This window comes from Aedes albopictus, chromosome 2 (assembly GCF_035046485.1).
Source record: "Aedes albopictus strain Foshan chromosome 2, AalbF5, whole genome shotgun sequence".
NCBI lineage: Eukaryota > Metazoa > Arthropoda > Insecta > Diptera > Culicidae > Aedes > Aedes albopictus.
Window position 1 is genome coordinate 220,525,548 of NC_085137.1, and position 72,089 is coordinate 220,597,636.

General features: G+C 39.4%; 2 protein-coding genes across 3 annotated transcripts; one reads left to right on the plus strand and one right to left on the minus strand.

Annotated features, from left to right (window-relative positions):
• Window positions 1–7,157: 7,157 nt before the first annotated feature.
• On the plus strand, window positions 7,158–8,476 carry LOC109433050 (chorion protein S38-like). Its single transcript, XM_019709429.3, has 2 exons — window positions 7,158–7,172; window positions 7,237–8,476. Exons 1-2 carry the CDS (start codon window positions 7,158–7,160, stop codon window positions 8,335–8,337), a joined length of 1,116 nt encoding a protein of 371 aa, XP_019564974.3. The 3' UTR covers window positions 8,338–8,476.
• An 11,335-nt stretch (window positions 8,477–19,811) lies between these two features.
• LOC109411273 (LIM domain-containing protein A) lies at window positions 19,812–26,009 on the minus strand. Of its 2 annotated transcripts, none has more exons than XM_029855672.2 (2): window positions 25,614–26,009; window positions 19,812–22,349 (listed from the first exon to the last, which is right to left on the minus strand). In XM_029855672.2, exons 1-2 carry the CDS (start codon window positions 25,623–25,625, stop codon window positions 20,229–20,231), a joined length of 2,133 nt encoding a protein of 710 aa, XP_029711532.2. In that variant the 5' UTR covers window positions 25,626–26,009; the 3' UTR covers window positions 19,812–20,228. The 2 variants fall into 2 exon arrangements, with proteins under 2 accessions (XP_029711532.2, XP_062704720.1); XM_062848736.1 differs by lacking the exon at window positions 25,614–26,009 and adding an exon at window positions 25,484–25,613.
• Between the last annotated feature and the right edge of the window lie 46,080 nt (window positions 26,010–72,089).

The window sequence follows — 72,089 nt, forward strand, 5'->3', positions numbered from 1 at the left end:
GAGAAAAACTACACACAAATTGAAAGACATCTACTATACAGATTAAAATTACTTCCACCGAACCGGTTCTCTCCTATACACGCTAAGAAAAAGTTATTCTAAATATAAATCGTTTTGGAGCAAGAGGTTTCCGACTGAATTGATTACCTGTCACTACTGAAAAAGAAATTCTGATTACTCATTGATTACTAGCGTGGGACTCAAAAAGACATTTTACTCCTGTACACTTTTTGAGTTCCATTTTGGCCCCATATCAACTGTGCAAAATTTCAGCTCGATCGGAGAAACTATAGATAGTAGAGTAAACTACTCTACTATCTATAGGAGAAACTATATATTAGCGCCAGCCGCTTTAAATTTTCATACAATAGGCTCCTAAAGTCGTATCGGGATTCTTGTTTTAAACCACAATATACACTGAACGGCGGCTTGCGGTGAAAATTACTATTCTGAGGGTCAATTTAAATTTGTGCAGACTGTGTTTCGTTTTAATTCAACAGAATTATGTTTTCAATTTTACCATGGACTCGATTTTCAATTAAAAAAAGTTTCTGTTGGCAGCCGGATTCGAACCAAGAACCTTGACATCACCAGGCTCACACGCTACCACTCAGCTATCGAACCGGTTGATGTGAGAAGAAACAAAACGCACACAAAAAGCGTTGGTGGGTCGATGATCATGTTTTGCCATGGTAAATTTAAAAACATTTTTATGCTTGTCAATACTGCAAGGCTCCTTTCAGTGTATGGTTCAAGAGTACATATTTACTCATTTTTTGACGTTTTTATTAACCGTAGTCGGAACTCGCTCGTTGAGCCACAACCTCCACCCAACCAACGAATACGATTCGCTAGTTGGGTGAAGTAACATCAGCACAAGGGGCGTGCGCATTGTTTTTTTTTTAAAATCATGTTTAGTTTGGAAGTGTAAAGTAAAATGTTTCAGTTTGTTTTACATTTAGAGCAAAACTGATACGTTTTGCAAGATACATATATGGCCAATGCGAGAAATAATTATTTTCACCCATTTTTAGCCGGTGAAGTGAAAATATAGATGTTTATGAAACCACCCGGACCAAAATGCAAGCACAAAACTCTTTCATTGATCGACAAAATAAAGATTGCCGATGTTTTGCATTTGTTTCGGAGTAATTGTACATACCGTCTACCCCCGTTGGTTTGAACGACACCTCATGCAAACCAACGGGGTTCATTTTCTAATTTGAACTTCTAGTAACCCTGTGGGCATCGAAAAACACACTGATGGTAACCCTTTTTGCTGTTTTGTTTTGATTTTGCGTTCCATTTCACCCCGTTCCATAAGCAGAATGACGTTTGAACCATTTTTAGTTTGAACCATGTGCAGATTAGAGGGGGTCAAATTAAAAAGTGTTCAGATTAGATGAGGTCAAACCAACGGGGGTAGACGGTATTGTTTTTTTTAAGAAATATGAAATAGAGATTCTTCTCGATTATCAGTAAAGTTTAAGAAACCAAAACTCATTAGCTCGCCCCTCGGAATTACAGATTGGTTGTCATTTTCAGTTTGACATTGAATTATGACATCCAGGTGCTTTTTAGTTGGCTGACACCTCAACTAACGGAGCCCCAACTAAAAAGTCACCCAACTATTAAGCCCCCAACCAGCGGGTCATGACTGTACTTTGAGTGATTTTTTTTTCACCGTGTATGTCAGATAGGAACATTTTTGAAATCCCAGTGCGAAGAATGTCGAGCTCAGTCACACAAGGTTGACCTCAAATGTCAAAGTAGAACTATTTACGATTTTTTTTTCATTTTGAATTTTCTCATTATTCCTTTGTTTTTCAAGTTCGAGTAAAGTACACTTCCGATTAGAATACCATGCTTGATCGTATTATTCAATATAAGCGAGATTTCGTCTTTAATTTTAGGACCCTATTTACTATGGGGAAAATCACTTTTTCAAAGAAAAATCGCCACAGGTTGCCCCTAACCCCGAAAAATATATCGATGAATGATTTCTGTTGGAAATTTTACGAGAAACAAACCCTCTGGAGACCGCAAAGCGATCTATATATATATTATATATAAGGCATGTGGAAAAAGTTATTGACTGAAAACCGAATGGCATGCCAACGCTCTAATCGAGCAGGAGACCTGTCAAAACGACATGGATTCGCCACTTTGGTATACTCGAGACACTTTAGGTTGGATTATATTGTTCGTGCAGTTGAAAATCGGAATTTTTGACACGCGAAAATCGATTTTTCTCCTAAACCGTGTGTCGGACGTATGTCGGGCACAGTGCGCTGGCTAGAGAGCCAGGTCCGCTGTCCAGCGCACTACGTCCGACGTTAGGTTTCACGTATGGATTTCGAGAAAATTGCCGGGAAATGTGCCGGGAAAATATAATTCCAAGTTTATAGTGAGAATATTACAAACTGCGGGAGGGTAATGAGGCCCAGTCAGACCCCTGAATGGGCAATGTGGGTTAGTGTATGGGAATGCCATTGAAGGTTTTTAATATTTTCCAAGGCTTTCGAAATCCAACAGGGCGCGTCCCCGGGTTGCGGATAGGGGGAAAAGGTAGATTTTTCGCATTTGTACTGCAATCAGCCAATGTGATATTATCTCCTATGGTGTTGTAGTGCGAATGAATGATCTTATTCTATGGGAATTCGAACCTTGTAATGTATTGTTTATTAACTTTAATAGGCTCCTAAAGTCCTATCGGGATTCTTGTTTCAAACCACAATATATGGTTCAAGAGTACATATTTACTCATTTTTTGACGTTTCTATTAACCGTAGTTGAAAATATATAATTTTTATTTTTTTAGCCTTTTGTCTCGTCCCTAGTTTATAACACCCCGAATAAAACGGTATCATAAAGTTGTGATTAAGCGTATCGTTTTTTGATTATACGGGGTAACATAAAATGAATCATACAATATTATAAACGTGAATCATATCAATGATTAGAGTTATCATATTCGGAATTTGAATGATAGACCGAATGGGTTGTTAAGTATAGTTACCATTCAAAAATGGCTTTTTCACGAACAAAAATTTTGCTAAATTATTCGTGTTACAATCACTTTATCATTTATTTGACGATTCACCGAATAATAAAAACAAATATGAAATATTTCAAAACTCTACTTAATCGACTTTGAAAAAATACACCCCTGCAGTTTCCACTGCTGTCAAAGCGAGGTCGAGGTTCGTAACGTCAGGTTGTGTTTGTTTTTGTGCTGATAGACTTTTTTTTTTAACTTTGAGGGCCGCGATCGCGATTCGAACTGATGGTGACTGGTGCTGGAATTTCCATTTTCCTTCGCGCGTTGCTTGTGGACTATATCCACATGGTGCTCGCGGGTTATTCAAAGGCAATCATGTGAAAGTAGCTGCAATATCCGATATCAAGATATGCAGGTAAGATAGTTCAGTTGTTAACCAATGAGTACGCCGACTGCGAACATTGCAACTACGTATAGTGATCACCTATTGTGCCGCCGATGTGTAGTGTCCTAGAAAATGCATTGAAATAAGATTCCTCCTACGGCATGGTGCATGGAGATCCTGATGGAGTTTCCCATTCTGCACCAATCGGCGGCAAGGATAATACGTGACTTCTCGTCCCGTCCTGCGTCCCCGGTAACAAATGCTGATGCCTCATAGAAAATTTCTCAATTTCGACCTCTAAAAGGAATTATATTGAGCTTTCTTATATGTGGGAAACCAAAGCAAATGCTTCCCGACTCTCGCTTAGGGCAGTCTTGAGGAATTTTCACTCTATCAGTGTAAAAAAGTGATATATTTTCTCGTTTATGAAGAAAAAAAGATTATTAACAATCATATATTTATCATTAGACGTATCATAATCTTTTGTACTATGATCCCGGAAAAGTATTGAATAGTTGCAATTTTACAACCAGCATTATTCAATCGTAGAGCTATGATTATCTTTATCATTATTATTCAGTGAATTGAATGCGTATGATATGTACGATAACATGAATTCAGTAACAAATTTTGAAAACGACGTATAATCAATGCTACACCATTGATTATACGTCGTTTTCAAAATTTGTTACTGAATTGTAAAAATCTATGCGGGACATACTTTGAGCGATTTTTTTTCACCGTGTATGTCAGATAGGAACAATTTTGAAATCCCAGTGCGAAAAATGTTGAGCTCAGTCACACAAGGTTGACCTCAAATGTCAAAGTAGAACTATTTACCATTTTACTCATTTCAAATTTTCTTATTATTCCTTTGTTTTTCAAGTTCGAGTAAAGTACAATTCCGATTAGAATACCATGCTTGATCGTATTATTCAATATAAGCGAGATTTCGTCTTTAATTTTAGGACCCTATTGGGAATAATATATTTTTCAGAACTGAAGGGACATTTTTTCCGGGGTTACTGGGGAGTCGGAGAGGGTAGAAGTTTCCGTTTGTTATAATTGACAAAATAAACAATCGGGCGCTTTTCATTTCTATGACTTTTTTTTTTTTTTTTTTTTTAAAAAAAGACACGGACACGTTCAATGCTTCCAGTGAGCTTTTCGCTCTTTGAAGGAAGCACGACACTAGACAACGGACTACCATGCAACGCCCAGTGGCACAGCCGAAAACTTTTCCTGACAGCTGCGGCGGGAATCGAACCCGCGCTCCTCAGCACGATGCGACTAAGAGCTTGGTGACCCTAGCCACACGACCACGGAGCCGCACATTTTGTGGATTTTTGTTTTTTTTTTGGTTTTAGAAGGTATGCGAAAATTATTTTGTATCTGAATAGCATTGATATTGGCAAGTCTGTACCAACACCCTAATCCCACACCAAAATACCCTTTTCCTACCCCATGGCGTTTATGTGGTCAGCAAAGACTATTCAGCCATTACCCCTCCTTATCATCGGCTTTGGACTGACTTGCGCTCTCATTGCCCCACCAAATGCTGCAAAATGAAAATGAAAATGAAAATAAATAACACGAGTATTCGAGGGAACAAATTTGACAAAAACTTTAGTGTTGACAAAAACGGAATGAAATGTTGAAGAAATCGGATAGTGACAAAAACGGTTAGTTACAAAAACGAAACATACCTCTATTTATATAGACTAGCTGTTCCGGCAAACATCGTTCTGCTTGCCTACTGTAGAAAAATGCCCTGAAAAATGGAATTTCAAACTTTCTTGTTTTCGATGCGTTCACGGTCGATTTTCCAAATTATTTTTTTCGTACGAACATGTCGGAACCCTGAACGAATGGAACACTGAAGGAATGGTGTAAATCTGTTGGCCTGTTCCCGAGCCTATTCGTGACATACAAACACCATTCCATTTTGATTTTTATAGATAGATAGAAGATAGGTACAAAGTAATGCTTGCTTTATTTGCTCCGTATTTATGTGTGAATTACAGCTTAAGCAGCGTAATTACTTGGGTAGTGTGCACAAATAGGGGTCGTTCATGAACCACGTAGATTTTTTTGGGGGGAGGGGGGGGGGGGGCTGGCTAAAGTCTACGCTCCACACAAATTTCAAAATTTGTGTATGGACAAAAGTCTACGAGGGGAGAGGGGGGGTTTGAAATGGCCAAATTTTGGTCTACGTGGTTTATGAACAGCCCCATATTTATCATGGAATTTTCCCACGTTGCCCGTTCCTTGTGACAATATGAATCATTACTGAGATTGAAAATCCCGATGGTGAAACCTACTTATTAATTAAAGATTAATGCTACGCAACTCACCAATAGAAAAAAAACATATACTGGTTATTACGATACAATTGGCGAACCAGTAATGAGAATTTGCATCGCTGTTGATGAAAAATTGCTCGAAGAAAGGCAATAAACTTATAAGTAACATGTCCCTGCTGAATAAATAGTCTGACAACATAATTGAATAATGAGTGTTATTTAGATCAATTTCAATAGCCACAGCCGCAACTATCGCGATGTATAATTAAACTATCACTTTTGGTGAGTCAAAATGAAAGCGAAGCTTAGAACTTACACCTCATATCAAGCATTTCACCGAGCTTCATTTGCATCAAAAACCTACTAGACTAGACAAACAAGATATCGCCAGGCTAATGTTCCGCGAGTGAAACAAATTATGCTCAATTATCGCTCTTACATAATCGATACGTAGCGTACCGTATTCGATGATGTCTTAGTCTGCTACATGTCTGGGTTTGTAAGCCTATATCAAAGGGTACGAACAGTCTTGTGATATCCACATTATCATGTCATGTAAAGTGAGCTGCCCTTCCTCCGCCGCAAGTCATGCGTGAGCCTGATCGCGATCGGTGGTCGTTCACATCATAACCGTCGTATCGTACCAACAGCGTGGTGCACATATCGATCAGTAGGTAAATAGTCCACGCTGCATAGCGGAAAACTGTTCACATCCTTCTGAACGCGAGCATGCAAAGTTGCATTCCTCGCATATCTGGCGAGAGGTGCGTTAAAAGTGCAAGTGACGACCGATTATTTCTCGATCATGCCTGGCCTCCCCTGAAGAAATTATCCACGGCAGGGTGACCAAGATCGACTGTGGTGCATCTCGGTCGAGCCAGGTCATTTGAACATATACTAGGGGTGTTCAAAAGCTGCAAAATCGTTACTGAATACAAGACACTGAAATTAAGACCCGCTGAAAATCTATAAAAAAATAATATCAGGTAATTGTCATGATATTTCTTCTAGCAGACATCCCTAATGCAAAGAACTGCACGCATTGGCGCAGACATGATTATGATAAACTTTTATTTAGTCGCGTTTGTGTCCCCCGCTCCTCAGTCCGCAGAAGATCTTTCGCCAACGTGTCCATCATGATGGATTGATTGATGTAATTATATGCAAATTCTATCTCGATCTGCTCTGCCCAACCTGCCGAGTGCCGGTGCAGTGTGATAACCGGCTGCTTGACATGTGTTATGATCTAATGCGTGGAAGTTACCTGACAAGACTCGGAAACTTATGCTCCCTAGCCGGGCGCGCGCGTTAGGAGATTAGGAGACACGCGTATCAGGTACGCGATTTACTTACGAGAAGGTATAAAGGTGAGGACAGATCGGGAGTTCACCGGCAGTATCAAACCTATCAGCAGATTGTGTGATACTGATTCAGCGGGATTAGGCGTTTGTGGAATCTATCGTGTAACATGAAGGGCTTAACGGTGAGAATACAGTGTAAAGTATAGAATTTGATCAACTAAGTGATACATCGTTCGTGTGTTCTAGATATTGTTCCTGTTAGTAACGCTAAGCGTGGTAGCCGTTCTTGGGGAAAACCGTATTGAACAACAGAATTCGGATACAACCGTCCAGGCTCAGAACAACGAAGGATCGATTTTGGAAGGCGAAAAGAAGACTTCAAAAAGGCATCTCTCGTTAGGTTACGGAGGCGGACTCGGGTTTTCGGGAGGTATCTATGGAAGTCACTCGGCTGGATTAGTTGGGAAAAGTGTTGGTCTTAGCTACGGTGGAGGCTACGGAGGATTGTATGGACATGGCCACGGATATGATGGTGGATACCATGGTGCTGGTTTTGGTTACGGATATGGTGGCGGTTACGGCGGAGGATACGGTGGTGGATATGGCGGAGGGTACGGTGGAGGATATGGCGGAGGGTACGGTGGAGCGTATGGTGGAGGATACGCCGGCCATGGTGGATTCCACAATGGATACCACGGAAGTTATGGTTTTGCGAAGCCATTTTACACCGCCACTATTAAAGAACACATTCCAGTGCCTGTGCCGAAACCGTACCCCGTGTTCATCAAGAAGACCATCCCTGTCCCCATTACTATACCCAAACCAGTTCCCTACCCTGTGTACGTGAAGAAGCCGGTACCGTTTCCTATTGATCGTCCCGTACCAGTGGCCGTTCCATATCCGGTAACAAAACATGTACAGGTTCCAGTGCCACATCCGTATCCTGTGCCAGTGAAAGTGCCAACTCCTGTTGTAGTAACAAAACCTGTGGTCGTGACCAAGCCCGTGGTCATCACACACAAACAATACACTCCTGTTGTAAGCACTCCGATCGTTAGTACCCCAATAGTGTCCACTCCAGTGATCGCAGCACATACCCCAATCCTGGCTACCACTGGACATATAACCGTTTCTAATCATGGTGTGCATCAGTCCCATGGGTCACATCTACATGCCAGTAGTGCCTATGGGTATTCCAGTGGAGGTCACTACGGAGGAAGTTCCCTAGGGCATTATGGAGCTTCTGGTTATTATGGTTCAGAAGGACATTTTGCAGCAGGTGGACATTACGGTGCTGGTGCCCACTTTGCAGCGGGTTCTGTGGGTGGAACAATTTGCGATCACTGAATAGCAGTTGATCTTATTCTTGTCTGATGCTCAACACTAGTACAACTTAAGTGTATAAATGGAAATAGATAATAAGTTGACTAGGAAGATAGTAACTGTGAAATTTTCTAGTGTAATAAATGTTAATGTAAACTAATTATGGTTGTTTTTTTTACTGAGCATTGGGATGGCAAACACATAAAATTCGAAAAAAATGCAAGGTCTTACCCCCTAAAATTCGAATTTGAGCGAAGTCGATTGTGTTTAAGTCTCCGGCAAGACAGGAATGTTGGCGTTGGCCCAATAAACCTATGGGTGGCTACCCCATTACGAATAACATAGGAGAAAATACGACTCGATACAATCGGCAAAGACTCACGCGACGAAAAACGGACTATGGTTGGAAACTAGGAACATGGAATTGCAAGTCACTTGGTTTCGCAGGATGTGACAGGATAATCTACGGCGAATTACATCCCCGCAACTTTGACATCATGGCGTTGTTGCAGGAACTTTGTTGGACTTGACAGAAAGTGTGGTAAAGCGCGCTACCTGTTACCAAAGCTGTGGCACCACCAATTAACTGGGAACAGGATTTATAGTGTTGGGCAAGATGCGACAACGTGTGATCGGGTGGCAGCCGCGTAGCGGCATCGAGCAGCTGCGTAGCGTAGAAGTGGCTCAAGACTAGGCGCAGTAGCTAGCAGTGGCCTTACCAACGGAAGAGCAGCTTGGCGCAGCTACACTTGAAGATGGCTGGAGGGACATCCGATCCGCCATAGGTAGTACTGGCTGCAGCACTAGGCTTTGCACCTCCGAATCATAGAAACGACTGGTACGACGGCGAATGTGAACAGCTGAAAAACGAGAAGAATGCAGCATGGGCGAGAATGTTGCAACACTGCACTACAGCAAATAAGGCGCGTTATAGACAGGCATGGTACTGGCAGAACTCGAGTCTTCCGGAGGAAGAAGTGCCAGCAGGAAGATCGAGTTCGCGAAGCCATGGAAGAGCTGTACCGCGCTAAGGACACACGGAAGTTTTACAAGAAGCTGAACCACTCGCGCAAAGGCTTTCTGCCCCAAGGCGGCATGTGCCCTATCACGAGAATCTTCTTACGAGCGAGCGTGAGGTGATCGAGAGGTGGCTGCAGCGACGTTGCAAGTACTGAACGTGGCGTATTGACACATGTGGGAGTGCGTGCGCCGGACGAAAGACTTCCGGCTTCTAACCTCCCAGAGATTGAGGAGGAGGTTGGCCGATTGAAAAACAACAAAGCCGCTGGAGCAGATCAACTACCAAGCCAGCTACTGAAATACGGTGGAAAACACTGGTGAGAGCACTACACACTGGGTCATAACCAAGATTTGGGAGGAGGAAGTATTAGGGTAGGTAATCAAAATTTGAACCAAATTGCGGCTTTTCGAAGTAGCGCCAACTTTGAGTGATTTTTTCTCCCACATGGAAATAATTTACTACGGCAAAATCGTATGTACATGAAAGCCACGGGTATAAGCTTGCTGTTAAGTGGTAGGTTAAGTAGTGCCCGTGTAGCTGCCGGCTTAGAATAGCACTACGGACCACCTGTTCCGGGGGTAAAAGTCCACCAAACAGGTAACCCCAATCCAAGGTGTCAGGCGACCCGTGCTGAGGGATGAATGGTTGAGGGGGTTTAAAAGATGCTCAATCTTTAACGGAGCCCGTAGCGTTGGTAGATCGCCTTTTTTGGGTTGCGTTGCGGTGTTAGATCTACCAAACCGGAATCTAGTGTCGTCCTATTTTTCAATTTAGGAATATGTGTTCTGATAATTATAGGCATTATAGTATTTAGTCCTTGCTACTGGTGTTGTGATGACTTCCAGTCTTTGAATAAAACTAAGTTTATCAACTTTACTTTGCATATAGTTAAAAACCTCACCATCTGAGGGTAAACTCAATGCAAAGGAAATTAAATTGGGTTAGGGATCCATGTATGTACTAACTCTTCGAAGACTGGAAAGTGCTAGTACGCAAGGAACATACTAGAATCCTTATTACTGAACACATGTCCATTATTGGAATGGTATTGCTGCTAATGTTAAAACCCGGCTCTTTTACTGGGGAGAATTTAGCGGTAAACAAGGGTGATGCTAGGTTTCCGATACATGGCCAATTATCAGTGATCTTGTTTCGTTTTCTATAAGAAAGAAATTTCTAATGTCGAATTCGTTTATTTGCACCGCCTGCACCGCTTTGCCACCGGGTGTAGCAAACTTGCACCGAAACCGTTCGTTTATTCGCAGGTACTGTTCTGTTTTGACACCCGATTGGCACCGGTGCAAGAAAATGCTACACCCAGTTTGAGCGCGGTGTAGCAGGTACAAAGCTAGTTTTACCAATATACATGCATATCGCTGAACTTGTATCGTGACTTTGTTTTGGTAGTAATGATGATTTTCTCTTCGGCATTAGGTAAACAGTTTTCCTGGATATTCGTTTATTTTGAGATGTTTTAATTTCCAAACAGCAAATCTGTGCGTTTAAAAATTATTTAAGCTTGATCGATGATTATCACGTCTTTCAACTTCTGAGGAATCTCAAAAATTTATCGGTAACATGAAATTTCAAAGAGTATATTTTTTCCATCACTTTTTTTTTTTTTTTGATTATCGCAAATATGTGGATTAATTTAATGATTTTAATCATTAGAATTTTCTGTCGCATGGTGAAAAATGTATGTAATGTATGAAAAAAAAATTACGTAATAAAGATTTGATAAGCCCAGAATAAAATAAAAATCTGTTTATTCAAATTGGACTGAAATATTACTGAGGTAAAATTTTGTAGATACAAACAGTTTCAAAAACCGTAAATTCTATTTTTTTTTTCTTACAACAAATATTGAATTTTTGAATTACATTAAAAGTCAAAAAAATATCACTAAAGGATGGTCCTTTTTACGTTGTAGTTAAACGTTTTCTATTGAACAGCCTTTAACATTTTTTGTGTTAACCTTCCAGGACGCGCCATCAAGCAACCGAAACTGCACAGCGCTCGCGCTGTATACCAAAAGCGAGGTTTTTTGGTAGTGTTGTACTTTTTACAACAGCGCGCGCACTGAAGGGTTAAATTTGTGCACGTAGATCGTTTACAATTGTATGTTAGCATATTTTTTTATTGGGCAACGGAAATTGTTAAATTCTAAAAAGTTGCTTTTAATCGAAAAATCATGATATTACAAGAATTTGAAGAAGATAAATAATGTAGGAGTGTTAAAACATTGGATAACAATTTTCAAGTAATATTTATCAATACAAGCTTATCATGTACAAGAGGATTACTGAAAACTTTTAAAATTGTTCAATTGTATATAGAAAGTAAAAAATAAAAATAATTTTGTTCATCACGGAAATCATGAAAACATTGATTATGTTTATTTTTGATATCCTTTATTTATTATTTTCATTGACGCGCTCACGCGCTCTTACTAATACCATCATAAGCTGTCAACAAATTGCACCGAAACCGTTCGTTTTTTCGGTGTCAATTGCTACACCGGTGCAGTGCACCGTCAGGAATAAACGAATTCGACATAAGAAAGCAAAACAAAAACTGTATCAAAATCGATACTTTATTGCCCTTCAATGGCAATTGAGTAAGGCGACATGCACTACACTAAGGATACGGGTAATGTCACAATACCGTCTACCCCCGTTGGTTTGAACGACACCTCATGCAAACCAACGGGGTTCATTTTCTAATTTGAACTTCTAGTAACCCTGTGGGCATCGAAAAACACACTGATGGTAACCCTTTTTGCTGTTTTGTTTTGATTTTGCGTTCCATTTCACCCCGTTCCATAAGCAGAATGACGTTTGAACCATTTTTAGTTTGAACCATGTGCAGATTAGAGGGGGTCAAATTAAAAAGTGTTCAGATTAGATGAGGTCAAACCAACGGGGGTAGACGGTAGATCTAAAAACTGGTCGCAGTGACAGACCCGAACAGGAATAAAAAAAAGTGGTAAAAAGTTTGTATTTGCACTGAATTTCATTGAAAAATTCGATTAGGGTAAAAGCTCCCTTAGTGGAGGTAGTACCAATAGTGGCGGAAGTGGCAATTTAGCACTATATCGACCAAAAAGCCTGCAAATGGCATTTTTAACAGATGCATCATACCTAATTAATAACATAAATTCAGTTTTGTAGTCAGGATTTGCCGAAAAACCTATTTTAAACAATTATTTTCCTTAATTTTTTTGCTCCTTTGCACCTATAGTGGTGGTAGTGTTCCTATAGTGGTGGGTCCCATAAGAATTCAATGGGATGCGCCACTATAGGAACCAATGTTAAATTTTACCTCCATAATAGGAACCGTGTACCTATAGTTGGTGCAAGTGATATATTATCAAAAACAGAAATAAACAATGGTTTTTACATTTTTCCTAGCAAATTTAAGTGAAAATCTACCGATTAACGTTTTGATACTTTTTATTTTATGGTATTATCAATTTTATTCAATTATTTTAATACAAGAAGCTACTAATAGCACCACTATTGGTACATTTACCCTATTCGTCAACAATGATTTTAATCTTAATTTGAACCATCGTAATCATAATTTGAACCAATTTCAATCTTAATTTGAACTACTGGCGGCAGCAGCTCGAGCATCTCCCACAACAGCCAATTTTGTGTTGAACAATGGAAAATCACATGGATCTGCTAATTCCCATAACTATTTTTCATTAGGCAGCGGAATTTCAACTAAGAATGTTCTAAAACCTTCAGGAACTTGGAAACTAAATTTGGATTTTTTCATCCCCCAGAGTAAACAAAACAACCACTAGCGCAGTCTGCAGGCCAACACTGGAAGCTCGCCCCCCGCTTACTAGTTCAAATTTAGATTACAAATGGTTCAACTTAAGATAACATTCTCCAAGTAAGAATTACTTAAATTTGATCATTTTATGACAAATAATGTGGAATATTATTCGGTTGGTCGATTCTACGATAAATAAGCATTCATTTGACGTATTCACATATTGCGTATGATACAATGCATGAGCTGTACGAGTGCACCGAAAATGTGCTTTCTCTGGGAGGAAATGGATGAAATCACATTGATTTTTCAATTGCCTGTTTTACATGACAAAAACGCTTTTTTCAATGCTTTTAAAGTCCATGTTATCAGTTTATATTACGGAAAGCTGTTTAACGTCTTTTTCGGGACAATATTTGCCTAAAAAGTACGTCGTTTTAATGAATTTCGAAATGGTTCAAATTAAGATTACAATTTGACTAGTTCAAAGTTTGATTTCTTACCCTACCGAAGGAATGGATGGAAGGTATCGTGTGTCCCATCTACAAAAAGGGCGACAAGTTGGATTGCGGTAACTATCGCGTGATCGATGCAGGGTCATTAGCAGGCTTGGCATTGGTCACCGTTGGTAATCACTTTCACGCAACAGAAAACATTCTTCCGCATTCACATTCTCGTAATCGCAATAGGCTCATCAAATCGCCTACGCCGTTGCTCAGGAGCTTTTCGGGATGCGAACGTCCATCGAACGAAAGGTTCGAGTAACCATAGAAAACTTCAATGAAGTTTTTTTTAACAACGACCGTCATCGATTACCAAATCGACGGTCATGAAGGTCAATGCAGCAGTTGCAAAACTACTGTGTTTATCCAAATGATTTGGCCGCTTCGAATTCTCACCACTGAGGATTAGTTTTCACGAGTAGTGAAGACTATTGAGTTATTGGTCCAGTTTAGTTATGAAATATCGTTTAATACAGGTTAACTGCGGGCCACAGTGGGAACAAACTGTTCTTTCCATTTTTATGTAAAATCAATCTATTCTACTGTTTAGCTCTTTGAATCTTCCCAATAGAAAAGGTATTGATGATACTTTCCCTGGTCCTAACACTCACATATATAAAACCACACGAGAGACCGCAGCGGCTTATAAATTTTCTCATAAATGCAAAAAAAATTATCAAACAAAAAACTTTGCACCAAATATTTATTTACATAGACACATTTTGGTTCACTATTGTTCACTTCATTCCTCTGGGATACTGTCGAATTTTCTCGGCAGTACCTGGACGGTTTGAGCCGAGGGTTGGGGATGAACATGCAGTCAAAATCCAAAATAAAATGTATTCAAATCTGTGATTCGTCCGACACCTGTTACTACAGTAGTCCTAGAAAGAACTCATCAGATGGAATCCTGTCGTTTGGAGGAAACCTGTCAAACTAAACTCGCCAGCTTATGATCCGCCGATATCCAGGAACGTTTGGCTGGTCGATATCAACAGGGTAATGTCATCGGTCCTTATATATCCAGAGGTTCTTTCACTAGAATAAAACGGAAACGGAATTTACAAAAAAATCTCTGCAAGTAATTCAACCAACCTGTACCAATTGCAGCTCTACACCAAGCAATGTGCGGATGATGGAGGAGACGATAACACAATTCGGATTGCATAAACGACAAGAGTATGGTAAGGTCTAGGTCTATTTCTCAGCCAACAAAAGTGGTATTGTACTAAATTTTCTTCTGGTAGCTGGTTCTGGTACCTAATTGCAGATTGTTCGAGGACCTGAATGAGCCGTGAGAGACGGTTAATTAACTGAAGGTCGGAGTCTATGACGGTCAAGCTAACAAACTAATCGTAACGGTCAACAATGGTTTTTTGGTTACGAGTTTTCCATTAGCGTATGCGATCTATGGTTGCTAACATCGTGGTTGCCTGCGAAGGTCGATACAAGCAAAACCGTGGCATACTTGTGAATCTCGCGACCAATGCCAAGCCTGGTCATTAGGCCGAAGACCATTAGGCTGAATCAGTGGCGTAGCTAGAAATTGTCGCTGGGAGGGGTTTTTAGCGGTCAATGATACCTTTTTTTGATTTTACACTAACATTTCGTAAACAGCAATGAGCAATTGTATTCATAGTTCGGGGTTGGGGGTGTTGTTTGTTTGTCTAAATATTTAAAACTTTTTCAACAACGAAACTGGAAAAAAACAGCTTTTATTTCAAAGAAGGAAAAAATCGAACATCAGCACCCAGGTAACCAATAAGCAGTTAAAATAGCATTTATTTAGCACTATATGCGCCTTTACTGCAGGTCATTAAATGCTAATATGCGGTATATGCGCCATAAGTGCTAATTAAAAGCAGGTTTTGGTCCAATATACGGCTGATTAAATGCTTATCTTTCCTAACCCCAAAAAATCGAACATAAACAAAAATATTTTCCCCTGCGCATTTCAGTCGCTTCATATTCTTCCCTTTCTATTTCTACTCACATTCTCCTGTGCAACTTTGAGGCTGTTGTTTATTTTTGCAGTTGCTTTTTGCTGAGCCCACTGAAATTGGGATTCGATCCCACAATCCTCTGGTTGATGATGGTGCTGAACCGCGCTACAGGATGCACTATAAATGAGCACATAATGTGCGATGATTTTTTGATCTATTAAAGGCTTGAGTACCACACCGGCAGTTATTTTGCTGTGCCCAGAAAACGGCTCGGACAAGCGCTGATAATTAAACCATCCACATAATACACGATGGCATAATTGGTTTCTTATTCCATGGGATTTATTTGGAAAACATTTGTGCTCTCATTGATTTGCTTCATTGCTACCAATCAATGATAGGACATCTGAATGACAATGGTTCCTATAGTCGTGGCACATGAATAGAAAAGTTGAAATGTGTAGCAGTTTTAGCATTGATCATCTCTCTTAGCAGTTTTATGGCAATAAAGTAGCAGTTAGGATGCTTATTATCCAAAAAATATCGTGCATTCGAAATGCTCCATAACAGCTGTCAGGTTTTAAGCAGCATTTAAATTGCTAATATAGGGCAATTCAGCAGTCAAACTGCTATGATACAGCAGCAAGCAGATATAATGCAGTTTTATAGTTGAAATACTGCTTATTTAAATGCTTATTGGTTACCTGGGCAGTTTCAGCGCCAAAAACTTTCTTAGCAATGATATTAGAAAGGACAGCCTATGTTTAAGAGAAGGAAAAATTCATGGGTAAAATATCAGTAGATTGAACATTAATGATCGGATACTGTGATAATGGATAGAACGAAAAATAAGCTGAATTACTTGTAGATGCCATACATTACAGAAGCAATGCCACTATAAAAAAGCAGTCAAGCAACGGGAAACCATTGTTTTTAAATATATATAAGTTTTACATATTCAGCATAACCATGTTTGACGGGTTCAATTCCCGGTCGATCCAGGAATTTTTTCTTGGACATAAAGTAACTTCGATACACATATACGCAATGGCCATTGGCAGAGGAAGCTCTCAGTGAATAATTGTGTGAATACTCATAGAACACTGAAACTGAGAAGCAGGCTTTGTCTTAGTGAGGACGTGATGACAAGAAGAAGACCCAATGCCCATTCGGCTTAGTGACCATTCGGCCTAATGACCTTCGGTCGAATAGCCTAACACCCGCGCGATCACACTACTGAGCGCTGCCTATAAGATACTCTCTCAAAAATTTAATGCCGCCGTCTTTCACCGATTACAACGTGCCCACGCATCACTTGTTGATCGATTTTAAATCGGCGTATGATACAATCGATCAGGAGCAGCTATGGTAGATTATGCACGTATACGGTTTCCCGCATAAACTAATACGATTGTAAGTAAAAAGAAAATCGCGTTAAGTATTGTTCCTTTGAATCCACTAAGAATTTGCATCCTTTGACAGATACGTATTTCGACCTCAACTGTAAGGTCGTCTTCAGTGTCTTGTACTTGACTCGACTCAAATACAAAACACTGAAGACGACCTTATAGTTGAGGTCGAAATACGTATCTGTCAAAGGATGCAAATTCTTAGTGGAATTCAAAGGAACAGTACTTAACGCGATTTTCTTTTTACTTACAGATATTCCCCTAACAAGCCCAGGTTAATCATCATTAATTCGCCCCCAAAACGACGATTCGACCGCTTGGGAGTGTTGTCGTCGTCGTGATGATGCTTCCCGAAAGCAATGTCAAATTCGTTCGGGGTTTCAAAACATTGGAAAGAAATTCATTATTTTTACAGTCAGATTGAGATTTACGAGTAAATGAGTGTGATCCGAAGGTATAACTGTTTATTCTGAGCATAACAGTATTTTTTACGGCAGTGAAAACTAATTAGAAGTACGATATTTATGGGTCTGAAAATCGTTCAGGCGAAGTGGATAGCAAATCTAACCTCGAATATCCTACAATTCTAACCTCAACTCCTCACTTGCACAAGCCGGATCTCATTTTTCACGGAAATGGTGGAACAAAATGCAAAACTAATGTACGTGCGGCCGAGGGAATTGAAAGTTCTACCATTTCCACTTAAAAAAACTGTCGGATGTGGGTTGTAAGTAGGAAAAATAAAATAATTCCCCCAACAGATTATGTTGATAGGTATGTAAAAAAAGGTAAACATCATCAGTTCGGTAGTTGCGCTACCGAAACAAAGATGGGTAACAGTATGTTTTGTTTTGCCCTTGAAAGCCAATACGATTGATCAAGGCGACGATGGATCGAGTGATGTGCGTAGTTCGAGTATCAGGGACACTCTCGAGTCCCTTCGAATCTCACAATGGATTACGGCAGGGTGATGGTCTTTCGTGCTTGCTGTTTAACATTGCTTTAGGTAGAGGGTGTAATAAGAAGAGCGGGGATAAACACGAGTGGAACTATTTTCACGAAGTCCGTTCAGCTGCTTAGTTTCGCTTCGAGTAAAGTACAATTCCGATTAGAATACCGTGCTTGATCGTACTATTCAAAGAAAGCGAGATTTCGTTATTAATTTTAGGACCCTATTGATTATTCACGAGTTGAAGAGTACGCAAGTGTCTCGTTCATCCGACAATTCTCTGCTACAGGGGATACAGTGACCCCACACCGATGAATCACCTTAATTTTTGTACACTATTTATGAATCACCATGTTGATCAAATGGAGTGATCCATAAACTGTGGTCATATTTTCCGATTCATAAGTTGTGGGGTCACTGTACTCAAAATAACTGGGACAGGTAAAATTTTCACTTTTTAAAAAATGTTCAACTAACTGTAACTTTTCGAATAGGGCATCAAATATTCTCAAATTTTTACTGTAAGTTTCATCAACTAGTTAGTTGTGTATCACTGGTCAAAATTTGGAAAAGATCGGACTATTCTTCTCGAAGTTATAAAGGTTCTAGAAAAGGCATAATTATTCGATAGCCAACTTTGAGCTGTTATATCTCCGGATTCAATGAACCGAATGCAATGAAATTTTAATCATTTATGACTTATATAATGAGTTATTAAAAACTTTTGACTAAACTTTAAATTCTTTACACGAAAGAAAATCATAACGATTAGATTATTTTTCTAATATAACACCAATTTATCCAAAATTGTATCATCCTTTCAAAATTGAAGATAGTATTTATAGTTCATTTTAATTCCCTCTAATTGACTTGAATATATTTTTATGTTTTAAAGGAAAGCAACCAAATAGCCGGCATTAAATTGAAAAAGTAATGGGATGCATATGAAAAATAGATAAATTTACTAAAAAACATAGAATAAATGAAATCGCTATAACTTTTTTTCTTATTAAAAATTTCAAATTAAGTCAACAGTTTTTCAAAGTTCATTATATTAGTCATGAATGATCAAAATTTCATTGCATTCGGTTCATTGAATCCGGAGATATAACAGCTCAAAGTTGACTACCGGATAATTATACCTTTTTCCAGAATCTTTCTAGCTTTGTATAGAATAGCCCGATCTTTTCCAAATTAAAACACTCTGATACACAACTAGTTAATGAACTTACAGTCAAAATTTGAGAATATTTGATGCCCTTTTGAAAAAGTTACAGCGAGTTGAACATTTTTTGAAAAGTGAAAATTTTACCTGCCCCAGTTATTTTGAGTATCCTCTGTATGTCAGTAGGGTGCCTGTACCAGTTATCGCACCACCTAAGAAAAACTATTTCTACAAAAATAAGAAGAAGACCGACGAATGTAAACAATAAGTCAAATGATTGATTAGTTTTCATACTTTACAGGAAAAATATAAAACCGGAGCCAATACTACTTTTAGTATTTATTACGGCGTGTGCCAATGATAGGAACCCTGTACCAGTTATGGACAAATTTGTTAATTTTGGTTCCACTTCGCACTATTTACATGCATTCCTTATGGGATTTGCCATAACTGGTACACTATGGCGAAATAGGGCGCAAGGAGGCCGAAAAGTTAAGGAAAATGATTTATTCCTACCATAATTTAAGCAAATTGTGAAGTTTGAATGATTGCAATCATCTTTTGTGATCGTGATCTATTGTTCACGATTTTTTTCTTGTTGATTTGTATCTTTAAAGGTTGAAAATCAACTATGGCGAATTTGAGGTACTATAGCCATAACTGATACACTGAGCCTACTGGAAGTATGTTTTGGTTTTCTTTCAAATATTCCTGAATAACAAATGTCATCAAAAACTATATAAATTATTATTTTATTGTTCACTTTCGTTTACAGAATCTATACTTTGTAATTTGCATATCACTGCGCTGTCTACCTGCCTGCAACTTACCAACTAGTCAACACTTAGGGTATGTGCGCACAGCTTGTAATTAGATCAGCCCGGCCAAGCATCGTGCTCTGTTGCGAAGCCGAGGAAACACGGAAAGCTACATTCAAAGTTTCTATTATACATTCTGGCTATTTTCTTCACTATCACACGGTGAAGAAGCGCGAGACAATGCTTTAACAGCGCGGTCAGTGCGCAACGGGTGTAAGTAGGTAGTTTAAAATAAATAGTTAATTACAAGTGGTTCTACATTATCAGTCGATCGCCACGTCTCCGTCGTTGGCGCGCGGAAACTGACGGTTGTACAACGCAGATTCAATAATCCCTTCCGCCGTCCTCCCGACCGTCGTCGGCCGGATGATGATGGTGCATGTGCTCGTGGCTATATTCTGCGTACTCGTTGGGGTGTGCCGCTCGGTGGTCTTGCTCTACTGCTCGCTCGTAGGCTTCGTGATCTCTGGAGGAGGACGACGACTCGAGCATATCAGCGTCATGGGTCGCCTCGCGATGATGGTACGGTGGTCGGTTGTATTGCTGACGGTTATGGTGTTGCTGCTGCTGCTGCTGATGGTGAAGGTGGTGATACTCGTTTCCGCTGGCCTCCGCATGGTCATAGGATGTTATGTGGGTCGACGGGGAAGGACTTGGGTTTTGGTGATAGTGTGGGTGGTGATAGTACTTGTGCTCAGGTTTCGATTCTTCATCGAACGAGGAGTGATCTTGATTAGATGGGTAATAGTGCTGAGGTTTGTGCTTGCCTGGTGCTGATTCAGAATAGGATGGATGCAGATGGGAGTCACTTGGGAAATTGTAGGGGATGGCGTTTGATTTTGAAGGGTATTGAGATTTGTGTTCATTTTGGGTTTCGTAGTGGTAGTTCAGAGGCTTCACGTGCACAACGTGTTCTGTATGGTGCGAAGGTTCCTTATCTTCTAGGTAAGTGAGAGCTTCGGAAACAGGAGTTGGTTTCGCATAGTATGTCTTATACTCTTGAGGAGTGTATTGAGGGTCATTGGATTCGTATTGAGAATAGGCCTCGGGAGTGGCACTGGGCTTAGCATAGAGGTCTGGAGAATCGTAATGATCGGAAGGAGATCTGTGTTCTGGATAGGTCTCGTCATGTGTCTGATAGGATTCGCTATGTTGCTCATAGTGTTTATAATGTGCCGAAGGCTCAGCCACTTCTTTATGTTCTTCATCATGGTATTTTGAAGCGTAGCTTATGGCAGTTGGTTTTTGATAATGTTCTAAATACTTTTGGGATTTCTGAGGGCGGCTTTCGCTTGCTGATTCTCTTTCGAAGCCATTTCGATAACTTTCAGCTGTAGGTTTTTCGTATTGATAATGCTGTAAATTGGGTTTTTCATAGCGGGGATAGGAGTCTCGTACAGTTTGGAAAGCTACTGCCGTAGGAGATGCCTGTTGATGATGTGATTTGTAGTCGTGTTCACCGTAACGATGCTCATCGTCTTCATAGTTAACCTCTTTTGTACTGTATGTGGGATTAGTGGGGAATGCTGAACTAGTCGGTCGTGGAAATTTGGGAGTAGGATACTTTTCATAATCCTTCGAGAAATAAGTTGATTTCGTAGGAGATTTATAGGAATTTGGAATGACTTCCGGATGGAAATTGTGACCTGAGGAAGGCGTTGCCTCAGATTGTCCATTAGAATAAGCGTATTCATGATATGCCTGAGAGGGACTTGCGGTTGCATACTCCTTGGTTGTCGATCGATAACCCGCGTAGTGATGCTTCTCGGATTCATATTTCTGTCTTGAATCTCGATATTCCTGCCATTGTTGCAATTCTGACTCACGATATTTCGCGGGTTTTACTTCGGACGCCGAACCGACTTGTTTAGATACTGCCAATCGATTTCCCATGTAAGGATTGTAATCTGATCCAACGTCATATACGGAATGCACCGGCAAAGACCGTACAAACTCTTCAACCTGTTCGTTGTTATTTGAATGTGCCGTGTCTTGTTCTCCTTCTAGCAAGTGGGATACCCCAGTTGGTCCCAAAGATCTACTCGTAAGGGCCACAGCCGTAGGAATTGCCTCCGGTGTGGTAGCATAGCTTGAAGCGGTTGGTGTCGGAGATGGTTCGGGAACCTTGATGAGTTTTGTTACCGGAACGGGGATCGCCTTTGTGACCGGGACCGGTACTGGGACAGGATGAGGAATTTTCACGGGGTATGGCACGGGTACCTTGACCGCAACAGTATTCGTAATTTTTACAGTTTTGGGTGGTACTTTATGACTTCCGATAAACGTTCCTAAGTTTATAAGTTTTTCACTGGCCTTTTCCAAATCTGTGAAGTTTTGATTCATCTCATTGATGAGTTTGTGCTGCTCTTCGATGACATTGTCAATGTACGATTCTGCCGTCCCCGTTCTCAGATGACACGATGATAGGAGCGTGAATAGATAAAGCTACAAGAAATAGAAATTTGATTCAACTTATTGGTTGCAATATATAGTTTTGAAGTAGGTATACATTTTTTAAATTTAGTTCATAGCAGTTATACATATTTTTCCAACAACAAACATAATTGTATACATTATACGGTGTTTTTTCTGGTTTATCACGGTAAAAAAAAAGTTACCGTGAAATTAACAAAACCGTGAATTTAGCTTGTGCTAGAGCTTGATTGACCGCCCGTAGATGCTACTCCAGTATCTCCAGACCAGCTACACTCACACAAGGAACCAATGGGATTATCTGCCGGGGACTATGCCTGCTAGTGTGTGAGCGTTGGTGATCTACTATGTTTAGACATAGGAGCTACTTTAGGTTGATTTACATTTGAATGCTAAAATTTTATATTCGATAAAACTTGAGTAGAAAAAAATCGATGATTTTGAACATTCATATCACATGCTAAACCTTCAAACTAGCAACACGGCCAAACCAATAACAAAGCGATCTGATCGCAGCAAACGAATATCAATTTCAACCAATCAGCGGCTGGTCTCCGTTTGACAGCAAAATGGTCTCAAATCGGTTGACTACGTGACGCATCCTATCCTAGTCTCAGGTAGCTCTGGATCGCCAATCCGGAGTCAGCAGGTTCGAGTCCGTTCCGGTCGGGAAAATTTTCTCGACTTCTTGGGCATAGTGTATTATTGTCCTTGCCTCACAATATACAAATTCATGCAATGGCAGGCAAAGAAAGCCCTTCAATTAATAACTGTGGAAGTGCTCAAAAGAACACTACGTTGAAGCGAGGCAGGCCAAGTCCCAGTGGGGACGTCGAGCCACAGAGAAGAAGAAAAAGAAGAGATTTGGCTAGACTCGTCAAAATATCAGTTCAGTTGCAATGAGATCTTCAGTTGCAAAGTGATCTGGAGTGTGGGTCAGTATCAAGTCGTTGCCTGTCTTTGTCGTCCTTATATTGATCGGTCTGTAGCGATAGTGACGGTAGTGCAACATCAGTAGTCAACTGACATGACTGATATTGTGCAGCTCTGAGCGTGAAGCCCAAGATTAGTGTGCTTATTACTCTGAAGATAATGCAGCACAGTTCGCTTGACTGCTTAACTCGTAGACGTTATATGATAGATTGACACTGTGCTGTGAATGTTGGAAGGAAGGGAAATGGCTTTTTCAACCCGTTTCTGTTCTAGCGATGGCAATGAACATATGAATATACATGAGTTGTATAATGTGGAGAGGAGGAGAAAGTATATAGAAAGATACAAAGTAGGAGGAAAGGGACGGGCCAGGGATTGAACGCATGACCTTCTACATACGAATCAGAAGCGGTATACCCGTCTCTTATATTTACTTCAAATGGCTCTACTACTGAGACAAACGCGGCTTTCATGCAAAACAACATGGGACAGATAAGCTTAGAAGGGCAGAGAACCTCTTGCGGAAATATTCAGAGGAAGTCCTGAAAGAATCCCGGAGAAACTTCTGAAGGAACTTGCGAACGAAATCTCTAAGGAATTCTCGGAGATATTCTTGAACATTCTGAAACCTTTTTCAAGTGCACGGTCACGCTACCAATAGTTTGGCATGATTCGACAAGGTTTCGACAAGGTTCTGGCGCATTACCCGTGTAAACACCGAAGCCATCCGTAGTATGAAATCTAACACAGCCCTAAAGTCGATCGCATATCAGCCAAAATGCTCAAAGCTGGCCCCTTAGGAGCTGCACAACTGCTGCATCAATCATTCTGCTACATATGAAAAAACGCGACATTTCTGGCCAATTGGATTGGATTGTCTTAATAAAAATACCCAAAAGGGTGACCTGATTGTATGCGATAATTGACGGGACATCATGTTACTGTGCAAAGTGATCCTTAGCCGGACACAGAAGAAAATTGACGCAACTCTCTGACAGCAGCAAGCAGGATTCCGTGCTGGACGATCCGGTGTGGACCATTTTGTTACATACCTTATCATCTTGGAGCGAATGTATAAATTCCACAGGACTGATAGTAAGTAATGTGCTCTTGAAAGAGTTTCAGAGAAATACTCTTGACGAAATTTTCATGAGTTTTTTCTTGAAGAAATCCCCAAGGAATTTCTGGGAGGATCTTTAAAACAACTGCAGAGAAAATATTTAAGGAATCCTTGGCAAACCCTTGAAAAAAATTGGCAGAATTCCGAGAAAAACAGTCGAAGCAAGCCTTGATAAAATTATTGGAAAAAACGCCATCTTTCTAATGAAATTATCAATACAATTTCCAAAGCGAAGAAGAAATTTACAAAATAATCACCGAGTCAATTCTCCAAAGGGGTTGCTGAAGAAACCGCACGAGCAATTTCCAAAGGTAATAACAGAAACATTTTCATTAGCAATTTCCAATGGATAAACGAAAATTATGAAACAAGAAATCAATTTCTTATGCCTGTGATTTAAAATGCTTAGCGATTTGTGTACAAAACTGATGAGCCACCCTATCATTTGGTCGACGACATCAATAGTTGTTGGTTCTTATTGGAGATTTTCCCGCAATGCTCTGTGAATGGCAATTGGTGGAAAATATAAAACATGTTTCACTTTCATTCTAATATTTGTTTGATCTGTTTTCTTTATTCATTTGCCCGACAGATATTTTTTTATCTTAACTGTATTCAAAAACTCGACGACGAGATAGTCGCTGTCTAAAGCGTTCACTGCTTGTTCGCTGTATTCGAAGATTACGGGAACAACAATATCTTATGACGAGTTGTCGCAGCTCCCAACTACTGGTTTCAAAGCGGTACATTCACATCACAGTTCTGAATTTATAGATTCACTACCACGTGAGAGCAGAACATTGAATATTCGCTCCCTCTAAACGGGTCTAAACTGATCATTGTTTGCATAATTTTAATTCATGCTCAAAAGTCTTGTCTTTGTGGTATTTATGTTTTTCACTGCACCACATGCATTTGCTACGAAATAAATGTGGCATTTTATCACTTCATTACACACCACAAAGCTCGTTGTTTCGTAATAATTTTGTTTATTAGTATCCTGGCACATGAATTGGTTAGCATTTTGCCTTCATACTCATATGCTTCATTGACTTCAACATTTCGAACAATTGCATTCCTAATCACCATTCACCTTCAAGCACCTGTGGATCGTTTGTTCTTCTCAATTTTGACCTTCTCTGCCATGCACCAGTTCAACCGTCTGTGTCACACGAGTTCATTAGCATAGAATGGATTACCATGAAGCCTGCCTCAGAACTTACGATTTTCCACATCTTCGCCAACCGCACACTTTCAAGGTTCCTCTGCGAGAACACTCTATTCACAGTCCATTTGATTGGTCAACACAATTCACTGTTTCTGTCGAGAAGGAAAAGTTCTTCGCTTACTGCTGCTACTCCTTCAGTTTAAAACTATTTCCAACGGCTCCCAGAATGCAGCTGGAACGAGGCGATGGTGGATCGCCTTTCGCCTTTCTACGCCGACGCCGCTCGCCTACGAGGAAATGTGTTTGGAAGGAAATTGCACTGACTACTGTTTGCAATTTCACCAGGGCGTAGTACTTTTATACACTTTTCACCTAACACTTCGGACGAGCCTCGGTCTTTGGGCTGCCGGCCCTTCACCATTTGCGCTTGGACAACATAGCCGAGTTTTGCGAAGAAAACTGCATCGATACAATCGACGAATCTACTTTGTGGCTCGCAGCAGAGGTCTTCAGATCGTGTCGAATGGAGCCAATTTTTGATTCGGGAAAAAACTACACTGCAGTGCACTGAAGGCGATTCCCACGAGGTATCGTAATTAATTATGTCTAAAGTAGTACTTAACGAGCATGTTTGCATGAAAAAACAAAACAAATGAATGAAACTTGTATTAGACTTAATTTATAATCATTATTTTCATTTTCATAAAAATTATATGCTAAGCATGCTTCTTGAAGGGGCAAAATTGTGATTAGGTAAAACAAATATGCATTTAGGGTAGCGAACCACTCTGGCAGCGGCCGGTATTTTGGGCACTCTTCGCTAAAACTCAGTCAATTCCAAACCAATTGACTTGAAATTTTGTATACGGCTAGATACTATACGCATCTCATCGAGTACCAAAAATTGTGTCAATGTGTTCAGAATTGGCTGAGTTATAGCAGAAAAGTGCACAAAATAGGACCCCTGCCGAGATGGTTCCACTTCCCTATTTTAGTTTTTTCGTGTTTTTTATGGTCTTGGGACCAAAGGAATACTCTGGTTTTATATTTTTATCAGACAATTCAGGAAATTTTGAATACAGAGAGTCATATATTTTAATAGTAGCTGCTCTAAAATAGCCTGATATTGTAAATTATCATAAAACTATGCCTTGTATTGCTTTTTGAGTAATTCCTGGTGTTTCGGGTATCCCTAGTTTTATAACGATTCAAAATATAATCAAATAAAAAATGTTTTGTATGGGAAAATTCGACCTTTTATTAAAAAAACATATATCAGAAACTAAACAACATACATCACTGATTTTTTGATATGTTACGCCAAATTTTCTGATAAAAATATAAAACCAGGGTACCACTTTGGTGCCAAGACCATGAAAACGTGAAATAACTAAAATAATTGCATATTTTTTGCAGCTAAGCACATTTTGGCCCCTCCATCATATTTTCCTTGAAGCTACAATTCAATAGCTTAACTCTTTGGAGCCGGAGGAATCCAACATAGAAACGGCTGTATAAATTCACCCATTCGATAAAACAGAATACTGTACTCAGCAAAGTTGTTGCAAATTGAGCTCTCTATTAGGGAAAAATGGGGATATTTGTATTTGGGACTTCATTGATAACCTAGAACATCCTGAACACCATGACAATTTGAAAAACGAAATAATTGACATACCAGTTGTTATTAGAGCTGAATTTTAATGTGAGTTTTGTGTATATGTATCCATTTAGCCTTTGTAAAGAATATCAAAAGGTATTTTATATTCTGTGATGTTCTAGGTGTTCCAAATTATCCTATAGTGAAGTCCTTCAAATCTACAAGAATAATTTTATGTATTTTCGCCACAATTAATAGCATTGCATAACCTACTGGGATCCGTGAAGCTCTTGACATCTACTATGTCATTTATAGACACTATAGGGATATTCCAGGTCAGCCAAACTACCTTGGAGTTCAGGACTTCAGGTCTACACTCGTAACAACAGCCATATCTGTTATGCTGAGTAACGTTGCATATTTATCTGTGATTATTTCATTCGCAAAATCATGAAACATTTCAAATAAGCAGAAAATCATGGCTTACGCAGCAATTTAATCTGTTTAATGAGTACCCCTAGGGAACGTCCATAAATTACGTCACGCTTTTAGGAGGGAGGGGGGGTTCAGCAAAGTGTGACGACCCACACAAAAATTTCAGAGCTCTCATACAAAAAGTGTGACATAGGCGGGAGGGGGGGGGTTGAAAATGGGCAATTTTTGCGTGACGTTATTTATGAACGTTCCCCTATTGTTTTTGTCAATTATCTTTGAAACATGCGAGATAAATTAAAATTATTGCTTGGGCAAAGTTGTGGCCCTTGTTACACTCTACAATTCGTTCTTTGACACCAAACTTCTAGCTCTTATAGTTTTCTTGCAATTTTGATTTAAATGTGCGCCACAGTGCGCAAAAAAGTGCTTAACATGACAGTTGCAAATTTATGATCTGAAATGCGATCGAAGAAAATGATAAGAGATAGAAGTTTGATGTCAAAGAACGAATTGTAGAGTGGAACAGGGACCGCAACTTTGCCTAAGGAAGAATTTTGAATTATTATGCATGTTTCAAAGATAATTGATAAAAACAAATTAAAACACACTACTTTTGAGCTATTTGCTCTAGAAAACTTAGTTATTCAACTAAACCAATCGATTCAAAGATGCCATTTGATAGAAAACTCAATAATCTTTCGAATAAGGATCAAAAAACTGCGATAAGTTTGACCATTTTCAAGCTATAAGCCAGTTAAGGCATCTTCTTCTTCTTCTGTATGGCTCTACGTTCTCACTGGAACTTGGCCTGCCTCTCTCCAACTTAGTGTTCTTTGAGCACTTCCACAGTTATTAATTGGAGGGCTTTCTTTGCCTGCCATTGCATGAATTTTGTACCTTGTGAGGCAAGCACAATGATACACTATGCCCCAAGGAGTCGAGAAAATTTTCCCGACCGGAACGGGAATCGAACCCGCCGTCTCCGGTTTGGCGATCCATAGCCTTAACCACTAGGCCATGGTTTCGCAAATATATTACTATAACTGACAACAAATGGGGGAATTTATATGGTGGGTCGCGAAGAGTACGTCAGCTGGCAAAAGGGGGTCGCGAACCTGAAAGTTAGAGAACCTATGCACTAGGCTAACTGGAGACCCCTCGCCTAGTTAAGGCCATAAGAGTCAAAAACATGGGAAGTTCAATAACTAAGTAACGGTTGAGATTTGACAATATGTTAGACAATATGCGTAGAATAATTTGTTTCACTATTTATGGTCCTCTATCACCCTTTAAAAAGTTTGCACTCAGAAACCTAACACCCTGTATAATGAAGTCCTTCAAATCTACAAGAAAAATATTATGTGTTTTTACCATAAATAATAGCATAGCATAATCTGCTGAGCTCCGTGAAGCTCTTGAAATCTCAAATATCATTCAAAGACATTACAGGGATATTCCAGGTCAGCCAAACTACCTTGGAGTTCAGGACTTCAGGTTTACACTCGTAACCGTATCCATATCTGTTATACTGAGTAACAGATTTTCATAAGGTAGGAAACTTGCTGCTGGTTAGCGACAACCCAAAGATGCGTTGGAGAGGAACGACCATGTTAACGGCACACTGTTAAAGCAAAATGGGCGGGATCCCAGCATTGTATAATGAAAGAAGTTACCGTTATACCCATAGACTTTAGGATCTAAACTCAAGAATAGTTTGGATGACCTAGGATATCTCGACTAATCTGATATTGTCTATTAACTTTCCAGAAGACTTGCAGGACATAATAGATTACAAATAGTAGCTTTGTATAATGAAAGAAGTTACCGTTACACCCGCAGATTTTAGGATCTAAACACAAGAACAGTTTGAATGATCTAGGATATCCTGATTGATCTGATATTGTCTATTTAACTTTCAGAAGATTTGCTGGACATGATAGATTACAAATCGATAGTTTGTATAATGAAAGCAGTTACAGTTACAACCATAGACTTAAGGATCTAAACTCAACAATAGTTTGGATGACCTAGGATATCCAGAAAAAATATTCCGCATAATATTCTACCGTTTTTATACTATTGAATACCAAAACTACAGAAAAACGTAAAAAAAAACTCAAAAATAACGAAATAAATTCCGGCTTCAAAGGGTTAAGAAAAGTTAGGAATTTTTCAGATAGCACAACATAACGATTGAAAATTGGCAACTTCAAAGCTTAAAGTTGGTAACGAAGTAACGAGTGATGGCAATATAATTAGGAATTAATTTCTCAAATACTATGCATCTATTTTTCAAGCACCAGTTTTCAATCTTTTGAGTTCATCTCAAAGCATTTGGATGTTGAGCAAAAATCATTTTTAACGAAACCGATAGATCATCAAGAACTATTGCATGTTTTATCTAACGTGACCAAGAATAAGTCGCTAGGAATCGACGGTCTATCGTATGAGTTTTATCTGGGAAATTTCGAATTGCTAAAAGATGATCTTTCAAAACTTTTCAATTTGTATTTTTTACGTGGAGTAAAACCACCAGCTAGCTTCAAAGAAGGCGTTTTAACATTCATACCTAAAACTAAAAATCCAACAGGTAAAGACCTCAGACCTATATCATATGTAATACATATTACAAAATATACTCCAAGATCTTAGCCAACCGCATAAATCAGTTCTACCTGATAAGTTGTGCCATATCAATCAGCGTGTCATAAAGAAAAATCTAACAAGAAAAAGTCATTCAGAATTGGTTTTTTTAGCCTTGACCTTCAAAAGGGTTTCGACCACGATGATAGAAATTAAATTTTGATTTTCCAGCGTCTTTCATTGATGCACTAAAAAGTTTATACGAAGAAGCTGTTTCGAAGTTATTGGTAGCGGGGAAACTATCAGTTTTAGGGAATTTCCGACTCCTTTTCCCCCCTCTGTCCCGCTTTTTTCGTATACTCAATAAATGGAGTGACCCCCCTTCCCGCAAAACGATGATCGTAATATTTGAATGACCCCTAACATGAAAAGCGTAGATATCAACAACCATGCGTCTCCATGTGTGCCTCAATCTCGTTGGAAACACTTGGCTGGTAATAAAATCACCAGAAAACCTTAATTGCAAGCACGAAAAACCGGAAGTTGCCAATTTTCATTGGAAAATCAAAAGATTTTTCGTGGGTTTGGTGGCCTAGCTTCTAGAAGAATGTTCGATGCAAACATATCTTGACACCATTCACCTATAGTAATGATCAAGTCCCATTCAGGAATGATTGTATCAGTTGGGCCATTTTACCCCATCTTGGCAGTTTGGGCTTTGTTACCCTATTTCAAAATCTGTGAAATGGACGTCCGGTCTTATAAAAAAAAGATTGAAATCGAATGAAAAACGGCTGAGAAATGCCTTGTCAAAGTTGGATTTCCGACTTTTTATGAAATCTTGATAGTAGGTATAAGTTTTAATCATACCATATCCGCTCGGCATCAAATGAGTTGCATAATGAACATTATGCAATTTTTTTTTATTATGCAACTCATTTCAATTGCATAATGATCCAGTACGGAAAAATTGATCATTATTATTATTATACCGAAAACCGAAATGAGTTACAAAAATGAAGTAAAGATTGAGGTACAGAATTGCATAAAACTACATAACTAATGTATTTACCAGATTCTCAGCGGAAGCTGCATGAAATTCCAATCGGACCTTCACTACACGTTTCTAGAATAGTGTAACATTACGATGAGGCAAAAAGATTGGGATTTAGTTCACCAAATCTCGCGATATATCTACAAGTGCAAAAACAAATTCCACGTTTTTTTGCTTGTCAATACAAAGTGTGTTAGTTCATTAGGACATGTGTGTTACCTGGGAATTGGACACGAAAACTTCCTATGGACCTGATTAAAACTTAAAATGTTAGATTTTGTTATGTTAAACTATTACCACATACAAACATACGTATCACTTGAAGAAATTGTTATTGAAATCATCGTCACGAAAATATAATCTCCCAATTCCAATCACGCTGTGTTTCGCAAACCGCTAAGTACCTAGGTAGCACTAGTGAGCAAATGCCAAACAGGAACTAAAATCATGCGAGCACCTTTAGCGAGCGATTTGCCAACTACAGAATATTTCCAACCAGTAAAAAGTGAATACATTAGAACGGAGTAGAGTGAGACGTTTATTTGCATGTGCTATTACTATTTTAATAATTACAACCACAAAGATTGGAAAAGCTTGATGGTTTCGGAACCCTTCATAAATCTCGCTAACTTCTATGGGGTGGGGATAAATGTTTTCGCTTAATACATATTTTATTGACCAACGTTAAATAACTGCTTGAATAAAATGAATTTGAAAACGGATTGTTGTTATACCTCACGAGAAAAATGCTCCGTAAGAGAAATGTAGTTAAAACCTCCTACAAATCACCGGGAACAGGTGGCATCGGCGGCATAAATCCATCGAGTTCTATCGCCGTTCGTCGTTTGTTGTTTGCCAAGTCGACTGCAGTCTCATGAAATCGAAAAATTCGCACAGTCTTCTTGTTTGTGGGAGAATTTGTGATCTGGGTTCGTTTTCACGTCTATTTCTGATCGATCAACATCAAGTGGTGACTCCATGGACGATTGAAATGGGTTTGAGACCGCGAAAGGAGTCATTTAGCCTGTTACGTGCGGATGGAAAGCTTATCTGAAACATTGAGATTGGTGATGTAATGTACTTTTCTCGTTATTATAGCGTTATTAACCGAAGCAAATCAGGAAGTATATATGGTTCAGAATTTATCCAACAATGTCGAACTACGCATAATCTATCTATATAAAGTAAAATGGAATGGGGTTTTTAGTCTTGATTTTGCTCAACAGCGGGTCAATGGATCTATGTAGAAAATTCCTTCGCTGTTGCATTGTTATACAGATTCAAGATTCTGTTTCTAAGAAAATTGGCAAAACTAGTAGGAAGAAGTGTGAAGGCTTCACGAACAGCGATCAGGAAGTTTGGTGAGGATAACACGTTGATGATAAGCTGAAAACAGCTCGAAAAACATCCTGTTCTTTGTCCTATTCGTTCTTGTTTGAATAAACGTGTACTATAGACGTTCGAGCAATTTATGAAAAATTCGTATCAAGGTGTGGCCAAAAAAAGTGGGTACCGTGGAGTCTTTTTTTATCGTGCTAAAGAAAGTGTGATGAGCAGAAACAGACAAAACGCAATCTGCTGCTAGAAGCATCGATCAGGCCTAGAGTGAGATAGTATGGGTGCGTCCATTTACCTTCTGGGCCGGTCTTAAATATCATTATGTAAGGATGGCATACCGCAACAATAGGATCAAAGGAAAGTCGCACATTAAACTATTCTGTAGATTAAAGATCATTGAAAACTACATCAGAAGTCGGTTTTAAGCTACAGAAAGTTAGCTTAGTTATGAACCCCGTGCCTACAGGCAATTCCTCCTTGATCGGGTCAATTCCCCTATGGGCTATATGCGAGTAATTTTACTGATGCTTCCAACATTTAAAAACTGCCTTGGACATACTCCCACGATATGTAAATAAAAGACTGTAATGTATGTAAATGAAAGACTGTTGGATGCCTACTTATTATTTTCTATCAAGATTCCTATTGTACGATTAATTGGTACCGTACAGAGAGAATCAGCACTAAAGGAATCCACGTTGTCAAGACTACGCCTAAATGTAGGCATGTCTCCCAATAGCTCAAATCTCATGTCAGGTGTATTCTCATAGTGCGGATTAAAGTACTGAAGGAATGCTTCTCCGGCATCAGAACTGTAGGAATTCGGTAAGGTCGAATCCGTACTATGGGAATCTTAACTGTATAATGCGGAAGGAAAATATTCTACGGTTCATATGGTTTATAACTTTTTCCAGATCCTAAATAATAACAATTTGTTATCAGCTTCATTCCAGTTGGGATACAATTCAATAAAGAATAGTGGTAACGCCAGACCTACGACTTACCACTATACATGATTTCAGCCTATCCGGTAATTAACAACCGGAAAGTGTGCACTGGATAAAACTCCAAACAGATTTAAGTGTCATTCGTCGTTATATGTATGTAAGTAATTCAAGATGCCCACAATTAACGATGGCGAACAAAAGGGAATCAAATTACCATAACGACTTGTATAATTAAATCAAATCACATGGCTGTTGCCGATTTGGATGCCTCCCCTATGTTTAATACCTCTCGTCGGGCGAGAACGAACGCGTGAATGGAGAAAATAAGACACCGAGTCGTCAGCAGTTGGTAGGGCAGGAACGGGCGAATGGACTGCAAGTAACGAGCCTAAAATTGGTGCAATCCACTATGGACGTGTGATTTTTAATTTCAGACCATCAAGTTCGCTATTAGCACTTGCTGTTGATGGTGGTGCATTATTATACCTTATCCTCCAGCAGAAGCCCTAGTGGCCGACACACATTACGAGTGCTTTATGGTTGTACGATTGCAATGAACAACAACGAAAGTGTTGTTCGACAAGTCTGTGAATATTTTTTTTTCGGCGAAAAAAAATCTGCTAGATAGCTAGCCTTTGCTCTTGGCTGCAACAATACATTATTCAAATTATGCATTGCTGGAGTGGAATGTTTTTATACATAAGCAACATTTTTACAGTATGGGGCACTTGCCCGGATAAAAACTAACCATAGGGTGTTTGGTGAAAACCATTCCTGCACCATACAGTGTACCAGCTACAATAATGTATATTGTAATGAAATTGTTCACTAAAAGCTTCGCACATTGTAGCTACTATACATTTACATTCGATTTTTATGTAACCTTATATTATACTGTTTTTCTTACGTTTGAACCATTCACTTTTCCGAAACATTATTTTTTCATGCATTTTTAATTATTTATTCAGTTTTAGATTTTTTCCGTGCTTTGTTTTGTTGATCTTTGTGACTTTTATGATGCAAAGGAAAGGAAAGAAAAAAGTGAATAAGTTGAAACATCAATTTAAAGTCAATAAAATGTTTAAATAAGTAGTAAACCAGATGTCTTAAGAATCGCAGACCCAAGAGATATGGCGGGCTAGGTATGTAGAGTGCGATGAGAGGAATACGATTGACGAACTTTATCTTTAACGTAGAGCCATCTTTAACATATGGACTGGACTGAATACTGAAAGAAATTTTTATATAGGTTCGTCTGTGGGTTCGCTTCTTAACCTAACTTATACTTGAATCGAACTTGACAGTTTTCTAATGAGTTGTTAAATACATACGTGTATTTCAAACTTTAGTCAAACTGGAGCCTCAATATTGCAATAACGGCTAAGCACGCTGTAATGATACTTATGTACCTCGTCACCCACTTCATGCAACTACATTAGTGGTCTAATAATGCTTAGCGCGCTCGGCATAGTTCCATCATGCCGCTCAAAGTGTTGCCACAAATAATGCTTAGTTTGCGAAACCCGGTTATCTGGCTGGTGGGGCATGGGAGCCTAAGCTTCAACTGTTAATGCAATCAGAGACACTCAGACCTCGACTCAGACAGACGTGGGCGATCCAATATATGAAGGGTTATCCAAAACGCTCTGGAGAATTCCCAAAGCGCATTCTCATAACGCTAGTAAGCCTAAGATGCCATTAACAGGAGGAAAATGACAAGATAATATAACATTACATGGTTTATATAATGTAAACCAATACAACATAACAAAAGAGAACCATTCCAAAACCATTTAATTAAATGTATAACCAGTGGTGAAACTACAATTAAAAACAATATATTTACGGTACATTTTGTTGTTTGAAACCATACGTGTACCACAAATTTCCCAAATGGAGGAGAACGTGCCTCTAGAGCCGACCTACTGATACGTGTACCATACAATGTACGGTTTATTAAAACCCACGTATCAGTATTTATAACAATTCATTTACAATATAATGTATGGTTTTGCAAAAAAATATATATGGAGAAAAATATTTTTTTATATTGTTACGATACTTAACAACCCGTATAGTATATTGTAAAAATCTTATTTACAATTTACTGTATGGTGTTCTACATTACATTTTATTGTTTTTGTATTTTTATTTTTACAGTGGTTTCTATTGTAAAAATATGGTTTTAAATAGTACTGTTACAATACAGCGTTCGGTTTTTCTACTGTATTTTTTATTCGGGTGGTCATCGGTGAAAATTATATCATAATTGTGTATAAAATAAGGTAACTTTAGAACAACAGTTGTTTTTTTCGGAAAGTTTCTGTTTGTATCTTACACTAGCTGACTGGCAAACGTCGTACTGCATGCATCCTCCTTGTTGTTGCTGCTTTTTCGATCGATTTTTGCAATATTTTTTCCGTTCGAATACGTCGAAGCCTTGCACGAATTCAGTAGTGAAAGAATTATGTAGATCTGTTGACCCGTTCTCGAGTTAAATCGTGACAACAAACACCATTCCATTTTTAGATAGATTTTACGTACGTTAGACATTGTTGGATAAATTCTAAATAAGATTTTTTTTCGGATGGCCCACCTCATACCCATACACATTTTTGTAGCATGTAAGGTTTATGAGCAGCGCAACAGCTTCAGAGAGTTCCCCTTGATCGTACTCTACTTCCGTGTAAGCCCCTCCAGTTCTATCTATTGTATTGGTCTCATTTTAGTAAATTATGAGCAGAGTCTTTTGAAGTGTCGTAGGTTGTTGGTACGCTGTGCATCTTCAGGCAATTGGTTGAATAAACTATCCTTTGTAAATCAACGAATTTTGCGTGCATGTTTTTCTGTAGTTTGGTAGTCTGAGGCTTCCAGCATATCTTGTTTCATATTGATGCATATCCCATCCACAACATACAGGCTTTTTGGGCCCGTATGAAGTTGAGCACCAATATTAACTTATTTTCCCGATCAGCTGTGTAGTGTCGGTAGCGGTCGGTTCAACTGGCTAAGAATAGCACTACAGACCGCCTGTTCCAGTGGTAGGAGTCCGCTGATCAGGTAACCCCTAATTCAAGGTGTTATGCGGCTTTACGCTTACCGTGTTTAGGAATAAATGGTTATGGAGGTCTTATAAAAACCTAATCGCAAACGGAGCCTGTGGAGTACCAGGGCATCCTGCACAGTATTTTGCCCTTACTGCGCTAACTGGACCAAAAGTGCGGTGGACCTTGTGTTTCTCCGAGACAATCAGCTGCCCTTCTTCAATCTCATACTTGAGGCTGAATAAGGGCGGGATTATGAAGATGTTATTAATTAGTCTAAATTTTCACCTTTATGGTTTCGCATTATGCATTTTACACAGTGTATTCTGTGCATCCTCGCCGCACCCAAATCGATACCGATCTGGCTTATTGTTGCTGTGATTGTTAAGATTTTAATCTTGCCTAGTTTGAGTAGTGGCTACGGTTAGGATAGCTCAGTACAATCTTCAGCACAAAAGAACAGCTACGATCAATCTTTGTAGACTTTTGCAAAATGGTACAGCCCAAGTGGCGTTAGTCCAAGAACCTTACTTTCGTAGGGGGGATTTCTATCTTGGAAACCTTGTGAGTCCGGTGTTTGATACTTTCAGTGAAAATGAAATGGCAAACTCACGTGTCATGCCTCGAGCATGTGTGCTTGTCAACAACGCAATCGTTGCTACATTCGTCTCTGAACTAACTACAAGAGATGTACCGTAAACCGGGGTCAAATTGATCTCCGGATCGAAATTGATCAGACGTTTTTTAGTTAGATCAATCATTCTTTAAATAGTTTCCCTCCAAATATCGTGATGTAGGAATCCTATACTGAACGATACATGTAAGGAAACTATTTAAGACATGCTTAATCTAACGGGAAAACGTCTGGTCAATTTCGACCTGGAGATCAATTTGGCCCCCTGTTTACGGTATGTGCTATCACAATCGATGTATCTGTTGGAAACCTCAACAGGAAATACGTTTATTGTTCGGTTTATTTACCGCATGATGAACCATCCCCTACGGATGCTTTCAAGCAAGTCGTTGCATACTGCACTTCAAAAGGCCTTCCACTAATTGTTGGTAGTGATGCTAATGCTCACCATATAATCTGGGGCAGCTCAGACATCAATTTGAAATCCAAGTGATTTAGATGATGCAGTTGATACTACAACGGCCTTCATCATGGAAGCTTTTGAAGAAGCTTGCCCTCTGCGGTCTGTGAAGACCACAAGAGGAACCCCTTGGTGGAACTCTGATCTGACGAAGCTCAGGAAACAATGTAGAAAGAGTTGGAACAGACGACGTTCGGCTAGATGGGAGGCTTTCAGGCAGAGCGTTCATGATTAACAAAAAAAAAAACTGGAAATGATTAAAATATATCTAGTGTATAACATGTTTTTGAAGTTTCAAAAGTAAAAGATAACTCTGTCCGGGAGATTTTTGAAAAAAGAATCATGAATTATATTATTTAGAACAGCATTTGAGCTAATTTAAATTGGATCATATTTTTTATATGATGAATCATTTTTGGTGATGAATGATTAATGATTGATTAATATTTTTTCTTATGATTATGATTACTGATTAATGATTAGATTGCAAAAACAGTGTGATTAAGATTAATGATTAATGATTAAATGAGATTATTTTGTGGTTATGATTAGTGATTTTGATTAATCTTAATCATTAATCTTTAATCATGATAAAATTTATGATTAATCATTAACGCTCTACTTTCAGGTCGGCTCGCAAGGCCTACCAGAAAGCTCTTCGGTCTGCTGAACGATCCGGCTGGAAAAAAACCTCTGTACAAATGTTTCCAGTCTGAGTGAAGCCAGTCGGTTGAACAAAACCCTTGCAAAATCTAAGGATTTTCAAGTGAACGAACTTCGTTTGCTAAATGGTGATTTCACTTCCTCTGATAAGGAAGTCTTTTCTTGTAGTTATGATTTTTTAGCTTCGGCTTGGAGTATCATAACTTTAGAATCGATTGAATGGGCACTTAATAGCTTTTCTCCTTTCAAATCTCCTGGGGCAGATGGGATTTATCCTATTTTGCTTCAGAAGGGATTTGATCATTTCAAACATGTTTTGAAACAACTACTTGTTTGCCGTTTTGCTACAGGGTATATTCCAAAATCCTGGCGGGATATTACTGTAAAGTTTATTTCGAAAGTGGGTCGTGCGTCGTATGAAGAAGCAAAGAGCTTCAGACCTATCAGTATGACCTCTTTTCTTCTGAAATGCTTAGAACGCATTGTCGATAATCACATCCGTGATGTTCAACTGGCCAATGTGTCTCTTCATGTGAACCAAGATGCCTACCAATCTGATAAGTTCACTGTAAATCTTTTACACAAGGTTGTTAACGATATCGAGAAGGCATCCACTCAAAAGCAATCTTGTTTGGGAGTTTTCTTCGATATCGAGGGTGCCTTTAACAACGTTCTTTTCGATGCCATATTGGAACCCGCACGGGGTCAATGATACGTTACTGAGGTAACTCAATAATAGCAGTTTTCCTACTTATTGTTTTTTGGCGACGACTATGTAACATTGCTAGTGGGTATGTGGAACGGCTATTTTTCGACCTGATGCAAAGTGCCCTTCAGGTAGTTGAGGGGTGGTGTCGTCAATATGGTCTTTCGGTTAATCCGAGTAAAACATCTATTGTTCTTTTTTACAGAAAGGCGCAATCGTAATGGCGTTCGACCTTTGCGTCTCTTTGATTCTGAAATCGATGTGACTGAACAGGTAAAGTACGTTGGAGATATCCTGGACACCTTACATTGAGTTCAGAATCAAGAAAGCTTGTGTGGCTGTCGGGAAATGCCGGTACCTTTGGTACAACTTGGAGTCTAGACCCCAAGTATATCAAATGGTCTTGTGTGGTGGTAGAAGGGCGAAGTGAGAACGATCCAATCAAAATTATGCCATCTCCAAAGGATGTGCTTAATGGCGATGTCTTCAACTCCCACACCAGCGCTCGAAGTTCTTTTTGATGTTGCCCCACTACTCATTCATTTCAAACAAGAAGTACTTTCTTGCACTTATCGCCTATCGGTACACTGAAACCTCTATTAAGGTAGGATCCATTTAGGTAAAATCTATTTAGGTCCTTCCATTTAGGTAACGTTACCGAATTTGATTATGTTCAGAGCAGTTAGAGTACTCGTCAAGATTACAGATACAGTTGGTTTACGAAAAAAAAACAGAATTAAGAGTTAAGGGACGTTTACTGAGTGTTTAAGGGTTAAAAGCTTAAGAGTATCCGAAAACTCACTGGAGTTTAGGCCATCTGATCTGCAAGCGTAAACAGTGAACTATGAACGAAATGTTGCTATGTGTTGTCAAGTGGTGAGTTCGTTGTCAGTTTGAGGATCTCCAAGAATTTTCTTGCGTATAGGTCATCAGATCTACCAATGATTATTTAAGGTTCTCCATGAACTCCCTTGAGTATAGGTCTTCGAATCTACGAGGGCTTCTAGTTGTATCTAATAGCATTAAGAATAACGTTTATACTCACACATCCCCAGGCACCTATTTTCTATCAAGTGGTTGGTTCTATGATTGTATAGCATATTGGAGCAATATGAATGAAATTTCGTCCCCTTAATGCTAGAACTAGGTAACTTGTTTTACGAAACCGCGAGAGATTTGTTTATATCTGAACGTACACTACAATAAACAAAAGTTTGTCAATTGAAACTACAAAAACACATAATAATTCATTTTTTAAGACCAACAAAAAGTTTGTTTTATAGCAGGATAAGTTTTACCATCCATTTTTACCCGCTCTTGCCAAAATGAGTTACCTAGTTCTAGCATTAAGGGGGCGTTTTAGACTTGCATAGCCTCAACTGCACAAATACGCATAGTCGATGTAAGCGCCACTGTAGTTTTCAACACACATTTGCAATTTTGACAATTAATGAAGATTTCAATCTTTTTTATTCAAGACACAGCGCAACATTTTTTTGTCTCAAGAGCAAACTTATGTGTCTCCGAAGGATTTTGGGCCGCTGAATCCGAATCCGGGCTCAGATTTGCTCTAACACGTCACAATTTTGAGCTATACCTCAATTTATAGGGCAAAATATGCGATTTTGGGCTTTTTTGCTTGCAGTCATTAAGCTTGGAAATATTTTTTTAAGCAGTCAAAAGGTTAATTGGTCAATTAACATCTAAATTAACGACTCATGCAAAAAAAAAAATATGCACATGCGTTATATTGCGCATTGCGCGGTTATAAGTGCGACGATGAAGTGCGGAATCTCAAATAAAAGTGCGATTTTGCGTCAGACCGTTCCGGTGTCTTCACCGCACTTATTCATTAGTTCGTGATGAATAAGTGCGATGAAGACACCGGAACGATTTGATGCAATATCCAGGCCTGGTAGCGAGTCACTATTTAGTGACTTGGTCACTATTTTCGTGTAAGTCACTATAAAGTCACTATTTTCAACACTTTTCAACTAAAGTCACTTTTTTTGTTAAAAAGTCACTATTTTCAACTATTTTCATCGTCCTGAAATCTTGTCAGTGAGTAGAACAAGAGTTGATATCTAAAATAGTGTCTAAAGCTATGTGTTACTGGAGACAATAAAATGTCTAGTTCATAAAGGTATGTTCGCAAATTCATTAATCGCCTGTATAGAGTAACTTATTAGTGGTGTTTTTTTAAATGTGATTCATGTGACTAAACTTCAAACAGGATTTTGTAGTACTGTTCTCGAAAATAAAAAAAAATCTGATGTTTTTTTTTTAATTACTGGCAAAATTACTTGGGCATTTTTAGAACCCTTTATGAAACTCTTGGCGGATTTTACGTTAAAATGTTCAGTGAGCACACTGTTTTTTTATATGTATATAGATGTAAAACTTTTGTATGAATTCCTTGCAAAATCTGCCATATGATATTGTGGTGCAGTTGCAGTTCCTGGGAAAAATTATAACAGATTTCGTGAGCCTGATAAAATTCTTTAAAAAATATCTAACATATACAATCCCGAAAAATGGTGGTTTTTTAATCCCTTTAGAATATCTGGAATATATTTTTTACAATACCTTTTCCTCAAATATTTTCTGAAAAAATACCTAAACACAAGAAAAACAGTTACTCTGCATTCGGAAAATATCTGTTGATGAAAGTCTTTCAGTATGCTTTTGTAGTCCTTGTATGTCCTGAATGATTAATAATAAAACTCCTTGAGATATCTCCGAGATGGTACTTTCCAAAAATCTGCAGAAAAATATTTGATTTATTTCAGGAGTACCGTAAAATAAACACTTTTTTATTCAAAGAAAATTTTCTACAGAACTTTTCCCAGATAAAAATCGACAAAGTTCTCCCAAAATACTCTACATTTTTTTCCTAGGATGAACCCAACAATCAGTCGAGATCATGACTGTGCTGTGTCAAGCGCAATCGAATCAACATATTTTCTCTAGTATCCGTTTAGATCAGAGAAAAGGAAAGAGATAATTTATTGGACCAGAACATTACAAACTTCATGCTTACACATTTTCCTAGTTCAAGTTTTCCTAGGATTTCGTTAGAAAATTTCACATTCGGAGCATCGTCATTCCCTCGGACACCGCCACGAATATGAAAATTTAATATTGTTTGTTGTCATTCTTGGCAGAGTTTTCTCCAGGAATTTTAGCATGTATCTCTCAAAGATGTTTTCCTGAAATATGTCTTCAAGTACGAAAAAAATACCCAGCAATAAAATTCATAGAAATCTATTCAGAACTTAAACAAAAATAATTGCAAATTGGCTAAATTTGCCAAAACCAATTAAAAATGATTTGTTGTAAATCAAAAGGTTTTTGATTTTTTATCAATAGTTCTAGTATTGAAATAAGTAGTTAGTAGTTGGGTAAACCTTATAAAATCACAATCATATTCTAAAAATCATTGCATCATATTCATCTAATTCCGTTTGTCGCGAGTTCGTCGCAAACCGATTGTGCTCTAGAGCAACCATGAGAAGTATAGGACTAATGTTGATCAACACATCTATTGATGTTCATCAGCCTCATGCTCATTTGTGCCTACAAATGAGTGCACTTGTGCACACTTTGTGCTAGAAAATTGAATATACTGGCAATTTTGTACAATTTTTGAAATAAGTGAAGTTTTTTTTTCTTGAAAATGTTCGTTATGCGATACTCCAGGAGTCCAGGGTTTTCTGAACAACAATTTTAAATCATTAATCATTTATTTTTGTGCCAAAAGTCACTTTTTTGCTTCTGTAAGTCACTATTTGGTCACTATTTTCGAGAAATTGGTCACTAAATTAACTATCCTGACCATCAGATGTTGCTACCAGCCCTGAATATCGCACTTTTATTTGAGATTCCGCACTTTGTCGCAGTCCAGTTAGCAATGCAATAAACTATATATTAGCTTTTGTATGCTGACATTGGCAATGGTGGTTACGTCGACTATGCGAACATGGGCAGTCAAGCAACTATGCGATGTCAAGTGGTGAGTTCGTTGTCAGTTTGAGGATTTCCAAGTACATAAAAAAACACGGATTCCAGTAAGCTATTCGCTCTTTAAAAAAATAACGACACTAGACAACGGACTAACATGCAACGCCCTGTGACACAGCCGAAAACTTTTCCTGACAGCTGCGGCGTGAGTATAGGTCATCGGATCTGCTAACATATTTGGTTGTCTCCAAGAGATTTACGACTAAGGTTCATACTCACACAACCTCAGGTAACCAGTGTTGCGAAATGAGCGAGTACTCACGCAACTAGTCAAACTCACGAGTGAGTATGAGCAGTACACCTTAAACTCACCGTGAGTATTACTCACATTTGAGTAAGCGCTGTACAACTCACACTCACTCGTGAGTATTGACGTGCAGATACTCACTCACGAGTATGCTTTACTCATATTTATACGGTAATCTAAAATTTATCTAAAGGATTGGAATCCTATCAAACATTAAAATGGTATGTTTTATTGGGGCGAATGTATTGAATCAGTAGACAAGGTTGCTTGTCAATAATTCTATTGTTTTTTTTTATTCTAGTGAATTGTATCTTACTGGTAGTTCTAAGCGCTCCGTTTAGTGCGGTCCTGAAGAGGTCCCCTTTGAGCCCAACAGCTCAACGTGAGGGCTTTTGTTTGAACTCAAACCTCTTGTAGACAGAGATCAATCCCCTGAAATCAGTGTCGCGAAGCATCAGCGTACAAGTCACAAAAAAGCTGATAAACACCAAACTTGTATCACCCTGTCTCTGCGGTTTCTGATTCGCTCTCTCTACAGTCGCTAACACCAGAAAAGACAGAATCCCATCAGAGTCACCCGGTCACCCTTGTTTTGCTACAATCATCCTGACTTGGATACGGCTCATGTGAGTGTCATGACTCTCTCCGTCGCCTCAAGTAGATGCATGCGCAACAGCATGTAAAACTATGCATGTGTATTATCACAAGCACGGTACTACGTCATAAATCCTATTCGTTTTGCATAGCTCAGTTTAAACGCATACATTGAGCGCACCACGCAGTTCGCCCTGGCTACGGCAAACGCTCTCACTTCGCCCGTTATGCATCGTTGCTCAGAGAGATTGATTCTCTAGCAACCCGCCTGAAGCACACTCAGCAACTGCTATCGCTGCAAAGCTGCGAAGGGTGTAACCCACAACATGTTTGTCATTCCAGGCATGACATGCTATCTGGTTCGTATCACCTTGTGAAGGGTGACTCCAGAAAGCGGTTCAAGTGATTGTCTCGTGATGGTCGCGATTATTCGCAAGACTGCCTGAAATACCTGTCATCCACATATAACTGGCGTGAAGCCAAAAATTTGGTGCAGGACGTGGTGCTGATTTGAATGGGCGGTTGCATTAAGCTGAAAACAGTGATTTTTTTCGGTTAGTGCAGGCGTGACATTCACATATAATTGAGCTCAGCGTTGTTTTAAATGGACGAAATGTATTTGTATGCTTGTGTGTCTTGTAAATTTAATAAAGAACACTAAACGCATTGAACAAATGCACGATAATTCGTACGACAAAGTTCGCTTCCGCACGTAGCAGATTGAAAGGCAGGCTGAAATTTCGTAAACCAGCCCGTTCGAGCCGCCTTCAAGAACTAACGCTTTCTTCAGGAAGTTGGCAGAGATAGCAATTAAGAAAAAGTAATTTTACGGAATCGTGTGGTGTGCTCGATTGATAGCCGATTTGACCTTGGATTTGACAGTTCGATAGCAGCAGACCTGCTGCAAAGATGCATATAGTGCTGAATTAATGCCATTTTAGCTGCTTATTGGTTACCTGGGTGTGATTACTGGCCATGTTACTGGTAGTAATTTGCTCGGCAGTTTTTTTTTTTCTTTTTAGGTCCGAGGCTCATATAATTAAGGTGGTCCAACTTTTTATGAAAAAAAAACTAAGACTTGAAAAATCTCATGGGATTCCTTCAGAATTTGTTCCTTTTTTTCATTCTTCAATCACTTTACCTAATTTACAGCTCTTTTGTACACCAGGGCACTGCGTGAGCGATTCCAATTGGAAGCTGTACTTACACTTTGTACAGCTCCTAAATGTATTCTATTATAATTCTACTAGATCGAACTGGATTCCGTTGCGCTGCTTTCACTTTCTACACTATCATGGTAGAATGATGAGCACGAGGATAATGATGTGTGGCTCTTGTTCCTTTTCCAGTCCGATTGGGGGTCCATTATGAGTTGCCGTTAGCCAATATCCAGGTGTCCGGGTCCGTTGGAGCATATGCTCTGAAGAGGGTCAGGTGCCAGCTGCTCTCGGGGGGAAGAGCAACTGACGAAAAATTGCAAGTGCCGGGCTGGGATCGATCCCATGACCATCCACTTATGAAGTGAACGTGTAGCCACTACGCTACGGGCCCTGGCAATTTGTTCCTTTTGTCACCCATAAGTTCCAATAAAGTTTTGTTTCAATTCTATCAACTCTAAGCACTTTTTTATGAAACATCCAGCAATTTGTGCTGATAGGGCACAAAGTTGTACCGGATTCTAGCAAAAAATTGCCTTAAAATCAACTATTCGTTTTGCTGGTTTTTGCTTTGCTGGATGCGTTAAGTGTGTAAGTTTCATGTACGAAAGTTGAGTACTCAAGTAAATTTACTATTTTCTGTAAATTTTAAATTACAAACTGATCAAGTGTTTAGTATGAGGAAAAACGTTACTTTTCCTTACGGAATAATAGAACGGACTATTTTTCCGCGCAGAAAAAACTACAGCTCTTTTAGTTTTACAAGGGAGGCGTTACCAGTGTAAAACTTTTTTTCCTTACATACTTGCCTACTCAAGTAATTTTGAAGCGAAACCACTATTTGTGCATTATATGCCCCATATTTTTGCACAGTAATAGAAACTAGCCATATGAGAAAAAACGATCAAATGTATGCAGAAAAGAAAAGTTTTAAATGTTTGGACCTAGGAGATGCTGTAATTGACCCTTTTTAATTTGAAGGTAGGTAAATATATGCCAAACATCTTTATTGAATACCGTAAAGTGATTCGACGTATGCGAAAAAAGTTATACCATTGACAAAGTGTGGTGAAATATAGAGATTTCCTAATTGATGATATTACTTTGCATGCGTAGGTAAACAATAAGAGTTTTTAGCCAAAGCTCTCGAGCAGACCCACCTTTCCTCGAAAACTGTGCCTTGTATATAAATAATCACCATTGCAGTACAGAACAAACGAAAACATCATTTCAAACCAACAAAAATAACTTACTCACTAAACTCACCGTGAGTAAAATGAGTAACTCACACGTGAGTAATGACGTCATTCTCTCGCGTGAGTATTACTCACAAGTGAGTAATACTCACGCGAGAGTATGACGTCATTACTCACGCGTGAGTATACTCATACGCGAGTAACTCACAGCGTGAGCATTACTCGCAAATGAGTAAGGTGAGTGAGTATTTTTTACTCATGAGCATGAGTTTCGCAACACTGCAGGTAACTATGATCCATCAAGTTTTGAGTTTGAAGAATCTTTAAGGGTCTCCAAGAACTCTCTTGAGTATAGATCATTGAATCTACGAGAACTACTACTTGTATCTAAAAGCATTATGAACGAGGTTTATACTTACACAGCCTCAGGCATCTATATTCTATCAAGTGGTGAGTTCTATGATTGCAAAGGAGTATCCAAGAACTCCCTGGATTTAAGGCCATCTGATCTACAAGTGCAATCAGTGATCTATTGAAGCATTATTAATAACATTATGCTTACACAGCCTTATGTAGCTACGTGCGCTATCAAGTGGTGAGTTCATTGTCAGTTTGAGGATCTCCAAGAACTTCCTGAAGTATAGGTCATCGGATCTACTAACGTGTTTGGTTGTCTTTAAGAGATTTATGACTAAGGTTCATACTCACACAATCTCAGGTAACCATGATCTATCAAGTTACGAGTTCGAAGATTCTTCATGGGTCTCCAAGAACTCCCCTCTGAAGCACCCCCTTAAGCCCCTCCTTAACCTCCTGAAACGCCCTGAATCGCATTAATACGCACTGCAACGCCTTGAATTGCTTTGAAACGCTTTGGAAAATCTCTTAAATACCTTTAAAACCTCCGTGAAATTCACCTGAGAGCTTCTGAAGCTCCTTAAACCCCTGAAAACTGCTGAAATACCCTGAAACGCCTTGAAACACTTTGATACGATTTTAAATCCCTCATTAAACCTCCGTGAAATCCACATGAGAGCCTTTGAAGCCCCCCAAAATCCCTGTGAAACATCCTAAATCGCAGTGAAACGCCCTGAAACACATTGAAATGTCTAGAAACGCTTCGAAGCGCTCCTGAAATCCCTATAAAACCTCCGTGAAATTGACCTAAGACCCTCATGAAACCTCCGCGAAATTCACCTACAAGCCTCTTAAGCCCCCACAAATTCATCGAAAAACTTCCAAAAGCCCTTAACCACCTTGAACCGCATTGAAACGTTATGAAACGCCTCTGAAATCCCCATGAAACCTCCATGAAATTCACCTGCGAGCCTCTGAAGCCCCCACCCCCCCTTAAACCTCCTGAAGCACCATGAAACGCATGAAAACGTCTTGAAATGCCTTAAAACGCTTTGAAACCTCATTAAAATACACCTGAGACCCTCTGAAGGCACCCTTTAACCTCCTGAAACCTCCTGAATGGCCATGAAACGCCCTTAAACCTTGAAACGCTTTGAAACGCGTCTGGAACCTCATGAAAACTCCCTGAAAATCACCCAAGAGTATCTGAAGCACCATATAAACTCTCTGAAACCTCCTGAAACGCCTTGAAACGCCTTTGAAACACAAATGAAATCCATGTGAAAGACACCTGAAAGCCTCTGAAGCCCCCTAAAATACAGGGGATACTCAAAATAACTGGGACAATAAAATTTTCACTTTTTAAAAAATGTTCAACTAGCTGTAACTATTCGAAAAGGGCATCAAATATTCTCTTTTACTGTAAATTCATCAACTAGTTGTGTATCAGTGGTCCAATTTTGGAAAAGATTGGCCTATTTTACACGAAGTTAGAAAGATTCTAGAAAAGGGTATAATTCTCCGATATCCAACTTTAAGCTGTTATATCTCCAAATTCAATGAACCGAATGCAATGAAATTTTGATCATTCATGACGATTATAATGAACTTTGAAAAACATTTGATTTAATTACAAATTATTCATAGGAAAAAAAGTTATTGCAATTTCATTTATTATATGCTTTTTTGGTAAATTTATCTATTTTTCATATGCATCCCATTGCTTTTTCAATTTAATGCCGACCATTTGGTTGCTTTCCTTCGAAACATAAATAAATATATTCAAGTCAATTAGAGGGAATTTAAATGAACTATAATTACTAACTCGAATTTTGAAACGATGATGAAATTTTGGATAAATTGGTGTTATTTTAGAAAAAATAATCTAATCGTTATAATATTCTTTCGTGTAAAGAATTTTAAGTTTAGTCAAAAGTTTTTGATAGCTTATTATATTAGTCATAAATTACCAAAATTTCATTGCATTCGGTTTGTTGAATCCGGAGATACTACATCTCAAAGTTGGCTATCGCATAATTATACCTTTTTCTAGAATATGTCTAACTTCGTGTAGAATAGCCCAATCTTTTCCAAAATTGGACTGCTATGGTACACAACTAGTTGATGAACTTACAGTAAAAATTTGAGAATATTTGATGCCGTTTTCGAAAAGTTACAGCTAGTTGAAAATTTTTTGAAAAGTGTAAATTTTACCTGGTCCAGTTATTTTGAGTATCCCCTGTACCTCTTAAATGTCCTGAAACGCTTGGAAGCACCTCTGACCCTCCTCCCTTTACATCGGAAAGCATTGACTCCTCCCCTTTGCATCTGCAAGCCACTTGCCCTTCTCAAAGTTCTATGCAACGTTGAAATCCATTTAGGTAATAAACTGAATCCATTTAGGTTAAAATTCTACAGGTGATAGACAAAATGATCGGGACAGGCAAAATTTTCACTTTTCAAAAAATGTTCAACTAGCCGTTACTTTTTGAAAAGTGCATCGAATATTCTCAAATTTTTACTGTAAGTTCATCAGCTAGTTGTGATTCTTGAAGATTCTTGAAAAAGGTAAAATTATCTGATAGGCAACTTTGAGATGTTATATCTCCGGATTTAATGAACCGATTGCAATGAAATTTTGACCATTCATGACCCATATAATGAATTCTGGAAAACATTTGACTTAACTTGATTTTTTTAACAAGAGAAAAAGATATAGTGATTTTATTTTTTCACGATTTTTCAGCAAAATGGTCTATATTTAATATGTATTCCATTACTTTTTCAATTTATTGGCGGCTATGTTATTACTTTCCTTCAAAACACATATATAAATGAGTCAATAAGAGGGAAATCAAATGATTTATAATTTGCATCTTGAATTTTGAAATGATGTTGAAGTTTTGGATAATTTGGTGTTTTATTAGAAAAATAATCTAATCGTTATAATTTTCTTTCGTGTTAAGAAAATTAAGTTAAATCAACGGTTTTTCATAGATCATTATATAAGTCATAAATGGTCAAAATTTCATTGCATTCGGTTCATTGGTTCCGGAGATATAACAGCTCAAAGTTGGCTATTGGATAATTTTACGTTTTCCTCGAATCTTTATATACTTCGCGAAGAATGGCCCGATCTTTTCCAAATTTGGACCACTGCTATACAACTAGTTGGTCAACTTACAGTAAAAATTTAAGAATATTTGATGCACTTTCCGAAAAATTACAGCTAGTTGAACATTTTTTGAAAAGTGAAAATTTTATCTGTCCCGATCATTTTATCTATCCCCTGTATTTAGGCAGTACCGACTCGTTACCTAAACGGAGGTTTGGGTGTATCCGGTTTATATTAGAGGAAACTCCTGTGAGAACCGCGGATCAACACACACCTCGTTGTTATTACTTTTAGTGGATAAGGACAAAGTTGTCCTTGCTGAAAGTGATTTTACAATTGATTGTAATTTTCCACGTAATTCCCTTCCCGGGACCCGGGAAGAGTGGACATCTGATTATTTGGAGAAAAGATGGTTCGTTCTTGAAGCTGCAAAGTCGCTATCATCAATCAATCAAACCGACTGAAATGACGCGAAAAATGCAATAGTAATTGTTTAGCCTCCAACAACTGTGTCATTAGGGGCCTGGCATATTAAATTTTCATTTCTGCTCCAATTACTTTCGTAAAACATGATTTTCAATTAGGAACTCAAATTCGCACATAATTTCCGCATTTGTTCAACCCATTACGTGCGTCGTCGAAAGGCTGTGAGCCGATTGTCGAACTTATATGTTATAGTATATTATTTGCGATAATTTAGTTACACTTCGGTCCGGTCATCACTCCTAGTACTAGTGGCAGACAGCCGTTCCCCGAATGTTTGGCCGGAGGATTGCGTGGAGGCGCTTCTTCGACGCTGATGATGGATAATTAATTAACCGCTGCTCACACACGTTGTTTCACCGGGCGGTGTTGGTTGATACGTTGTTGGATGGTTTTAGTCTCTCACACACAGTTTCGGTATCGGTGTGGTTGATGGCAGAAAATTGACGAGCGATAAGGAGGCGTTTATTTGCAGCGACTGGGCACTGTATGGCGGGAACTTTTTTTTTTTGTTCAGTCTAGGACAGTGGTTTTCAGTGGAATCTCAAAGTGTCCGTGAAATTTCTATTGAAACCAGATTAATTTTAGTTTTGCAGATACATAGACATTACTTCAGTTACTGTCAGAATCTCAAATCTGCAGTTTTTAGGGGTACATTGAAAAGCAAAAAATCAAATGGTTTATAACACTAGATTGCAGTATTTTTGAACTCGGTAGGTTTATGATTATTTTTAGTGTAGAAACTAGCCATGAGTGCGAAAACGCTGCATCGTTGAAAAAAAAACATTTCTCTATATCTTGTTGTGTTTTTTTTTAGAAACAAGTCCAAATTGTTTTTCAACTTTGATGATCAACTTGATCAACTGTTGATGAACCAGATTGTTTGAGCTGCACAAAATGACAATAAATTGTGAGCGAAATATCTCTACACTGAAAGACGGTTTGCGGTAATGACCACCATAAAAATGTTTTCAAATTCACCATGGCAACGCTTCTTGTGTGCGTTTTGTGTCCTGTTGATGATATATGTTGAAAAAGGTCGATCATGGGATTGAACTCACGACCTTCTGATCAGGTAGCACACTTGGTACCAATGTACGTGAACTCCAAGAAGCAACATGTATTCTATCATTTCTGAAAAGAACTGGTTGCTCAAGTAACCTCCGTGACACCATTACTAATATCGAATACAAAAAGTGGCGCATGAATTTTCAAAGGTTGAACATCCCTGCCTTAGATTCTCTGTTATTATTATAACAATTTTTCCAATGCGGTGCACTGCCCGGCCCCAGTTGGGTAAACACAATGGAAGAAGGAACAAAACAGACCGACCGCGTTGCATTTCGGGTGGCTGAAGCGCATTTCCCCATATTTTCCGAACTTTGTTTTTCGCCTTGATTTTTTTACCATATAGGTTCGTTACACAGACTGGATTGGTCGGCGTGGTGTGGTGTATCATCTACTATGTGGGCACTAGGTTACCTACGCCGCACCGCCCGTCCGTCCGTGTGCAGTAGTGCTCCCTTCCAATAATGTTTTGCCTGTATAATCAGTGTGTTACGAGGACGAGCGAGCGCGTGCTACGTGTGTTGAACATCCACCCGTTTGGCCACATGATTTATAAATGCGCGCTGTTTACATAATGTTACGTTGCAAACCGTGTAGTGTGGTTTATGGGTTATCCGGGAGAGCCTCGCTTTAAATTAGGGTAGTATTTTGGTGGTAAGAGTGATATAAGAATACTTCAAACAAGACTTTAAATTTATAATTAAATCTACATAATCATTAATGAAAAAAAATATAAGAGGTCTTACACTTCATAAGTGGATAGTCTTTGGGATTCATTCTTGGATCTCCTGCTACGACTTTTTGCCTGGCCGTTACAACGAATATCACCGAAAACATTCGCCAGTCTTTTTGGTCAGTGGATGTCACAGATTCATAGTACTGATGCTATTTCCAAGAAATATAACCCAAAGGCCATAGTCATGAGCATTATTTGACATCGAAACGTTGGAGCAAAAATAATTGTTTCGTGAGCTAACACATGAGACTGCAAGCCAGAAAGAAATTACCGACATTTTTGAAGGTTACTGGGAGATAGGTACCATTTTAGCCAGTATGGACAACCCGTTTTTCTGATAGCATCTCCAAGCAGCACTCTAAAAAATCTTAAGTTAATTTAGGGTAACTCGCGAATTGTTTCACACCTTAGAAATTGCCAATTGTTGCACACCTCATAAGAAAACATGCAACAATTGGCGAGTTTTTAAGGCGTATGCAACAATGGACTGCCCGCTTTGCGCTTAGCCACAGTTGATCAGCAGGAGTGAATCAATTTAATTTTGTATGGCGAAATGCATCTAAACTTGAATTACTTGAAATACAAAGCTTTTCCCGAAAAAATATTTTTTTTTCCTGGAAAAAATCCAAGAGGAACTCCTGGAGGAATTCCTAGAGAAATTCCTGGAGGAATTCCTAGAGGGATTCCTGGAGGAATTCCTAGAGGAATTTCTGGAGGAATTCCAAGATGAATTTCTGGAGGAATTCCTAGATGAATTCCTGGAGGAATTCCGAGAAGAATTCCTAGAATTTCTGTGAACATTCCTAGAGGAATTTCTGGAAAAAATACTAGAGGAATTTCTGGAGAAAATCCTAGTGGAATTCCTGGAGGAATTTCTGAAGGAATTCCTGGAGAAATTCCTAGATAAATTCTTAGAGTAATTCCTAGAAGAATTCTCGGAGAAATTCCTAGAGTAATTTCCGGAAGAATTCCTAGAGGAATTTCCGGAGGAATTCCTGAAGGATTTTTTCGGAGAAATTGCTAGAGGAATTTCTGGAGTAATTCCTAGAGGAATTTACACAGGAATTCCTAGAGGAATTCCTGGAGAAACACCTAAAGGAATTCCTGGAAAAATATCTAGAGGAACTTCTGGAGAAATTCCTAGAGGAATTTCTGGAGAAATGCCTAGAGGAATTTCTGGAGAAATGCCTAGAGGAATTTCTGGAGAAATGCCTAGAGGAATTTCTGGAGCAATTTCTTGAGGAATTGCTGTAGGAATTCCTAGAGGAATTCCTGGAGGAATTCCTAGAGTAATTCCCGGAGGAATTGCTAGAGCAATTCCCGGAGGAATTCATAGAGCGATTCCCGGAGGAATTAGTAGAGCAATTTCCGGAGGAATTTCTAGAGCCCGGAGGAATTTCTAGAGGAATTCCTGGAGGAATTCCTAGAGGAATCCCTAGAGGAATTGCTGGAGGAATTCCTAGGTTAATTCCTGGAGGGATTTATAGAGGTATTCCTGGAGGAATTCCTTGAGAAATTCCCAGAGGAATTCCTAAAGGAATTATGTGGGAATTCCTAGAGGAATTTCTGGAGGCATTCTGGAGGAATCCCTAGAGTATAGGTTCCCAAACTTTCAGGTCGCGCGACCCCCTTTTGCCAGCAGATGTGGTTTTCGCGACCCCCCATAGAAATTCCCTCATTTTGTTGTCTGTTACAGTAAAATATTTAACTGGCCTTCGCGACCCCCTGGATGCAGGCCGGCGACCCCCGTGGGGGGTCGCGACCTACAGTTTGGGAAACCATGCCCTAGAGGAATTTGAGGAGGAATTCCTTGAGTGTAATCGGTTTATTCCGACGCAATTCCTGGTTTCAGTTTGGGACCATCCATTAAGCACGTCATGGTCCAAGGGGGGATGGGGGGTTTGTGAAAGTGTGACAAGCAATGTATTAACCCGGGAGCGGTCGCGTCGTGTACTGAGTAGTACACGCACCATGAAAAATGCACGCTTGTGATACAAAGCGTGAGCGAGGTGTCGCTGCAGGTAGTCGAAGACGCGACTGCTCGAGGGTTAAATATAGGAAAAATCCGAACGAAGGGGGGAGGGAGGGGGGTCAAAATTCCCTATTTTACCGTGACTTACTTAAGGAATGCTCCCTTTCTTAGATGCCTGCAGGCGAAGAATCAGGTTTTGATCACCAAAACACAGGATAAGCATAACTCAGAGCAGGCTACTCCAGAGCATATGCCGGTGGCCACGGGTTGGCCAGGGAGGTCATTAACCTTCCGTAACTCGCGCGGTTGACTACCTGCGTCAGCACCACGCTAATGCTGAGTACAAAAAGCGAGATTTTTGCAACGTGTTGTACAAAATACAACAGCGCGATCGCTCGAGGGTTAATCCTTTTTATGGATAATAAGATGGTGTATATGAAAAATGGTGAATATAGGGCCCTCGCATGCCTAGTTTTGGCGCTATGGCCAAAATTTCTTCGAAGTTTGCTCCTCCTGGACACATTCCGGAGGCCACGGGTTCGCCGGGGTGGCCGTTGGTCCTTTTTACGTTCACTAGGATGATGGATATGAAAAATCATCAAGAAAGAGCCGCCACATGACTAGCTTTTGGGTCCTGACCAAGGCGGCCTTGACTGAATGGGAAGGTTCCCGCGGGGGCCATTCCGGCACCCGCGACAGGACCAAATTGGGTTGGTCGGTTCAACATGTCTACTACCAACCAAGCTACCAAACACTCATAAGAGTGAGCCCAAGTAACAATTCCATTGCTGGTTGGTTTTGTTTGATTTTTATTAGGGTTTTATCACAGCAATAATAAAAACTCACAGTTTTATGACTGTTTTTGTGAAAACCATTGATGAAATGTTTTATAGTATACTTGAAGATATGCATAAAGACAGATTTTAAGAGTAAACAAAACCCTCCGATATGTAAACCTTCTGGCAATCATTATTACCACAATAAAACTGTTAAAACTCTCAACAGATGGCGATCCGTTCGATTAAGAACGACATCTGTTGGTGGAAAAGCCGAAACAACGACACTGCTAGGTTTATTGCGGTCATCATAAAAGTAAACTTGCTTTCGTGTTATTTTCGCTGATTATGGTCGTCGCCATATTGAAGAATAAGCTAACGTGAATGGAAAATAGTTATTTTTGCTCAAATTAGCAATGAATTGATAGTTTGCCATAATTTCCATAACGTGCTCACATAAATAAACTATCTCTGCTGAGTTTTCTTTAAAATGATCGCTTTCTACTTACGGATGATGCATCCTCCTGAACTTTACGTGCCATCAAAGAAACTTTTCTGCATCTTGAGCTGTCATAGTTTTGTTGATAAAAAACAACAGCAATCGAGAATGGGAAACTTCTCAACTAGGTTTTAAAACGGGTTTATTGCTACTTCTAATGCGGTTTGCAAAACCTCTCCGAGAGTGGTCCACTTAGCCGGAAGATTCTCTTAAAGAGGTTATCAAGAGGTTTTGATGTATAAATCAGTTTTATTGCAAGTTTTAAAAATTTGGTCATGAAGATCTCTTGTAGAGCCGAACAAAACTTAAAATGTTACTTGGGAGATTGGGTCAAAACGGAAAAACATAAAATTTGAAATAGCTCATCAACTATCGCTGATTAATATTGAAAACTTTTTATCATTTCAAAGAGGAGATGTTTTTACATGTCATGATGCTGAGGGCCCATATAGCCGAGGCGGTAAACGCACGGGTATTCAGCATGACCATGCTAAGGGTGACGGGTTCGATTCCCGGTCGGTCCAGGATCTTTTCGTAAAGGAAATTTCCTTGACTTCCTTGGGCATAGAGTATCTTCGTGCCTGCCACACGATATACACATGCAAAATGGTCATTGGCAGAGGAAGCTCTCAGTTAATAACTGCGGAAGTGCGCATAGAACACTAAGCTGAGAAGCAGGCTTTGTCCCAGTGAGGACGTTACGCCAAGAAAAAGAAGAAGAAGAAGAAGAAGAAGAAGATGCTGAATAAGATGTTTGGCAATTATCGTTTTTTGTTAAATTTGTGGCTAAACTTATACGATGAAACAACTAGTAAATCACTCTGAAAAAAATTCTCCTTCGTAATGTTTCACACAAGTACCTAGCCATAAATTTTCTTATAAGTGGTTAGCTGTATGTATTACCTGGTTGATGCAACGAAAAAAGCGGGCTGTCATTGCTCTTTTTATTTAAAAATTCAATATTTTCGACCCTATGTCTAAATATTTAGAATGGGGGTGAGATTGGGTCAATCAAGTTATCGAGTGCACATGACCTTAACGAAAAAATTAACTTGTTAACCAGTCCCCATTTGACGTAAGAGTGATGTCATGTTTACCGCATCACGCTTTTATTTCGAAAATATGTCGAACAAGTGTCAAGCGAGTGTGTTTATACGTTTAGTGCCTACACAGATCCAAAAAAGAGTGTAAAATTATGTGACATATGATGCACATGTTTGGAGCGTGGGATATCACAGAAGTTTACATGACATATCATGTAAAAGTCATAAAATATCATGTAAATTTCCATTAAATGTCATGTAAACCTGCATGACTCTGAGTGTTTACAGAGAGTGTAATTCTCATTATTTTTTTCTGTGTAAAATAATCTATTTCAATACACCCATGCGTTTGAACAGCTCCTCTAATTATCAGCTAACCTTTAAGTAGTGTACTGTAATACCGTAAGCTCACAAAATAGACCTAATAGCGTTCTTCTTCTCCACTCATTTTTGAAATTTTAAGGAATTACCTATCGTGAAACTACCAGACGGTGGTTGAATCCATGGAATACCGGCTCCATATCACAATGTCGGAAAGCGAACAAACGTTTACTAAAAATGTCATGTTTTTTTTTCAATCAATTTTTCAATGCGCCCCTCCGTCACTGTAATCTCCTCTCCTCTCATGGAGGTTGAAACAGTACTTTATAACAGGATGATTATGATGGCTAAAAGTGGCGATACAACATGCAAACGATATTTTATCAAATACCAACCATTTTTTCGATTGTATTAGTCTTTTAAGGTGGATTAATCATCTTTAAAATTTACCTAAGTTTTTATTCGTCATGGTTACATTGTATTTTAAGTAGGTTTACTAGATGTGATCAATAAAATTAACTTATATTCTTAGATAGGCGATTTTGAATACTTTGACCCATTCTCACTCCCTCTAAGGGGTGGGATTGGGTCAATTTTCAATCATTTTTAGTTTAGTAAGCAATTCATATAATGTGATACTTTCTTGCCAAACTATCATTACCACATAGAAGAGTATACATACCAAATAAAAAGTTATTCCGACTTCTATTGCATTTGTTATTTATCAAACAATCTTTGAGTACCCTTTTTTGACCCATTCTCACCCCCAACGACGGTATTCATGTTTCCACGCGTAGAATTCAACAAAAATAGTTTGGTTGAAATCAGCGGGGACACCATCGTAAACATGCAGTTGGATTGAGTATCCAAATCTTTATCAAAGTAACTTAAAAATATGTACATAGGGGATGTTGGAGAACCGGTAAATTACCTCGGTTGGATGGGTAGCTCCTGAACACTCGACCGAATGTGGATTGTACCTTCCTGGTGATTTTTTTCCTTTAAATAAGCACAACAAATTGTGGGCACAATTCTTCAGTTGCCGGGCAATCAACTATACACTCATTCGCGATTACAACAAAACACTATATTTACTAAAAACACGGACTACATGAACTACATTTTTACATTTTAAACCAACATCAAATTCTGAATACTAAATACTAAAATTGTCCGTGTGTAGGCTTCTACCCGGCGTGATTGCGATCTTGTGGAACGATCGATATTAACTGTCACTGACTACTCTACAAGACTTAAGGGGAAAGTCTTCGGTATACGAATCCGTGTGGTCAATTAATGATGTTTTAATGAACTCAAGATATACATGAAAAGATTAATAATAGTAGTTTACGCAACAAGGTGCAGAATGACGATTTTTACAGCACGAGTCGTACATTTATTCAACGAGGCTTGCCGAGTTGGATAATTACGACGAGTGCTGTAAAAATCGAGTTCTGCACCGAGTTGCGTACAACGTTTTTTGCAAGTTCATAAATTACCGCTTGAGGATAGTTTTTAACAAAACTTTTGCATCAAACTGCACACTGATGATCATAGTTATGTTTAAGAAAATCTGATCATAGCAGGTTATACTGTGCAGTTGTCACAATTTTTCAAAACTGCGTCCAGAAAGCATCAAGAAGTTGATCAAAACTAAAAACAGTGCTGTAATGGTTCATTACGCAACGCATATCAGTGCTGTAATGAACCATTACAGCACTGTTAGTTTGGTGTGGGAAAGTAGGCCTTTTCCTGTCAGATTTGCGTGAGGTAAAACAGTCTATTACGATGAGAAATTGCAAAAAAATATAAACGATTAGTAAAATTCCGAAAAATAACCACAGCTCAGGTGAGATTTGAACTCACGACCCGTATTCGCAAGACAAGTGCTTTTCCAACTAAGCTACCTTGCTAATTAATGACACACGGCATTTTAGTTGTCATAAGGTCATTCAAATTTCATCGATCATGCTTCAGATAGGCAACAGTTTCAACACTAAATAAATTGCTCTAGCTCTTCATATATATGGTCACAAGAGATGGATATATTTGCGGTGCGATGAGATTTTAATTGCCTTATGACGGCTTTAGGACAGAAGGTCTAAGGACAAATGGTCGAAGGACAAAAGGTCGAAGGACAAAAGGTCGAATGGACAAAAGGTCGAATGGACAAAAGGTCGAATGGACAAAAGGTCGAATGGACAAAAGGTCGAATGGACAAAAGGTCGAATGGACAAAAGGTCGAATGGACAAAAGGTCGAATGGACAAAAGGTCGAATGGACAAAAGGTCGAATGGACAAAAGGTCGAATGGACAAAAGGTCGAATGGACAAAAGGTCGAATGGACAAAAGGTCGAATGGACAAAAGGTCGAAGGGACAAAAGGTCGAATGGGCAAAAGGTCGAATGGATAAAAGGTCGAATGGGACAAAAGGTCAAATGGAACAAAAAGTCAAATGGGACAAAAGATCGAATGGACAAAAGGTCGAATGAACAAAAACATTACTAGACCATGTTACCAGCTGGTGTGTCGCTGTAATAAAGAATAAATAGTTCATGTTGTTGCTCATTGAGAGAAACATTATGGTGCTGTTATAGTAATCATATGTAATTCAGCCACTGACATTTCTATAGGAAATTTTTCCTTCTTTTGTTTATAGGCTATTCTTTCAAGTTGTGTTGATTTAGTATTTAATGGCAATTTAGTTTGATGTTTTGTACAGTAATTTTTCCTTCTTCAATTTATAGGCTGTTCTTTTAAGTTTTGTTACTGAATTAATTATCGACTATTTAGGTACTTATAATTCAATCAGAAATTTTTCCTTCTTTAATTCAATAGCTTTTCTTCCTATCTATACTACAGAAACAATTACTACTTGTGATTAGTGATCATCCCCTCTTGGATTTATAGGTAATTCCGACGAATTACACTGTATAAGTATAAATAATTTCTTCGAATTTCGACTGCTGATGATTATGTTGGGAGGTATGGCGTTCAGTCTTTGCAAGAATAACTCAAAAACGGATTCTTAAGCTTTCATAAGTTATTCCTCCAAAGATTGAAAGCCATACCTCCCAACCCGTGAACCGTATAGTACATTTTTTTTCATTATCGTCGCATCGCCTTTACCGTCATGACTAATGTTGCATACTACCGTCACACACTACATTCATACTGCCGTCGATGCATGAATGTCGTCTACCATGAATGTAACACTTGGCACCATGATTGTAACACAAATCAAGATGATGGGAGTACGAAATGACTATTTTGAAATGTAGAGCTGGAGTGGTTCCGAAAATTGTAAAAGAATAATGCGGATAACTCGTGCTAGAGGGTGTCAGGGGCGTTACTTGGGGTCTGACAGGAAAGGGGGATAGTTTAGGAAGATTTTGGAGGTTTTTAGGAAGTTTCAGAGGATTTTCGGTTGATTTCAAAGACATTACGAAGGCGTTACATGGCGTTTCGGGGGTTTCGGACAGTCACATGCGCGTTACATGGGGTCAGAGGGGGCTTAAGGGGGATTTCAAAGGCATTCCAAGAAGCTTCAGAGCATTTTCAGCAGATTTCATAATCGTTACGGAGGCGTTACATAGCGTTTTCGGGGGTTTCGGAAGGTCTGAGGTGCGTTACATGGGGTTTCTGGGAGTTTTAGGGGGATTTTGGAGGCATTCCAAAGAGCTTCAGAGTATTTTCGGCGGATTTCAGAAACGTTACGAAGGCGTTACATGCCGTTTTCTGGGGTTTCGGAGGGTCTGAGGTGCGTTACATGGGGTTTCTGGGGGTTTTAGGGGGATTTTTGAGGCATTCCAAAGAGCTTCAGAGCATTTTTCAGCGGATTTCACAAACGTTACGGAGGCGTTATATGGCGTTTTTGGGGGTTTCGGAGGGTCTGAGGTGCGTTACATGGGGTTTACGGGGGTTTTAGGGGGATTTTGGAGGCATTCCAAAGAGCTTCAGAGCATTTTCGGCGGATTTCAGAAACGTTACGGAGGCGTTACATGCCGTTTTCGGGGATTTCGGAGGGTCTGAGGTGCGTTACATGGGGTTTCCTGCGGTGTTAGGGGGTTTTTGGAGGCATTCCAAAAGGCTTCAGAGCATTTTCGGAGGATTTCAGAAACGTTACGGAGGCGTTACGTGGCGTTTTAGGGGATTTTGGAGGATCTAAGGTGCGTTACATGGGGTTTCAGGGGGTTTAAGGTAGATTTCGAAGGCATTCCAAGAAGCTTCAGAGCATTTTCAGCAGATTTGATTTCAAAGTCGTTACAGAGGCGTTTTGAGGATAGCGGAAACCCTCAGTAGTGTCCCTATATTGTCCCCGAAACCCCAAGCGCAATATTTATTTCCAAAATGGCCCAGGATATCGGGTTTCAACATAAACTCAATTAGCCAGGTTCGAAAATATCCGTATGGCATGAGACTTTTTGATTTGGTAGACGTGGGTCGTAACTATTCAGTTGGGAGCCACTGACTTTTGTTCCCCTGGTCCATTGGTGGTTATGACCCTCGGAACGCAAAATCCGAAAATCTTTGTCTCCGCTTCTTCACACTTTCGGTTCCTATGTTATACGCATGTCCCGTTCGCAGTTTTCGGAACCACTGGGATTTCATTAGTTCACTCAATTTGCCAATCCTCTACATTTTTTGCCGTGATTAAAAAAATGTCACAGTCACCCATGAATATTTTATCTGCTCATACGTGAATGTTTTTGTTGCATGATAGTCAAGACCATACACCGACGATTATCATGCAAACTACAGTTTTTGACAGTACATTTTGGATCACTGCTCCCGACGTAAATTATTTCGTTTTGTTCGCTCATATAGTACCCAGAGATTTGTTCTTCTCTAATTAATAGATTGTTGAACGTTATTAAATCGCTGTAATGATTGGAATTTCAAATGACAATATTTCAATATATTATTCATCCTTCTTCTACTTATAGGCTATTCTTTCAAGGAGTACTATTTTCCACATTTAACTTTCATGAATAACATTACTTTATATCCTTCCATTGGCTTCAACTTTCTATCATTCTATGCATCTATTTTGGATTGCAATGCGGTAGTAAATAGCTGCATATAAGCTAATTGTCGTTTTTCTGTCAAATACTGACCACTTTATCATGTCTTCCAAATTGTCTACTGTCAATTATACCTTTTGTTCTATTCGACTTTTTGTCCATTCGACCTTTTGTCCATTCGACCTTTTGTCCATTCGACCTTCTGTCCCATTCGACCTTTTGTCCATTCGACCTTTTGTCCATTCGACCTTTTGTCCATTCGACTTTTTGTCCATTCGACCTTTTGTCCTTCGACCTTATGTCTTTCGACCTTTTGTCATAGATTCTATACCGTATTGATTTCGTGTGATGTATCTGAAGAAATTTTCATTGGAAATTCCAATAACAGTATAGCCAATTTGATGGAAATTTTCCATTGGATATGTGATTTCGACACTGATTTTTCATTTGGGCCTAACTGACATTTTCGAGTTCTCTTCATCGATCCTCTCTTTGTGTTATCACAGAATGTGTATTGAGTTTTTCAAAGATTTTTTGGTTGAAATGCGAAGAAGACGACTACATGTTGCTATAGAAACAAAATGAATAATGATTTTGTTTGTTTTGATCAAGTTATTAGCGAAAGAGAGAGTCGACGAAGATAAATCGATCATGTCAGTTAGGCCCTTATGAAAAATCATTGTCGATTTATTTTTTTCAATGTCGACCCCGTACTGAGTTTGTATGGGTAACCGAATTTATTCGCCTTTCTCGCCCCATGCTTAACCTGCGTCGTAATGCCTTCTACTCAAAGCTACGCACAACCATCGAGAAAGAAAAAGAAATTGACTACATTTTGGCGCATCGTGCGAGAAGAAGAAAATTGAATGCAAAAGCTTTCGAACTAATAGAGAGTTGGATCATTTGGGCTGCGATTCTAATTTGTTAGCGTATGCAATAGATTGTTAGCATTACCACTGTGTTTTTTAGTGCGGACGAAACAAATCGTTACAATTTTCTAGTTTTCAGTGTCAACCTAAAGGTAGGTTTGCAATGTCTACCCACACTGGTAGTACCGTACTAGTTTTGCCTAGGTACCAAACGTTTACCTAATAGACTTTCGCTGGTATAAATTCCGGTGGTTATTGTACCATACTGTAGGGGAGACTGAGAAGACTTGATCACAGGGGAGACTTGTTCCCCCCCATATTTTCTCGGAATCAAAAACATTTTTCTTCTAGCATAATTTTTCCAAAACTACTCCTGGACAAACGACTATGTTTTGGCTACAAGTGATTTCGATTGTACATTGCATTATTTTTTATCGGCTGATGGTTTGTTTTCAGTCCTTCGGAAATCTTTTAGACGATTCCGAAAAATCTCAATAACTTTGTGAAAATTGAACCAAATCGTGTCAAAATTGAACAGCACATAGTTGAATGAAAATACTTTCAAACGTATTTATCCAAATAAGGCTGTTGTTAACATATTTTAATTAATTCGGCTTAGTATACACAACAGTGACATGGGGAGACTTGATCCCTCGAGGATTACACACACATTATACATTTAAAAAAATAAAATTCTATTCGGAAGCCTCTATTTACTTGGAATTCTAGTCTATTCAACGATAAAATGTTTCAGATAATTATAACTTTAGTACAAACCAAGAAAAAAGGAATCAAGTCTCCCCATTTTGAAAATACGGCATATCCTTAAAAATTTAAGGAAATCTTACAATTTCAAACACTCCATGTTCATCGAAAATACAAGAACGGAAATCGGATCTAGTTTTGTGTTTTTTCTCAAAGTTTCAGGTAAATTAAGAAAAAGGGATCAAGTCTCCCCAGTCTCTCCTACAGACCTTGGACTTGTTAAGTTCTTTATTATTCTTCATTAGAAGGATATAAACTTTGTCTTACCTCGTCTTTGATGCTCCTACTCCAAGTACCCCAAACGTATGGAGAATCGATTTTCATAAACTCACAGTTCCTCCATATTTTTGCCTCTTTTCAGGCCTTTTATAGCCTATTTTCGCCTGGGTTTCGGGACGTTGATATTGTTTTCTACTATCGATTGATGATCGTTTGACTTAGAGTATTTCCAGCCCAAAACACGATAAATTTACTATGTTTGCCTCAACATTTTCCAATTTGAATAAGATTTTGTTCATGCGCTGGATTTCAGGAATGATTTGCTTTTGCATCAACGCCTAACCATTCTTCCTTGCCTAAGTTTTGAAAAGGGCGTATGACTTTTTTCGTCTTCAGAAAATTATAACTGGAATACGGTTTGTTGGATTGACATGATGTATTTGAAAATGTTTGAGGATATTTGAAGGACTTTTAGAAATATAAAGTCTATCGTGATTACCTATGACTATCTAAACAAATCTGGTCGCATGTATTTTGTTTTTGACGCATTCGCCAACAATCCAACTTTTGCTGCTTCGCTGCTCTGCCACTGTTCCAAATGTTCTGGCGATAATGTCAAAGTCGTCCGCAAAGCATACTTATCGACCGGATTTTGGAAAAATCGTACCCTGGCTATTGATCCTGGCTCGTCGCATTACACCTTCCAAAGAGATGTTGAAGAGTAGGCATAAGAGTCCGTTACCTTGTCGCAGTCCCCGGCAAGATTCGAATGAACTGGATATTTCAACCTATACGTAAGTGTACACACCGTCCATCGTTGCCGTTTTCGTCCATGACTTTCCATAGCTCTGTGTGGTCGATACTGTCGTATGCCGCTTTGAAGTCCATGCATAGGGGGACCTGGTATTCACGGCATTTCTGGAGGATTTGCCGTACGGTGCATTGGTAACTGCCCACGAACTTCATTCAGGTGCTCATCGAAGTACTGCTTCCACCGTTCGATCACCTCACGTCCGTTCGTCAAGAAGTCCTTGTTCTTAGCCTAGCATATTTCGGCTAGCGGCACTAAGCCGTTGCGGGATGGGTTGCGCTTCTTGTAGAATTTACGTGTTCCATAGCACCGACACAGCAGTTTCATTTCCTCTCACTCCGCCTCTTCCAGACAGACGGCACTTTTTCCCCCGAAAGAGGCGGATCTGCTATTTCCACTTCTGTTTATAACGTTCTACGTTCTGCCGGGTTCTCTGTTGTAGCATTGTCGCCCGTGCTGCGTTCTTCTTCTTCAAAATCGCTCTGCACTCCTCGTTGAATCATTCGTTTCGTTGACTCCTTTTCACCTACCCAACGGTGCTCTCGACCTCGTCGTTGATGGCTGCCTTTACTATTCTCCAACAGTCCTCTGTCTAGATGGACACAGCGAGCTCGCCCTAGTCTGGCAACGCTGCTTCGTAATTCTTCGCGTATGCTGAGGCTAATTCCGGTTGCTTCAGTGGCTCTAGGTTGTACCGTGGTGTCGTACATTATTGATGACGGAAAGTGTTGGGCGCAGTTTGACCATTACCAGATAGTGGTCGGAGTCGATGTTAGCGCCACGACGTCGATCCGTCAATTAGAACGTGGTCGATGCTCCGGTGAAAAAAGGTGCTAGGGGAATTGTGGGTAAAATGAAGAGGGGGGGGGGGGGGGGTCGTAAAATGAACAGGGTGGTGTTTTACAACATTTAGGCTATTTTTGCATGTTTTAATGATTGGGTTCTATGAAACAACATAAGTCATTGTACTTCTGCTGTTATTGGACTTTTAAAAATTAACTAAACCACTTTAAAATGAGGAAAATAGCGAAAATCATTCAAACAATATGATCTGATGTAAAACTGAGCTAATCGTAATTAAGGTCAATGCGTCCATTATTCGTAAATTTCTACATGTGTGATACCATATTCTAATAATTTACTCCTAAAACAAAATATTTAGTGAAAAAAAAAAATAGTTTTTGTTTTTAATAAAATTTTAAAAGTAACTTTAAAACAAACAGAGCTTGGGGGTAAAATGAACAGTTGGTTCAAACTTTATATAATTTTTACAAGATTTTGTTCAAACTCGTTATATTGAAAACTCTAATGTGTATCGTTACATAACCAGAGTAAAAAGTTAAGAAAACATATCTTATTTCAACGAAATAAGATTGTTATTAGAAAATCCGCCTGTTTTAGTACACTTTTTTCAAATAATTGTTTCAGTACATTGCAAACTTTATATAAGAAGTTTCAAAATCGTAGCACATACAATTTACATCAAATTTACTGACATGCAGTTGAAAATATCGAAATTACACGTTTAAATTAACTTTTAAATATGTGTTCATTTTACCCCCATCGAGTGTTCATTTGACCCTCACTGTTTTTCGCTACTAGGTTTTCTAGCATTTTTTGCAATCGAAAAAAAAAATTACGAAAACTGTAGTTTTGAACATTTTTTTCTTCTAGAATATTTAGAACATAATACCCTCTACGATATTACATGGTAAAAAAGAAAGATTTTAACATATTTCCATTGAAAACGACGCCAAACGCTTAGGGTGTTCATTTTACCCCCATTTCCCCCACGTATGGCCATGTTTTTGGAGGCGACGGAATCAATGAATCGTAGGCCGTTTTCGTTCGTCAACTTTTCAATCGGCAGTCTGAATTCTTCCTCCTGGATTACATGAGCGTTTAGGTAGGATTGATGGCGTTAGGATGATCTTGACGTCATGGCTTGGGCAGCGATCGTGTTCACGTTCGAGCTGCCCGTAAAATGCGTCTTTGCCAACACAAGTGCTTCTGGAGTGAGGGCTGTGCACGTTTATTATGCTCAAGTTGAAGAATCCACCCTTGATCCTCAACCTGTACATTCTTTCGTCGATCGGCCACCAACCGATCACGCGCCTTTGCATGTCGTCCATCACGATAAAAGCTGTTCCCAGCGCATGTGTGTTTCTGCAACTCTGCAACTTTAACATATGAGAAAAATGCAAAAAAGTAGGGTAAACAGGTATAATATGCCCCCCCTAAGCAGAAATGGCAATATATCTAAAACTAGCGCTTTATCCCATATATTGTTCACTGCAAATCGTTGTTCCTAAAGTCAGTGAAGTGTTGCATGCAAACTATGCCTTTGGAGGGGCGGCTATGGAAGCTTTGAAACGTTTTTCGAAAACGTTCAAAAATTTGCCTTATCAAAACAAACGGGGCAATACGCCCCACCAAAAGAAAAACGTCCAGCCCCGTGATAAAACTGTCCCAGGGAATAATTCCACTACATGCTTATCTTAGGAGGGTCTTTTAACAAGTGTTTAACTGCATAAAAGTTGCAAAATAACACAAGCGAACAGAGCTAGCTTCGTTTACAATGAAGTCAGTTTACAAGAGGTAAAATATTACGCCAAAAGCCTCGATTTCAGACTTTTTGGTATTTTTGCTGCTTTTCTGTACCAATTAACTAATGGATCAGCTTGATGGCAATTATTCTTCAATATTCAAGATTTCTAATCGATCGCGCATGCGAAAAGAACTTGAATCGCTAGAAAATGAAGGGAGGCGTTTTGCCCCGGTGGGGCGCATTATACCCTTTTACCCTACGTTTTCCCATACTAAATCCCATACTAACTTCAATCGCAATGTAGAATACGGAGTCGCAACCAATCGCTTCCAACGTTTGCACAGTTATTTTGAACGCTATAAGGAAAAAGATTTGTTCCAAGAAATCAACCATGTTGACTCAGCCTAATGTCAATAAATTCATTATTGAAAACAAAATATAAAAAAGCAATATATCACCCACTTCGCAACCTAATAGATAACCACCCAAATCGCCCATACCCTGCGGGTAGAAACAAATATTTACAAATTGAAATCATTGCCACCAAACTGGGCCAAAACGTCTATCCAGACGCCGACCAGATTTAAATCGTCTCCAAGAAACCATTTTATTTACGTGAAAACCCGTTACACTTTCGCTTTTTTTATTGTTATTACAGTTGCGAAACGTCATGCATAGAATAAAACAGACAGACCGGTAGAGAGATAAATAAACCGATCGAGTTGACGGAGAGCTGTGAGCTGCCGAGGGAAGGAGACATGGTAGGTGAGTAGCAAAACACAATAAGCGACGAACCGGCTGATTATCTCACATGCGATTTTATGCGACGTTCGGCTGCTATGGTTTCTTTTCATCTTCCTCTCTCCGGTTTCCATACTCCGCGCACCGAAAGTGGTTTTCCACGATCATAACGAAAAAAAAAAATCGGTTATGTCAGAGAGCGGAAGCGCAGACAACCACAATCGCCCATCGTCGCCGACAGTTTACATCGCATACGGCCAAGGTCAAGGCTGGCTGGCGTATTGGAAACTTCACAGCCAGGTAGGTATCCGTCAACAACAACGGGGAAAAAACTGTGAACTCCATTCGACTGACGATCCATGTTGTAGCGATCAGCAGAGAAGAGCATCCATCAGTCAGTGGGACGGAGAGCTTCTCCGAGCAACGCAGTTTTTCTGTGCGCGTCTCCCCCGGCGGGCGGCTGAGTGCTGGTTGATGCGCACTACGACTTTTTGTTGTCTACGCGATCGGTCGACTCTCGATTGATGCAAGTTGCGCTTTGCAGCACTCCACTGCTTTGCGTGTTGACGACGACGCAGTAGTGGGTTACGAATGGATGGGTGGCGGGAAAACAAGATTTATGACTCACGCGTACGTGATTGGGAGCAATGATTTACTTTGGTATGCATGCCATTTTTATCGGAATTTGCATAGATTAAATCACACCGAGAGCTTTCACTGCACGGACAAAGCTAAGGCCAGTGTGATGATATAAATTAGCTTCATTTTTTGGCAGATGGTATTGATTTTGATAGGTAATAAGTGGGGGTTGAATTTAAACCTTTCAGCAGGATTTCAGTGCAGATCCCAAAACTGTACCGCGCTCGCGCTGTGTACGACGAGCGGGGTTTTTTGGTATTGTTGTACGTTTTACAACGGCGCGCGTCTTGAAGGGTTAAGTAAAATGCAGAACTGTAAAGAGACAAGTTCAAGATCTAATTTTCAATGGTACAAAAAATTATAACCCTTTAAAATAACCAAATGTATTTAAAATTACGATATTATTTTTCATATGGTGAATTTTTATAACTTTGCAATAATAAGTAAGGTTTTTCGAGCGATCCAGTGTATTTGCCATAAAAATTACTTTGCCTCATATACCTACTCTGATTTGGCAATGAATGCATCCGAGAAAAAGTGGTGTTGGATGGAAGTGGGATTGGGACAGAGAATGCAACGATCGGTGCACAGTTCGTTCAGAAGAGGCAGCTCTGAAATGTAATACTAGTTGAGCCAAGTGTCTCTGTACGAAGGTAACTACCCTTCATCCCAACCCCATATTGTCCCATCTGTCGCTATTTGGGAAAGAGCTATCCGTTTCGATATTGGGGTGTCGTTGGTCGTCGGTAGGTCGATTTCGTAGCGAAGGTGATCGGACGCAGGTTCCCAATGAAGCCCTAGACTCTTGATGCATTGGTCACGGTCTAGGTCCACTGACGTCATGAGAGCTCGGTTGTCCGGATGAACTTCTTTTCTAGGACAGCTTCGACATTAGATGGCCACTTTTGTAGTTCGAAATCCCCAGCAGACAGCAAGGAGTCAAGTTGTTTCCGGAGTGCGATGGTTTCCGCTGCAATGTTTCCTCTAGAGAACAAATCGTCCACATAGAAGTCCTTGCACAGAACTTGCTCGTCCTCGGAGAGTGATTGGAGTACTCTGGTGGCCAGAAAGGGTGCACTGGCAGTGCCGTTAGTAACTGGCTTCAATTTATACGTGTCCATTGAGATGATCCTTCTGGTGTTCGACAGGATGCGTCGAAGACCACACGCACCTTGGTGGTCGTCCTGTCTTTACGAATGACGGCGTGATGCGGCAGATGATAGGTAGGTGAGGGTGGCGTTTCATAGTTGTGGACTAGCTGCATGTGACCCAGGTATCAGGTATCAGTAGGTCGGCTCAAGAGGCACGTTCTCCTCCATTTGGGAAATTTGTGCCATCGCCATGAATACGAGCCTATTCATCATTTACCTGAGGGAGAGCGAAGGGAGGAATAAGGGATGGGATAGGGAAAGGGAAGGTAAGGGAATAGGGTCGATATAATCGCATAAGCGTACCACAACGGGTTCAAACAGCGCCCTGAAAATGATTCAAAGTTCCACAGTCGGATTCAAAGTTCCACAGTCGGATTCTCAGCTAAGATATACAAATGAAGCAGCCTGTTGAGGCTTGTGATGGACAAAATCATAAGTAGGAAAACCTCATTGAGTTATCTCAATTGCGTTTCTGCTACGAGATTCCTCAAAAGTCATGGCAAGACTCCCGCATGGGGGCATCCACAAACACTCAATTTCCTAATCGCTGCTTGACGTAATGCCGAGAAGAGATGTTGGTTTTTGAGCATTTGGTAAATCCAATTGGAAATCATTGAAAGATAAATAGGACAATCCATGCGGCTTCCAATATGGAATCGAAAGGTTCGTGTTCAAAAGTATCCTGGAAATCCGAGAAAACACCCAAACAAAATTATTTTTAAATGAATGCGTTTCCGATATCGTAAACAACATTGTGTAAACAAATCACAGTGGACTTTCCATTTTGGTAAGCATGTTGGTTCCCATGGAGAGGCATGTTTGCTAGAAAAACATCACGGGTGTGATGCTCGATAAAGCGTGCTAATCATTTCAAAAGAAAGAGGTCAAATTGATAGATTTGATCTTCATACGAAGACATTATCCACTTACGGAATAAACTTGACAGTATAATCCCACCAAGATTTAGAAATGGCAAGGCTGCAAACAAGTAGTTTTATCAAAACATTTTGGGGCTCGAGGCATGATACGCAAGACTGTCATTTCAATTTTACTGAAAGTAGCAAACATCGGGTCAAACGCAAAATGCGAAACCATATTGGTGTTAATTAAAACATTACATCTACATAGAAATCCTCCCTACGAAAGTAAGGTTCTTGAACCAAAGCTGTTCTTTAATGCTGAAGATGGATCTGAGCTGTCATAACCATAGCCACTACCCAAACTAGGCACGATGAAACTCTTACAATCACAACACAAGAAAAAAGAGCAGCGATAAAAACCAATTCGGTATCGATTGAAAAGCGCCAGAGACGAACATAAGCAGAGGACACTGTGAAGAACGCATAATGCGAAGAGCCATATAGGTTATAATTAAAACTAATAAACAACATACTAATAATCCCACCCTTATTGAGCCTCGCAGTTGAGGCTTAAGAAGGATAGCAGATTATCTCGGAGAAACACAAGGTCAACTGCACCATTGCTCCGGTTAGCGCAGTAAGGGCAGAATACTGTGGAGGGCGCCCTAGTACTCCACAGGCTCCGTTTGTAAATAGGTTTTTATTAGACCCCCCTAACCATTCATTCTTTGGCACGGTAAGCATAAAGCCGCATAACACCATGAATGAGGGGTCAGCTGTTTAGTGGACTCTTACCACTGGATCAGGCGATCCGTAGTGTTATTCTTAGCCAATTGAGACAACCGCTACCGACACTACACAGCTATCTAGGCTGATCGGGAAAAGAAGTTAACATTGATGGTCAACTTCCAAACGAGCCCGAACAGCCCAGCAATGACGACGTGATGTGGCAGATGATAGGTAGGTGGGGGTGGCGTTTCATAGTTGTGGACTAGCTGCATGTAACCCAACTCCTCGTAGTCTCGCATGAATTCTCGGTATTGATCACCTAATTCCCGGTTGCATGAGCGCCTGATTTTAACGGAACTCGAACAAAGTATGTAGCGGCCTTTGGGCGAGCAAGAAACGGTACGACGGAAGTGAACCTCACAGGCGGCTTCTTCGGAAGAGTAGTTGGTTTCTTCGATTGTCCAGAACATCCCTATGAGGCGATAGAGATCAGCGACTGTTGTGACGTTGGCCGTGACAGGTGTCGGTCGGCAGTTTGAAATCCCTTCAGACGACCCAACCGAGAACGGAGTTGACTAGATTTGGTTGCAACTCACCGAGTTGAATCCGACCGAGCACCTTGAAGAGGTCGAAAAAGATTTCCCCCCCCAATACGAATTGAATGGGTCACGTATCGTGAAACCATGGATCTTCGAGTTGGATTCCGTCCGGAATTCCCCAGGAAGAGACACCGACGGATGTGAATGGTAGGTTTACGGTTACCTTTGGCAGTGCAAAGAACTCCACGACGGACGGTATAATATCTACTGATACGAGAGCGGATGGTCGATTGAAGCATGTGTCGGGCGTGCGTTGAGGACTATCCGATGGCGGTTATCGGAACGTTGACCTCGATACGTATGGCCTTGATCTGCTGAGTAAGCGACACTGTCATGTAGCAATACTCACTGCCGGAATCTTATAGAGGTCTTATGGCATGCTCGACTCAGCTGTTATTGACGAGAACGACCATACTGACTGCGGTGGGCAGAAGAACGGTTTTCGGTTTCAGACCGGAAGAAGCGCAACTAACGGGCAGAAGATACGGCAGAAACAGAGTTTCTAGGTGGCCCTTCTACGACGGGAAC